General features: G+C 41.2%; 3 protein-coding genes across 3 annotated transcripts; all 3 read left to right on the top strand.

Annotated features, from left to right (window-relative positions):
• Window positions 1-1,229: 1,229 nt before the first annotated feature.
• Window positions 1,230-23,737, top strand: LOC135697725 (cationic amino acid transporter 4). Its single transcript, XM_065217521.1, has 5 exons — window positions 1,230-1,382; window positions 1,524-1,690; window positions 19,236-20,690; window positions 20,751-22,024; window positions 22,535-23,737. Exons 2-4 carry the CDS (start codon window positions 1,549-1,551, stop codon window positions 21,143-21,145), a joined length of 1,992 nt encoding a protein of 663 aa, XP_065073593.1. The 5' UTR covers window positions 1,230-1,382; window positions 1,524-1,548; the 3' UTR covers window positions 21,146-22,024; window positions 22,535-23,737.
• A 13,860-nt stretch (window positions 23,738-37,597) lies between these two features.
• Window positions 37,598-38,498, top strand: ORMDL (Orosomucoid 1-like). The gene is made up of 3 exons (XM_065217410.1): window positions 37,598-37,817; window positions 37,950-38,101; window positions 38,167-38,498. Exons 1-3 carry the CDS (start codon window positions 37,647-37,649, stop codon window positions 38,300-38,302), a joined length of 459 nt encoding a protein of 152 aa, XP_065073482.1. The 5' UTR covers window positions 37,598-37,646; the 3' UTR covers window positions 38,303-38,498.
• A 17,436-nt stretch (window positions 38,499-55,934) lies between these two features.
• On the top strand, window positions 55,935-57,391 carry LOC135697749 (uncharacterized). The gene is made up of 2 exons (XM_065217554.1): window positions 55,935-56,059; window positions 56,131-57,391. The coding sequence occupies exons 1-2, from the start codon at window positions 55,935-55,937 to the stop codon at window positions 57,347-57,349; spliced, it is 1,344 nt and encodes a 447-aa protein (XP_065073626.1). The 3' UTR covers window positions 57,350-57,391.
• The last annotated feature ends 3,557 nt before the right edge of the window (window positions 57,392-60,948 follow it).

Genomic DNA, 60,948 nt, shown 5'->3' with positions numbered 1-60,948 from the left:
TTGTAGCACAGCACAGCAACTGTTGTGGCAGTCAACAACGGAAACAAAGTGCGACGTTGCAATCATTTCAGAGCCATATCGAGTCCCTCTCGATAATGGTAACTGGGTGGCGGATAGAGCAGGAATGGCGGCTGGTTGCAGCAGTTTGGATGTAATATTCAACCATTTTTTTTTCTGTGTATGGTACCCTTCTTTGTAAGAAAGGTAAAACACAGATGCGAGGTTTACTCATTCCGCATTTTCAAATGAGCAAGTACCGAATGGAAACGTACACAGATAACAATATTTTGTAATTTTCAACATACAACTGCACACTTAGAAATACCTAATCTTACACGTGACGGAGTCCATCTTTGACATAAAGGATACGACGTAAACAAACATGTCATGTAAAATTAAGTGCTCCGAGACAGAAAAGTTTTAAAGTACGTTTGATTGAGCCGAATTTTGCGTCTATTATGACTCAATTTTATGTCAAAATTGACGCTCGTAAATGTCAGTTTCTGAGCACCTAAATTTACATTATTTTTTCTAAGTGTGTGGAGCAGGTTTATTTATTTAAAATTACACGTTTAACGATCTGGAATTCAACGAATAAGACCTGAAATTTACACTCTCTTGTAAATTTATATCGTTGCTCGTTGAAAATTAAAAAAAAAACCTTGAAAATCAAGTCAATTTCAATTGAATTTTTGACTTCCATGTAAAAACACACATGCATGTAAAATTCAATGCAAAATTAATGCCTTATTGCTGTATGTTTCAACTAAGCACAGAAAATACATCATGTACCACATGTAAATTTACACAGTTTTTGCTGTGTATGACACCATACATACTTATGTATACACTACCTCGTCTTCAAGCACAGTCAATCAATCGAACATAAACTTCGAAACATGTGATGATGCTTTTGTTTGGCGCTTGAAAACCACTCTGGATCATTAAATAAATATGTAAGCAGCTTAATAAACTTCCTCCCCAGCAGGTTGTTGTTGTTAGTAAACAATCTCATCCTGCGAACGCACCTCTTATCGGTATGGAAAAAAACTATATATCTGTATGTGGCTATAGTCAGCCCCTACAGGCACACCGGAGTATTGCCGGTCAATGCGCATGACCGCACACAGAGTCTACATATAGGAATAAGGAAGGAATTCAGAAACAGGCAAAATCGAACAAGTTGTTCCCCCGACTTCAGGCTTCAGACGACTTTGACAAGTGCAAAAGCTCGCACTTATCAGCTGCTGTGGGAGTCCGTCGCGTAAGATAGTGAAAAGTTTTGTACCTCAACAACACCGAACGTTTGGGAAGGTTCTCACCTGGGCAGTTTTTGGTGGCACCAACGCTTTAGGACTATATTCTGGCAAGGATCCTAAAAGGTCTGTATCGAAAGAATTCCGTCGCTTTCGCTTCGCTGCGAAGGCGTTAAATTATTAATCAAGTGGGTCGAAAATTTTACACACCTTAATGCGCTTCCATATGGACGGCAACGCGTCGTACCTTTCTCGCCTGGATTTCAGCTTTCCAGGAACAGCAGCAGCCAAGATGCCTAGCGCCAGGCGGATGATCCTGGGTCACGTCATGTCCGGACTGTGCAGCAAAATGAACCGGACCAAGCAGCTGCCGGCGGACTTAATGGAAACCCCGCTGAATCGATGCCTCAACACGTTCGATATTACCTTGCTGGGTAGGTATATGGTGCATAAAATGTAATGTGTGAACATTCAATCACAGCGACGCACGTCTTTGCGTGCGAGTCCTTGAAAATGTGATTTCGTGCGTTCGCTCCCTCCGTTCGCCTACATGTATGCTATATAAGTAAGTTATGCTGTTAATGAAGGTTGAGCGTGGGTGGGTGGAAAAGCTGCGGGGGGTGCTATGTTGTGACTACGAAATCAAGCGAAGAACAAAAGGATATACATATATGTGATTAATGCCGTAACGATCAACGACACACAGACGTAATGTGAGACTAGAACGACGGTAATGTTTGCGGATATGTTAATAGATTTACTTTGCCAAATAGGTGCGCGCAAGGAAACGAACATTTCCATATGGATTGAGTTCGTAAATGAGATCGGTGATGACGAAGGTTTTATTGCCATGAAAAATCGCCAATGGTCAAAAGGTAGACAAACGCAACAAGTTAAAGCAAATTGAAGCTACCTGGTTCCAAGAAATGGAGCAACATTAGGTTAACATGTGCGCATGAAGCGGAAATGTCTTGCATACGTAATTATCTGCCTACACAATTGGGTGGCATGTTTCTTGGTTGAAATCATGATCCTGAGAAGGAATGAGTTTTCATTATTCTACTGAAATTTGTTTGTTTTCTCGATTCGTGGAAGTACTTCGTTGAGAATAAGGTACTTCAACACAGACATATAATTGGATTTTACAATTATTAATTCAATCTAGAAGAAAATGTAGATGCCAAAAGCTATTCGCAAAAATAAAGGAGATCTGAAAATTTCTCAAGTCTCTCGATTTTGGAACCGAAAACAGAATAATAAAAATTGGTATGCTTCTCTTGTAAAAATAAACCCACCATGAAAAGATACCAAATGTGTATCTCTAAAATGGTTCTAATTTCGTCAAAATCAACTTTTTATTACCCCAAGCGAGTTTTCAAGTAGAGAGAGCAAAAGCAAATGGGACAAAATAGTTATTTTTGAAACAAGTTGCAAAAAGAAGATTTTTTTGCACGAGTCATGCAATCCAATGAGGCTTGTAGAGTTCGATAATTAATGATGATGATAATGGTCCCACCTCTTACCCCTACAAAGGTTCTAGCTGGATGATTTAAGATAATTAAATATGAAATTTTAACCAGGTTAGCAAACAAAATCGCACTGGTTACAATTACAGATATAAATTCCCTCTAGAGTTTACAGTTGCTTCACAGTGACATAAATGTGGATTAAGACGAGTGCTGAAATAATTTAATTTTGCAACGAATTGTATACAACATTTTTGCCCCGAACAGAGTGTCGAAAAGTAGCACTTTTCGGCACTGATGTTTTAGTTAGGGAAAGTAGGCCGTTATGTTATTCAAAAAAATTGGTGGGGTTAAGGTACAAGAGACAACCGCATGGTTCACGTATACTACTATACGTTAAGCTATTTAGTGATCTTCTCGTGCATTTTTCCTGATATTGATTTAAAATACAGTAGAAGTAAACTATTATTTGGGTCATTTTGGCCAAATTCAGGACCTCGTAAAAATGCGAATACATAATCTATTACATCTGGTTCCTAAACTGCAATCATATATGAATCTTCAAATAGGAACATAAAGGGTGATACGGTCAAAATTTGGTCAAGGAAAAACGCGTGTAAATCGGTGAAATCGTTTATTTAAAAAATCAAATTAAATTTCTTTTTCAAGTTCAATTAGTATAAAATTCAGGAAAAATATTCAATATTCAATATTCCGCTTTTCCAAATCCGAATTGCCGGGCCTTACGCTTGACCCCTGCCATCAGATTTTGTACAGCCACCTTGTCCTCCTTCTTCGCCGCAGAAAGCCAGTTTGCCTTGAACTGCTGTTCGCCCTTAACAGTTTTTTTGGTCTTCTTTAGGTTCCGCTTGACAATAGCCCAGTATTTCTCAATTGGGCGGAGCTCTGGCGTGTTGGGAGGGTTCTTGTCCTTGGGAACCACCTGCACGTTGTTGGCGGCGTACCACTCCATGGCCTTTTTACCGTAATGGCAAGATGCCAAATCCGGCCAAAACAGTACGGAACAACCGTGTTTCTTCAGGAAAGGCAGCAGACGTTTATTCAAACATTCTTTCACGTAAATTTCTTGGTTGACAGTCCCGGAATCTATGAAAATGCTGCTTTTCAAGCCACAGGTACAGATGGCTTGCCAAACCAGATATTTCTTTGCGAACTTTGACAGTTTCATGTGCTTGAAAACATCTGCTACCTTTCCCCTTCCTTTTGCCGTATAAAACTCCTGTCCCGGAAGCTGCTTGTAGTCGGCTTTGACGTAGGTTTCGTCGTCCATTACCACGCAGTCAAACTTCGTCAGCATCGTCGTGTACAGCCTCCGGGATCGCGCTTTGGCCGTCGTATTTTGTTTATCATCGCGATTTGGAGTCACTACCTTCTTGTAAGTCGATAGTCCGGCTCGTTTTTTGGCTCGATGCACGGTTGTAGACGATACACCCAGCTTATTTGCGGCATCTCGGAGAGAGAGGTTAGGGTTTCGCTTGAAACTACCGGCAACTCTCTTTGTCGTCTCAGCGGCTTCCGGTTTTCGATTTCCCCCCGATCCAGACTTCCTGGCTGTCGACAAACGTTCCCCAAACACTTTAATTACATTTGTAACGGTTGATTTGGCAACTTTTAGCGATTTTGCCAACTTTGCGTGCGAGTAGCTCGGATTTTCGCAATGCGCGAGCAAAATTTTGATACGCTGCTCTTCTTGCTTGGACGGCATTTTGACAACTGAAGAGTGAATTCCAAAATCAAAATAGGAGCAACATTCTACACACACACACCTTCAAAATGAGGGGTGTTCAGGTTTTTTAAATGCAAAATTGAAAGAAATACGTCAAGATGATATTGACCAAATTTTGACCGTATCACCCTTTATGATGAATTATAAACAAGTTCCCCACCTAAATTTAGGGTTGCGGACTGAAGAGATGATTATGAAATAAAGTGTCAATTAACAGACACTTAGGACTCCGTCTGTGATTTCTATATGGGGGTACACTTTGTGAAAACCAAAAATGGAACATGTAACAAAATTATGGAAGATTTTGAAAGTTAATAACCATCTGGACCAATTGCAATAGTTTTATCACCAATCGCTCAGAAATATTTCTATGCATCTGTTAAATTCAAGGCTTTATCCTTTTGAAAATTGCACGATGTGAAACTGTTGTTATGATAGTTAAAATTATCACTGATTGTCTGGGAAAAGCGATTTCCATAACAAAGATGAATTCCATCCGGTCTCACCAAACGGTGTTTATTCAATCACCACGTGGTGAGTGGTGGTATTCTCCAGTACACTGAGGGGTGGTTATGAGCTACGATCGGCTGATGGGTGATTGTGAGCCAATCGTCACCATATTCATCTTTGAGTTTTGGAATGTGTTTGGGATGCATCTTTGGGACCTTGGCAACTTTCCAGAATGGTCTGGAGCGGTCGTCCAGATTCTGGACGAGCCGCCCGAAACTTTCGTTCCGGAGTGAGACCATTCTTGAAGCAATCTCCTTGATCAGATCGGCCATATCACGTTTCGTCGCTAGATTTCCGGTTCTTTGGAACTGGCGTCTACGAACATTTATCAGGCAAATCAAGAGTTGGGTGTGCGAATCAATGGCAATAAACTTACCCCTCACAGAAACTCGTTGGACGCACGCCTCGTCAGCCACGGTTATGGCTTGGGGGAGTCCCTCAAACGCTCGGTCGATGTCCTCCACGGTGTCAAGCGACGGGTTGTCGATAATGTGCCTGTCTACCACGCGTCTAAACTGGGCCCAGTTTACGCGATGGTAGTCCTTGCGCAGGCTTGGAGCAGAGTCCACGTTGTAGCCCAATTCAGCCACCACCAGTTGGTGGTCGGAGCTGAGTTCATTCAAGGCTACCAGCTTGGACAACCAGGTATTTGTCAAGGAACAGGTCTAGCGTCGATGGGTTGCCCACCGGTGAGATAAATGTTTGCTCATTCGAAAACCAAACGGAGTACAGCCCATGCTACGAGTGGTCAAACAGCAGACGACCGTTCTGGTTCTGCTGGTAGTTCCGCCAGTCCACTGCTGGCGGCACACTGTCGAGGGCGATGAACTGGATGTATCCAGTTGACGACACCACCTCCACACCAAGGGCTTCGATGATAGAGGTGCGGATATGGGACAGACTGTGATATTTTATCCCTTTCATGACCACGTAGATGATATGGTCCAGTGTGATGTCTGCGATTTCTGGACCCATTATAGTTGTGCTGGTAAGACAACAGCTGTAAAGGAGGTTCCGTAGACGTGCTCTAAGTGCACAAATATGCTGAAGGTGGCAAAAGGAACCAAGAAGTCTGTCCCAAAGAAACCACCTAGCAGAAATAATAGAGCGAGGAGTGATGCCGCAACCGAATCTGGAAGGGGAAGTACCAGTGAGGTCAGCCTGGAAGAATCCCTAGACCAGTTGCTGCAGGAGAAAAGCGCAAATAAGAAAGCGCTGGAGGAAGCGAAATTCCTCCATGAAAAGCGATAGGAGGCTGAGCGGGAGATTTTCAAACCGAGAGTTATCTTCCGTCACTCTTTCAACAAAGATTTGGCTAGATTTAGCATTTAGGGATTCAATTATTATTTTAGTTAAGCACGCAAACGATGTAGAATGAGCTACTTACTATAGTTACTCAGGGTAAATCATGTATATAGCGTTTAGGAACAAATTGTAGGTTACCAGATTTTAGGATCAAATTGTAGTATCTAGATTAAGCAAATATAGGGTTATTAAATTCAATATTTGCACGAATTCCACCTCCAACTAACCTAATTCAGTAGCTACATAGAGGTAACTTTAAGACCAGAAGGTCCCGAAGAAATGTGGATACGAAACTAACGATTTTAAATTGGCTCACTACTTGACTAGCCTATTGGTCCCAAGCAAACGATTAACGAACCCCATTCTAGTCGAAATTGTAGTACTACACAATGTTTGTTTTGATTCGCTATGAAAGTTTGACAGGTAAAATGAGGGGTTATTGGTTTTTCCTATGTTTCTAGGGGTGAATCGATTAGCTTGGGACCGAAGAGAGTACCAGAGCTGAGCCAAAAAGTTGAGCACGTTATTTCGGGACCTTCTAGTCTCTATGGTACTACTTCAACTGCATTAATTACTTTAAGTACTTTTGATTGCATTTTAACTTCAACGCACCGGTTCTTTGTATTGCGTGCCCCTCGCCTCCACGCCAAGGGCTTCGATGATAGAGGTGCGGACATCGGGCAGACTGAGCTATTTTATCCCTTTCTTGACGACGACCGCAACACTCCCCACTCTGGAGCTGGTGCGATCAAGCCGAATAATGTTGTGGTCAGGCAACTAGAAGCTGTCGCCGGACTATATGGGTCTCGGTTACTAGGCCCACGTCGATGCTGTGCTTGCGGAGGGAGTCGGCAAGCTCAATCTGTTTAGCTCTTACAGAGCAAGCATTCCAGGTGATGATAGCAACAATCAATACGAAACTAACGATTTTAAATTGGCTCACTACTTGATTAACCTATTGGTCCCAAGCAAACGATTAACGTATCCCATTCTAGTCGAAATTCTAGTACTACGCAATGTTTGTTTTGATTCGAAAGTTTGACACATAAAATGAGGGGTTATTGGTTTTTCCTATGTTTCGAGGGGTGTGGCGTGTTCGTGAGCGCAGTTGCTGCAGCGTGGCTTGATGTTGCAGTTGCGGGTACCGTGTCCAAAATTGAGGCACCGCTGGCACTACGTTCCCAAGTAACAATTTTGGTTTTATGAAGGTTCTGTAGATCATGATTTGGACTTACATACATACATTTATTTGTACAACATCACTTTTAAGATAAGACATAATCAACAATAGTACGCCACAATACTCGGTTTGCGGCTGCCGCTCTCCATCCTCGGTCATGCCCAATGCTCGCTAGATCACGCTCTACCTGGTCCGCCCATCGTGCTCTCTGCGCTCCACGACTTCTTGTGCCAACCGGATCAGTAACGAACACCAACTTTGCAGGGTTGTTGTCCGGCATTCTTGCAACATGCCCTGCCCACCGCATCCTTCCGGTTTTGGCCACCATCTGGATGCTGGGTTCGCCGTAGAGTGCAGCGAGCTCGTGGTTCATTCTTCGCCGCCACTCACCGTTCTCCTGCACACCGCCGAAGATCATCCTTAGCACACGTCGCTCAAAAACTCCGAGTGCTTGCAGGTCCTCCTCGAGCATAGTCCATGTCTCGTGTCTATAGAGGACCACCGGTCTTATTAGCGTTCTGTACATGGTACATTTGGTGCGGGGGTGAATCTTTTTTGACCGTAGTTTCTTCTGGAGCCCGTAGTAGGCACGACTTCCACTGATGATGCGCCTTCGTATTTCACGACTCACATTGTTGTCAGTCGTCATTAAGGATCCAAGGAAAACGAATTCCTCCACTACCTCGAAAGTATCCCCGTCTATCGTGACATTACTTCCTAGACGAATCCTGTCATGTTCGGTTCCGCCTACTAGCATGTACTTTGTTTTTGACGCACTCACCACCAGTCCGACCTTTGCTGCTTCGTGTTTCAGGCGGGTGTATAGTTCTGCCACCGTTCCAAATGTTCTAGCGATAATGTCCATGTCGTCCGCAAAGCACACAAATTGACCGGATTTCGTGAAAATCGTACCCCGGCTGTTGAGCCCGGCTCGTCGCATTACACCTTCTAGAGCAATGTTGAAGAGTAGGCATGAGAGTCCGTCACCTTGTCGCAGTCCCCGGCGAGATTCGAATGAACTGGATAGTTCACCCGAAACCCTTACGCAGTTTTGCACACCGTCCATCGTTGCTTTGATCAGTCTGATCAGCTTCCCAGGAAAGCCGTTCTCGTCCATGATTCTTCATAGCTCTGTGCCGTCGATACTGTCGTATGCCGCCTTAAAGTCGATGAACAAATGATGCGTGGGGACCTGGTATTCACGGCATTTCTGGAGGATTAGCCGTACGGTGAAGATCTGGTCCGTTGTCGATCGGCCGTCAATGAAGCCGGCTTGATAACTTCCCACGAACTCGGTCATTTTAGGTGATAGACGACGGAAGATGATCTGGAATAGCACTTTGTAGGCGGCATTCAAAATGGTGATCGCTCTGAAGTTCTCACATTCACATTTGGACTTGTAGAATGCTATAAAACCTCGATAAAACCTGCAATGTTACTTGGGTTACGTCATGATGGCCGCCACGGTATGGCTCCCACCGTACGATGATGGAGTAGATCGAGCGGATGGCTTACAGCGCTTTTGGAATCCTTCAGGAATTTCACGGCCACCTCGTACTCCGCCTTAGTACGGAGCATCACCTTGGTGCCGATCCTGTCGAGCTTAAACTCAGCTGCGACGCCCAGCGATGTGAGTGGCACATTCTTCACCACCAGTGGAGGAAGTTTCATTTCTACTGCACTCGGGCTGGCAGCAGATTCGTTGTCGATGGCGTCGCCGAAATCACCAATGACGCTGACGTTCGCCGGGGTGGCATTGTCACGTCCACTCTTACCATCGGAATCATCCTGGCAGAGATGGTATTCCCAACATCGGTGGGAAGAATAGCGTACCCAAGTAACCAACCTTTTCGTGGTACGTTACGGGATGTAAGATCTACCACCGATTCCTAGTCCTGACTGCTCCAAACTAGAGGAACAGGATTTTTCAGTAATCCAAGGAACACATCTTAGCCCTTTGTTACTTTGTATGCCTTGTTGATGGTGACAAGACTCGGATTTGTCCACCGGGGATGATCTTGAAACAAGGAAAAAATGAGTTAGTTAGTCTTCATCTATGAGATTCCTTATTTTCTATTCGTTGTTCCCTAGTTTGAAGTGTGAAGTTTCGGATATCAGCTTCCACAGTTAAGACTAGGGTTCTGATGCATGGTCGTTAGAGTGATGCTAAATTTGAAATTTTTGCTCCACAATACTTAAACGATTCCAAATTGGATCCTGACTAACCTCTCAAAATTTGAAACCATTTGGTGAGAAATTGAGATGGCACAAACCAGTTGAAGTTTGTATGGGAATTACTATGGTAAAACCAAGATTTTTGTTCATGTCTATCTAATAATTCACCATATTGGTCTGCTTCACAAGCTTTCAAATGTACTTGTAGGAAATTTTCCCAGATACAACTTTGTTGAAAACTTCTTTTTGATTAAATGCAAGGATCGAAAGTTATCAATGGTTAAATGCGCTGATGTCTTATGATCATGCTCAATCAACTGCTCAGCAGGCAACATTGGCGTTTCTGGGGCGTTGAATAGGTCACAAAAATCATGTCTACTATGTCACACTGCAAAATACAGTGTTGCCTACAGCGCAGCTGCTTGATCTTGTCGTAAGTTTACCAATCTCTTAAATAATTAATAACTTTTTCCTGTCTCGTTTTACATAGAAACGATCTTCAGCAAAGTTGTAGCTGAGAAAATTTTCTATAAGAATAGCTATCGAACTGTTTCGCAGCTCAATATGGAAAAGACTGGAAGGCAATGAACAAAAAGTTGAGATTTCCCATATGTAAACTTCAAATAACTTGGGCGAAGTCTGTTTCTAACCAAATGAGTTGTAACTTTGGAAGGCTAATCAGGACCCGATTTGAAACCATTTAAGCACTGTGGAGCGAAAAATTCAAATTTTACATCAGTCTAATGGTCATAACCGGTGTCATTCCTTAATTTTGTTGCTAAGGAATCCACTTTTGACTGACAAAGGGGCGCGTCTTTGGAGGGTTTTTCAACACTCCGAAGGGTATAAATAGCAGGACCTTTCAATTAGAGTCGGATCCTTGCGATAAATGCAAGAATGACAACTGTAAAAAAATTGAATACTTCATCATTTCTCAATAGTGATGGAGTAATACGACATGCACTAAACTAATGACACGGGATATACTATCGAAATGTCAAACCAGCTACCTATCGTGCAAAGTAAACAAACATTACGATGCTATGAAATGTCCACGAAAGGTATTGTAAAAAAATATAAAATATAATCGAAGAAATGTTAATAATTCAATTGTCATGGGATACGTTTGGTAATGATCAGTAATGAGAATTTCTACTATTTTTTGTTAGGATCATTTGACAAAATCACTGATATAATGATTTACTACAGCCGCTATTATTTTTTCTCGCTAGAAGTCATTTGAAGTTGATATAGAAGTCCTCTGTTGCCAAGTTAAAAGAAAGGTAGTCTTTCGAAAACCGTGATGCGAGTTCAACTGTTTTTCTCTTGGCGTGGCTCATTATATTTACACCGACTCTAGTACAATCAAGCTACCTTCACCGCTGTTCTTCTTCTCCGCTTTCTCTCGGAGCCTGCTCCGGGAGCGCTGTCTTCCCATCACACGAAGTGACCGACACTACTGACGACGCGATTAAACCATAGAGGTAACTCTAAGACTAGAAGGTCCCGAAGAAACGTGCTCAACTTTTTGGCTCAGCACTGGTACTCTCTTCGGTCTTAAGCTAATCGATTCACCCCTCGAAAGATAGGAAAATAAAATAACCCCTCATTTTATCTGTCAAACTTTCATAGCGAATCAAAACAAACATTGTGTAGTACTAGAATTACGACTAGGATGGGGTACGTTAATTGTTTGCTTGAGACCAATAGGCTAGTCAAGTAGTGAGCCAATTTAAAATCGTTAGTTTCGTATTGATTGTTGATTAAACTGCGAATGTTTGGAACAAACTAGAAACTTTCGAACAACTCGTCAGAGCGAGCAAAAACCAAACTGTACTGCTTCACGTTCAAGAATGATCCGCGCTTGCTCGTCCGTCGCCATCAACGTTTGTCGCAATAAAAAAAACGAAGATTAATCTGCACTCGTGACGATTTATATCCTTCTGCAAAAACTATTTCAAGAAGCTCCAGTATTGAAAAAACAGAATGACAGTCACGAGCACGAAAATAAACAAGCAAGCATAGCGCATTTCGATCTTCTTTAAACCAAGCTTTAAACGGCTTATCGTTGCAAGCTCGGTTGCAAGTTAAAAATAAACACTTGATTGAGAAAAAGTAATGCGAAGACAATGAATAATCAGCATTAGAAGGCTCAAAACGAAACTAAAAAGTATACCAATGAAATATTGTTCATGCTTAGGGCCGATTTCTTCACCTGCGCTAGGACTTAAACCTGGTTAAAGCATAGAGGTAACTGGTTGGTTAAAGTGTACACGGAAAGAAAAAAGTACCTAATTTTGAGTTCTTTTCACTCAGGTTGGCAGTTCCGTGCGCCAACTCAATTTAGAGTTCTAGCAACAAACAATACGAAACTAACGATTTTAAATTGGCTCACCACTTTAGTAGCCTATTGGTCCCAAGCAAACGATTAACGTACCCTATTCTAGTCGAAATTCTAGTACTACGCAATGTTTGTTTTGATTCGCTATGAAAGTTTGACAGATAAAATGAGGGGTTATTGGTTTTTCCTATGTTTTGTTGTGCACCGCGAGTGAAAGTCGGCTCCGTGGCCGTGAAAGTTGTGAGTGCAACAGAGTGTCGGATCGCCATTGTGGGAAGCTAAGTGCTAAGGAGCTAATCGCTTCCCCGGCTAACCACAAAGGATCCGGTAGACACTCGCCGTCCTGACTGCGGTGGCTCAGCCAATAGAGCCAGTCTCGCCACCGCAGTTAATCGTCAAGCAGGACGAAGCAGGCAGTACTACAGGTGAGTTTGCCTGGGCAGAAACACCGCGGTGTCTGCCGGGGTTGCCTACGGCGAGTAGGCAATCCGGTGATTCGTCACCAACGTCGCCGGGGGGGTTCCAACAGACGAGCCCCGCTCATCCCCCCCGCTAAGTGTCAAGGACAGCCGAAGAAGCAAACCGCTCAGCACAGTCCGTGCTTTGTAGCAGCAGAACCGCCGTTATATTGTCGTCGAAGGGCCCCACTGAACAGCAGCACCAACAGCGAGGAGGAGAAGATAAGTAGCGAATAGACGTCTAAAATTGATTTACTTTTTGTTGTTTTGTCCCACCCAAATCCGAACGTCTTTGGGGGAAGTACCCTTGCTCGAGGCCGCCCCGCCGGGGTAAAATCGGGCCAGCTATAGGCTGGCAGGTAAGCCGCAGCTTACAATTGGCGCCCAACGTAAATATACACGGAAAAAAATATCTTCCGATATTTTTTTCCATCCGAGCGTGGGGTACTTCCACCAAAAGTTGGATTTTGGGTGGAATAAGGATAGTGGTGAGGCTTTTTCCGCAATAGGCGCGGTTCGTTTTAATATTTTTTACATGTTTGTCTTATTCTAAATCGGCTAATCGACTCTTGTTGCCTTCTGTAGAACGAGTTGTCATATCCGGCGTTGTTTCGTTCTCAGAAGTTGACTTTCAATTCCCTCGAACCGATTTGGATGGCATTCGGACGCATTTTGTTACCTAAAATTTAAGGAATCGTCAGTAAATCAATTAAGGTACCTTACCGTGTCCATACTCTACATATTGTTTGTGTCGTTTTGATCCTTTTCATATTTTGCTTCTTTGTGTCATTCATCCTATCAACATGGCTGTTGAATCGTTGTCGCTTGACGATTTCAACGCTGCATATTTGCAGTTGCGCGTTGATTATTTGTGTTGCGATGAATTGGACTACGAGTTGAACTCTCGTGGTGTTATAATCCCTCCTGAATCGGATCCAACTGGTGTCCAACGATGTTGTCGTTTGTGGGAAATGATGAATGGCGAAAAGGAGAAATCCACTAAAGTTGCTCGTCGTCTCCCAGGTAGTGCGGTGGATGATTTGGTGGTTTGTCAGGGGAAGTTCTGTTCCATTGAGGAAGAACTTCACCAAAGGTGCCCGAACAAGGAAATTTTTCGGAGTAGGTTACTCCATTTGGGTACCCGACTTCAAATTATCCAACATCACGTCATGGGTCAGATAAGGGAAATAACTTTACAATTCTTTCAAAAAGTGTTTGCTTTATACAAGCAACATTTCGACAAAAATCACAAAAACATTCCTTTATCTGATCCATTGACGATTGAGGAAGATGGAGAAAATGAGGATGACTTGCTCGTTTTGGACACTACGCCACAAGATCAATACAAACAATGGTCTAATGTGGAAGACTCGGGAAACCCAGGCGTAGGAAATGAAATTTTCGCTATTTTACTTGAAATTAGGGCGGAGATTCAGGATTTGCAACAACAATCCACACAGAGTGAAGCAAAGACTTCTCTGAGGAATCAAACTTTTGAAGAATCTCTTCAAAAGTTCCACAGCGGGATTGCTACAATCAACTCGATGACCTCTGCACTGAAGAACACACTTTTGGAAGTCGAAACACTTCGCAAAACGGTTTCTGATTTACAGATCATCGTTCACAACATGACTCCTAACGTGACTGGCCCAGATCTAAACACAAAACTGGATGATCCGTGTTTGGTGGGAGAACCAACCGGTTTTTCTTATATAGACCAACACACGTTAGGAGGGTTTATAAATCCAGCGGATTTGCAAAAGCGCTTTTCAGAGCCTGCAAAAAGTCCAGGTATTTTTAAACCACACATTTTTATTGATTCTGGTATGGTGAACAATTCTAAAACATTCGGTAATGTCGGTCCTGGACATTATTTTCAGAACTCCGAAGTTCATCCTTCACTCCCGATCTTTACTTCTCCAAACTGGAAAAGTAAAGAAACGGTCGAGTTCCCCGCGTTCTGTCGTCAGCACCAACGGGTGGCTGACTGGAAAATCCAAAAATACGCTGGGAATGATGAGGGGATCGGACTTAACGAATTTTTAGAAAATGTTCACCACTATGCAGAATCAGAACAACTTTCCGAAGAGGAACTCTTCAACTCAGCCATGCATCTGTTCACCGGAAATGCTCTGGCCTGGTTCCAGACTATGCGGTCTCAAAAGCGCCTTTTCAACTGGAATCATCTCGTTTGTGAGCTCAAGGCGAACTTTGTTCACCCTGAACTTGACGCTGCGCTCAAAACAAAAGCATCTCAGCGTCGCCAACAACGAGATGAATCCTTTCAGGAATATTACCTACAAATGGAGAAAATATTTTGCGCTATGACCGCATCGCTAACACGAAGCGAAAAGCTCGAAATTTTAAAGCGGAATCTCAGAACCGAATACAAAGAGGTTCTTATCTTCCAGCCGGTGAACACGCTGGCCGAGCTAATAAGCCTCGGGAAATCAGTAGATGCTTCAAAGACACCCATCTACCAAAAGGTATTTGGGAAGTTCCGAGAAACCACTACAACATCTGCGAAACCTGCCTCGGATGGCTACCAAAGAGATAAGCCACAGCAGGAGAATCGCAGAAACAATTCTAAAACAAAGATTTTCTGGAATAAAAGTGGACGACCACCTTCACCAGAAATCAACAAACCATCTGGTAAACAGATAGGCCAGAATCTCCCCAAGAATGCTCATAAAAACCTGAAAACAACACAGACACACAAATCGGTAACCCTATTGGATTGCCTTGTGGACGTATATCGTCCACCAGACCTTGGAGTCTGTTATAACTGCGAAGGAAGAGGCCACGATCATGAATCGTGCCCCCTACCCTCGCGTGTGTTCTGTGTTATCTGTGGATTTGAAGGGTACGAGCATTCTCAATGCCCTTATTGTTTGAAAAACGGGATAAGATCCGACTAAAAATAGTTTTGGAATCTTATCCCTTCAAAAACTTCATTATAAACTAATTCTTATTAAATTTGGAGCTCACCTACTTTTCAATTTTCTCAATGGAAAAATTCCATATTCGAGCCCAAACATTTTTTCAGCCTTCGCGGCACCATCCAAACAGGAATAAGCTTCCTCATCCACCGGGATTTGATGAAGATGACCTAAAATGAAAAATATCAATTAGCATGATTAATTCTAATTGATTTACATGCAAAGTACTTACCAACAACAGTACTTTGTACCGAAGTTTCATTTTCCGTCCAACAGCGAATAATCGTCAACCGGTCAACAAAATAAATTCCTACTGCTTCCAAATCGTCATCAGTACATCATACTCGGTACTCAATTGGGAGTCTCGGGATGGAAAGTGACGATTTCGGAAGCGAATTCATCACCAATATGTTGCCGGTTGACTTACCTCCAGATTCCTCTAACTGTTTGGAAGTCGGAGTCATCCAAAGGGTCGACCTAGGACCCGTTAAACTTAAAAAATTGCTCCGCAGGGAGAATTTCTTTCTTCGGCACCGTTCAAATGGTTCATCAGAGAACCAAAACATTACCCGTAGTCATTCATACTGAATGACGGGATTTTCACAGGTCCATTTTCGACCTTAAAACGGCCAATCCGCCGTGCACATTATTTTCCTCCTTACGGAGAAGGACACCACCAGCAAAAAAAATCATCACCAGAGGCTTTCCCGACGGCAAAAGCCTCAAAACTACCGAAAACGAGGTAAGATTAATCGAACCGCGATCGACGGTTTCGCGATTCGATTGTTTTTGTTTACATCTCGTTTTCTCATTCTCTTTTGCCTCTTCGCGAGGATGACGTCATCAACGGATTGACAGTTTCATTTATCGTGCGTTCCGCAATCTGTTCAGGATGGGTTACACTTTTGCGCGTAACACCTCAGTGGGAATACACTGAGAAAATTTCTCGCCGTAATTTTGGCGCGCGCAAACACCAATTTTAATTTGTTTTTCATAATTTTTGTTTTCTTTCATTTTATGTTGAAATCAGAGTAATTAGGCTAATTCTTCATAGAAATAGATTTTAATTGACTGGCTTTCACATTCGGGGTCTTGCTCTTGTGTTTTTCTTCGGAAATTCACTTGATGTATAGAAGACCTACCGATGTCCAGTATGTGTCCAGTTGTTTGATTACTTTATGTGTGTAATATGTCGGGGGTTTAATTCGGAGTACTCACGTTACTGAATAATGAACGCGTAGGCCAAATGAGTGTTGATGAATGAGTGAGACATTTAAGTATGAATTTGAAAAGAATTAAAACCCCAATCGATATTTAGAGTATGGATATCGTCAGGGCACAAACTGGACAGTCAAAAAAAACTGGAATTGACAACCGTTCCACTGCAAGTCAAAACCATAACTGGGACTTGCAGGGTTTTAGGAAGCGAATGCTTTCGAGTGTTTATTTGAATTGGCTCGGGTGGAATTGAGTCTTCATTCACCCGTTGCAACCCGGATGTGATAATGGTGGAGTTGACGCATCTCGGAGACCCAACTCTGGTCTACAGATGGGTGAGAATGTCGAGGCACCGATTTATTAGTCCGGTCGTTTCTCTGTCCCTGATTGTGACATTTTTTATTGTGGAAAAAGTTGTTAGGATTAGGCAGATTTTTTATTTTTTTCTTATTTATTTTTTTTATTTTCATTTTAATTCGTTTATACAAAATTGTTCACGGTGTTAGGTGTTAGGGATAACAAAAAAAAATGGTGCCATTTTTTTTTCTCCTCGGTGTGGGCGAGATTGTAACCTGCGTGTTACAATTTATCCCGTTTTGTGTAGTTTTGCCGCCGAGTGTAATATTGCCGTATTTTACACGAGTGTGTGCCGTGTTTGTTATGCTTTGTTTTTGTTGTCATCGCACGGCCGGCGACATACTCACCACTATGCCTTCGTGAATAATTTTAACTTGTAAATTTTGCGCGTTATTTTATTTATTTTTTGTTGTTATTAGTTTAGTTAGATAGGAAAAAAATTATCGTTTTAGAATGTATCGTGTCTCAAATAAAATTAGGTCCCGTTTCTCCTCCCGCTGCAAAAGAAGGCGAATCAGATCAACAGCATAAAAAGTCGAGCGCGGTTGCAGGAGCGATGGCGGTTTTGTTTTGTAAGAGGTGACGTTGTGAAAACCGGGAGAACAATTCGAGCCACGGTGAAGTCTACGCGGGTTTTTTCTTCGGAGACGCTTTTTCCGTTAGTCCCGAGAAAAACGACTTTAACTGGGAAAGGTTTGCCCAGCCACGACGCGAGTGCCAGTCCGGAGGATTTGTTGTGCACCGCGAGTGAAAGTCGGCTCCGTGGCCGTGAAAGTTGTGAGTGCAACAGAGTGTCGGATCGCCATTGTGGGAAGCTAAGTGCTAAGGAGCTAATCGCTTCCCCGGCTAACCACAAAGGATCCGGTAGACACTCGCCGTCCTGACTGCGGTGGCTCAGCCAATAGAGCCAGTCTCGCCACCGCAGTTAATCGTCAAGCAGGACGAAGCAGGCAGTACTACAGGTGAGTTTGCCTGGGCAGAAACACCGCGGTGTCTGCCGGGGTTGCCTACGGCGAGTAGGCAATCCGGTGATTCGTCACCAACGTCGCCGGGGGGGTTCCAACAGACGAGCCCCGCTCATCCCCCCCGCTAAGTGTCAAGGACAGCCGAAGAAGCAAACCGCTCAGCACAGTCCGTGCTTTGTAGCAGCAGAACCGCCGTTATATTGTCGTCGAAGGGCCCCACCGAACAGCAGCACCAACAGCGAGGAGGAGAAGATAAGTAGCGAATAGACGTCTAAAATTGATTTACTTTTTGTTGTTTTGTCCCACCCAAATCCGAACGTCTTTGGGGGAAGTACCCTTGCTCGAGGCCGCCCCGCCGGGGTAAAATCGGGCCAGCTATAGGCTGGCAGGTAAGCCGCAGCTTACAGTTTCGAGGGGTGAATCGATTAGCTTGGGACCGAAGAGAGTACCAAAGCTGAGCCAAAAAGTTGAGCACGTTATTTCGGGACCTTCTATAGTCTTAGAGTTACCTCTATGGTTCTAGCATAGAGGTAACTCTAAGACCACTGGGTCCCGAAGAAAATCATTATTATTTTTGCCTCACTCAGTACCAGAACAACGGTCCCAAGCAGTCCCAAGCTATTTCACTCACCCCTGCATGTTCTGCATAAATCCACACACCCCTGATGTTATCTATCAAACTTTCATAGCGAATCAAAACAAACATAGTGTAGTAATAGAATTTCAACTAGAATAGGGTACGTTAATCGTTTGCTTGGGACCAATAGGCTACTAAAGTGGTGAGCCAATTTAAAATCGTTAGTTTCGTATTGATTGTTGGTTCTAGCGCCTACTGAATTTTGATTTGTTGTCATTCACTCGCATGCAAACATGATTACTTACTTTAAAGTTGTTTTCACTCAACGTCAAGTTCAAACAACTCAAAATTGAGTTTTACGCAGCTTACTCAATTTTAACTTGGCGCACGGAACTGTATAATTGGGTGAATATAGGAATATCGATAGGTAGGGTCCAGGTGTGGGAGCTGCCTACCTGGCGTCGGTAGAGGAAAAAAAAAACGTGCATGGATAAACCTGTATCAAGTTTTAAGCGCAGGTGAAGGAATTGGCTCTTAGTATGAAAAACTTCCGTTGTTCCAAAATAGAGATGAACTAGCCTAAGGCTAAAAATCTCTTAAATAAAGAATTAAAAAAAAAAAAAAACGTTGTTCCAAAATTACCGCACGTGCTTTTCTTGCCTAAGATGAACATCAATCCCATTTTAATAAGACGCCTTTAACCACCCTTTCATCTTTTGTCCTATTCGTTTCCCATTGCAGGAATTGGTCACATGGTGGGCGCCGGCGTTTACGTACTAACCGGAACGGTGGCTCGCGAAATGGCCGGTCCTGGCATAGTGCTGTCATTCATACTGGCCGGACTGGTATCACTGCTGGCCGCCCTGTGCTATGCGGAATTTGGAACTCGGGTGCCGAAGGCCGGTTCGGCCTACGTCTACACGTACGTGTCAATCGGAGAGTTTTGGGCGTTCGTCATCGGGTGGAACATCATACTGGAGCACATGCTGGGTGCGGCGTCGGTGGCCCGTGCATGGAGTGGATACGTTGACTCGATGCTGGGAAACATTGTGGCCAATACGACGATGGAAATAACGGGGGAGATGCACGAAAAACTGTTGGCCAAGTATCCGGACTTTTTGGCGTTTGCCGTTTGTATGGCCTATGCGATTGCGTTGGCAACCGGGGTGAAGGCAACGGCCATGATCAACAGTATCCTGACGACGGTAAATGTGGTGGTGATGACGCTGGTGGTAGTGCTTGGGTTTTGGTATGCAAAACCTGCCAATTGGTCACTGCCGGAGCAAGGATTTCTTCCGTACGGGTTCGGTGGAGTGCTGGCAGGGGCGGCCACCTGCTTCTATGCGTTTGTAGGGTTTGATAGCATTGCTACGTCCGGAGAGGAAGCCAAGAATCCGAGTGTATCCATTCCAGTGGCCACGATCCTATCGCTTTGTGTCGTGACCATCGGGTATGTGCTGGTAAGCGCCGCTCTGACTCTTATGATACCGTACAATGAAATCAATCCGGCTGCGGCTCTTCCGGATGCGTTCGGGGCACGTGGTATTGCTTGGGCAAAGTATGCTATATCTACTGGTGCTATCTGCGGTATGACGACAACGTTGTTGGGCTCGCTGTTCGCTCTTCCCAGGTGCTTGTACGCGATGGCCAGCGATGGGTTACTATTTTCCTGCTTCGGTAAGGTAAACACCAAAACCCAGGTTCCACTGCTCAATTTGGCCGTATCTGGATTTTGTTCTGCATTGCTTGCACTGTTGTTTGATTTGGAGAAATTGGTGGAATTCATGTCCATTGGGACGCTACTGGCCTACACCATTGTGAGTGCTAGCGTTATCGTGCTCCGCTATCGACCAATTTCCGTCGAGGAAACGGTCCACTTGGCACCGGATACCCCGGGAACCGACGAAGAAGAGAACGCTTCATCTTCGTCCCAATCGAGTGCCGTAGATCCGTCGTCTCCGACGAGTGAGATGATTGAAATTGCTCTGGCCGGGCGATTGCGGCCACAGTTTCGTTGGTTGGAGCCGATTCTGGGACGCTGTGAACCGGGAGTAGCTTGCTCCGGAGCGGTGTTGCTGTTTTGTGTTCTCAGTGTGGCCGTTTGCTTCCAGCTTGCAGTTTCCTGGGATGAGCTGTACAACGGGACCTGGTGGGCTCTGGGGCTCTATGGATTCCTGCTGTTCTGTTTGGTGGCATGTGAGTATGATTTTTATGCACTGACTTAACGTAAACCTTAATGCTGTTCATTCTCAACAGGTATTGTGGTCATCTCGGCCCACCACCAGAACACACGTGGTCTCCAGTTCAAGGTGCCACTGGTTCCGTACATCCCTGCGCTCAGTATATTCTGTAACATCGAACTTATGGTACATCTGAGTTTCCTCACATGGCTCCGGTTCTTCATCTGGCTGTCGATTGGTATGTTGGTTTACTTCCTGTACGGGATTCGCAACAGTAAAGAAGGAGAACTGGGAACGTCCTACTCGATGCTCATGTCAACTCAGGAAGCCATCCGTGGCTGGGGGGCTACACATTCGGCCGGCCTAACCGGAGGAACACGGGTAACGGTGACCAAGATCGTGAAGGGACGGGTCAGCAGAAAGAGTGTCGATAGACAAGCGATCATTGATGATGACGATGATGACTCATAAGGTGGGAGGTTAATGTTGCGGGAAAATAAGCAATTTATATACATGCACAGTGTGGGAGAAGTCTTATGTTGTTACGCTTAATACTAGGTGGCACAAAATGGGATAAAAAGTATTATACGCAGAACTTTTTCTACGCCGTTACTGACTATACACACGACGCTTCCATTTTCTATCAATTAAGACGACGCAAACAATTCTAGCCCATTTTTTGTCACGCAGAATTTTCGGGAAAATCATTTGCACTTTCATTGGGTTTTGCGGGGAAAATTAACATACGGCTTGTATGAAATTGAGCAGTAGGAAGATCAAACTTGAGCCCGGTATGCTCGAAGAAAAAAGAAGTACACTTAGTTCGAGAGGAACATGCAAAAAGGGCCTATGTGTCAAACGTAAACGAAGGTTTTAAACCATGTTGAAGCGTCGATTTCTCGCGGATTAAGACTCATTCAGGCAAACCGACAGAAGCATATGGTAAAACAAGTTTGCTCTATTGGATCGTGTTGTTAATTTGCGTGGGAATATTGTGATTTATGAGCATTCGATGTGTAAAGGCATTGTTTTACATTTGGCACATGGTCCTAGTCACATGTTACTGGAGAGTTATTGAATTACTTGGTACTGTCCAAACGCCTCAATAAATTTTCTCAATGAACGACGGGGTAAGACAACTGGTGGAAACCAACGATTTTAAATTGGCTCACTGCTTTACTAGCCTATTGGTCCCAAGCAAATCGATTAACTTACCCCATTCTAGTCAAAATTCTAGTTCTACACAATGTTTGCATTCGTTTGTCTCCCTTTCTCCCGTTGTTTCATTCGTCTTTCTTTCAAGCTTCGGTGAAGCGGACGAGTGTTAAATTTAACTTTCAACCACATAGGGTTAACTACCCCATTTCCGGCCTATTAAGCACAGCTCGCACTTAGCCTTTCTTAATCTAGCGCAGTTTAGCACCAAACGGAATGTTATTATTACTGATGGCTTCCAAATTTATTTACCTTTCCGTACGTACCGTAAGATTTGATAAAAAGAAACCAATCGATGAGATATTGTCAAAAGTCTAACACTGCTTCTTGACGCCAAACTCGGCCTACGGATTCTAAACTCGGCCTAACGCATTGCAACGCCATTGAAACGCCAATGAATTCACTTCGGCCTATCGGATGAAGATAAAAATTGATTCGGTCGGAGCGCTTCTTTTGTGTTTGGGAATAATGGGTGCACACCTTGATATCACGCGTTCTCATTGACTTCGTTCGGTAGGTTATTAACTAAAGTATCGTACCAAACGCATAATTGACTTGTTAATGCTGAAATCATGGATTTATTTAAAGTTGTCTGCTGGATAGGCCCAAAATGGGCGATTAGGCCGAAGTAGTTCTCTACCCTAGATATTTATCTAAAAAAAAGTAACGAAAATGGGACATAACGCATATTGAACAAAATGACAGTGTCGGTGAAAGGAATTGAAAGCTATAATGAGGCTTCGTTTCAACTCGAACATCGACGTTACTTTCATTGAAAGGGGTGAGCAAAGCGTTCAAAGCGTGTTTCTTTTTCATTTTCGTTTCGTTTCGCTAGGCGTTATAGATATGATGCGTTAAACACGTTGTACGAAAGAATCAAAACTTAAGTTCATTTTAGAGCTTCGAAAGTTTAGAGCCCTGTTATGAACGCCGTATTGAATTGGCTTCTTCATATCTCGATATTTCTATGCATCGATTGTACTTTCGATAGTGACGTATAGGAGGCTCACTGCCTTTTTAAGCTTAATGGATCCTGCAAACCAGACTTAACACAGATTTTAAAAAAACTTAAAGATTGTCAAAAACCATATGCAAATGATTGAACCAATTCTGTTAATCCAACCTTGAAAACACGTGGAGCACAAAGCGCACTCACCTATACTTTTACACCCGACCCATTCAGTATTTGTCACAATTCCTTCGAAAGGTCTAACCGTAAAGCGTGCTAGAATTTAAAGTAAAAAATGTGTTGCTCTTGTTATTCCGTATTTGTACCTGGTACCCATAGATGATTCCGTCACGTTATTTCTTATGATCAATCAGACCACCCCACGACCCAACAGAAGAAAAAAAAAACACTTTTTTGCTGACATCATACCTCACAGCATCCAACGTCCTTTGTCGTTTTTGTTTAACCTAAGATAGATCAATACCAAAATCAATGCATTTATGTATATTTATGATAGACTAACTTTTAGGATTTAGTAAATAAACTATATTATTAACAATAGTCTGCAAAACAAAAACTGGTAAACAATAACACGTTTTCTTGTAAAGAGCAAGCTTTTCTACAAAACATTAGTAGGTATAATTCTTTGTCGACTAGAGGTCTGAATAGCTACCAATTATTAAAAACGAAGAAGATAAACATTATTCATATATATATATAACTATTAAATATATACACAGTCCTTCACCAAAAAAAAAAGTATATTTATCACCAGGTGTAAGTATTATATATCATTCACACATTGACCGCATAATTGATTCACCTAAAGTTAGGAGATAGTGACAAATAGGTACCTACACACAAGTATTATGATTAACCAAGAAAAAAAAAAGAACAAATGCAAGATTAACCCAGCGATTGTCATTGTGTCTCATGAATCTTATTAACCGAACAAAGCAAAAAAAAAGTGGAACAAATAAAATAAAGCATCTGCAAAACGAGACGATATAAATCAGATCAATTAATAGAAGATATCAAACCTATTTGTAAGCTATTGTATTTACCTGTACGGGAGAGACCGAAGCAGCAGCTTATCTCATTATGGTGGATGGATGAGGATGGGAAAATTATCCCACTTCGATCTATTAGATGTGTAACAACATCCTAGTAACCCATCAACAACCAAAACAAAAGCCATATAATGATGTAAAGCTGCAGCAGTTACTGTAAATCTGTTGTTATCAACTGAGATAGAGAAACAATAAAAACGCTATCCTTTCTGTATCGGGTTATTGATGTGTTCGTTTGAAAGAAATTCAATTCACCACGGTTATTAAACACTCATTTAGGCTCTGAACCATTTGGTGGATTATTTTAACTTTTGGTTAAAATTTGACAGATGGAAAGTTATCGATTAACGCTGCTATCCGAGCGTGGTTATTTCTGACAGACAAGAAGTTAAATGTTGACAACCGTGGTTGAGTTCTTCTCGAAAACCGGTCGATTGACAGCACAGGGATTTTCGAAAATGAAGAATAACTTTCGAAATGTCACTTTTAACCACGAGTTAATTTTAACTCGGCAAATGGTTCACAGCCTTAGCCCATCGTAAAATATTTTGCCTTGAACTGTGACCAGATCACCCCTGGCTCTGCACCTATTGTGACGTGCTATCAGAATCCAATGGCTTACTTATAGATTTGTCGATTAATTTTTGAATAGGTCCAATCACCATTTGTCGATAAATTTTATTCGTTTTCTAATGCACGGTATTTTCACAATATGTACAATCTTTAATTTAATCCTGAACTTCTGATTGTATGCATCCATAATTAAAACCCACCACTTAGGTCACGGAGGTAGAAAGCGAATCAAGTTGAATTTTTTTTTAATTGATAAATGGAGATAGGGCCTTATTAAAACAATAATCTAGATTTAGTTTCCGACCTATGTATGTGTAGAGTACGGTGCTTCATTTAGAAAAAAAAGTGTTAGATTTCTTGTTGGCCACCCTCTAGTTTGATTCATAACCTAAAAATATAAATAAATATAATTATTTCTTAAAATGGTAAATATTGGTGAAGGTTTCCCGATCACGCGAATGGTTTGATGGTACAATAGTGTGGAAGAATACGTCAACGAACTGATGAGTATCAGCACAGGAGTGGAACTTCAGATCAGAAAGTGGCTCCACTTGTCATTTGTGAACACTAGCGCACCTTGCGGTAGAAGGCATCTTCTGCCTGCAGTTAAGATAGGCAGCATGCTATGATAGTGTGAGTGCACATAGTAATCCCGTGTAGAACGCTACCACAGCACATCGCTTGTTGAGCAGAAAAACGATCCACTATTTGATTCACCGATTTGTTTGCACTTCCCCTTCTGTTCTGTGATATTTACCTACTGTTGGGTACAACTAACTTACTTTTGGTTAAATGAAAATTACTTTGACCAGCTTTACCTACTTTTGGGTTCCTGCACTATAGTGCCGAGATGAGTGAAAAGAACTTAATTTTGGGTACTTTTTTCTAACCGTGTAGATGATTCGTGGTTGGCAACCTTGCTGCTACCGAGGCTGCTACCAGATCACTATACGAGCCGATGATTATGGGGCTTATGGCGGATGCAGTGAAGGCAAAGATCCTGCAAGATGTGATTCGGGAGCGACGTGTTATATGGCCAAACCGAATCAGAACTTCGTTGATGAGACGGCATTGCAACACGCGGTCGGAACCGCGAACAATGGAAGCACGATGGTTTTGGAAAGAGGTACGGTTAAAATGCAGATTCCGGACGGCAAGATCGATGTACACGGAGTACTGAAGATTTCTGATTTGGCGACTAATCTGCTGTCGATGAGTACGATCTGCAAAGAGACCGCACTATGATCTTTACTGCGAACAAATGTGAGGTGTTGAATGCGGACGGTGAACTGGTCGTTTCTGGCAAGGAAGAAGGTGGCCTGTACCAAGTCAATCAGCCAGAGGAGACGTTTCTAGCAAGTGGAATTGAAAAAAATTGAAGGGAATGAAAAAGCCTATACGTTAGCCAGGCTAGGGTCATCTCAGCAATTCATAGGGCCAGAACCATTCTGTGGAGTTTCTACTTGTTCTCTTAAATGGAGATCAAGAAATGGAAAAAAATGAAAGTGGAGACCGATTGGAACAACACTTCCATTGCTAGGCAGTCGAAACGGTTCATAATTCCGAACATTTCAATGACTAGCGAAATTCTTGAATTATCAAAGAAAGGTCTCAGTGTCTATACTGGTTTGATAACAGGACATTGTCCATGTAAATATCATTTGAAGCTAATAGGAAAACTTCAAGAGGATATGTGTCGATTCTGTGGTATAGAAAAGGAAGACTCTGAACACCTGCTATGCTCTTGTGCAGCAATCTTCAATAAAAGGCGTATTTTTCTGGATAAGGGACTGGCAGAACCCTTTGATATTTGGAATGCAGGTCCCAGTAAAGTAGTATATTCCATTCGAAATGTAATACCTGGCTGGGAAAATGCTTTTGGTCAGTCTATGTCGGTCGCTTCACAAAATAGTGATACGGCATAACTGATAAAGCAATATAAAAACGGGGAATATCACAATAGATCAAAGTGATGGTCGCAGTGATGAATACACCCAAAACGGAAAAAAAGTGGAATTCAGCTATGACACAGACATGGACAAGTTTGAAGCAGCTCAAGCACGTACCCAATGGTATAGATTTTCTAGGTGAAACGGCGAAGGATTGCCAAGTTTGTCCAGAAGGAAAACAAGCTCGAAAACCGTTTTTGAAGAGTGATTCCCGAGGCATCAGAACTGCTGGACCAGTTCCATTCTGATCTCTGTGGACCAGTGGAGATTCCTTCCTTGGGTGGCAGTAGATACGTTCAAATTGTTCCGAGCAAAGGCAGAACGACAGACAGGTAAAAAACTCAAGATACTCAGGACAGATAAAATGGCACAGCAGAAAGAATGGACACTTGTTGAAAAGACACAATGTTTGCTGAACGATGCACGAATGCAGAAAGAATTCTGGGCAGAGGCGATATCAACGGTAGCATACTTGGTGAACCTTAAGAAATCTGGACCGGAAAGAGACCTGATTTGCGGCACCTGAGAGTTTTCGCTACAAGCGTGGTGGTCCATATTCTGAAGGTCAAGCGTAAGAAATTCGACCCGAAAGCAGCAAAGGCTATTGCGAGGACACGAAAGGATACCGCGTGTATTGTCCGGAGAGCAACAAGTTCGAGATCAGCCGTGACATGGTAGTGATCAACGAAGATGCACAATATTTCAGCACAGGATGTGTTCAAGATGTTCAAGCAGTTGAATGCATAGAGTTATTCACGGAAGAGTTCCTAGTACCTATTGAACGCCCTGATGAAAAGGTAACCAATTATGACGAAGAAGAAGAAGTAGCAGGAAATAGTACGTTAGACACGTCTGGTGAAGCTTTTGAAGATGCCTGCAGCGACCATCCGCTCCCAGCGCAACAAACAAGACTTGTTGAAGAAAGTCAACAAGGGTTGAGGCGTAGCGGTCGGGAGCGCACTTCCCGCATAAATGTGAACCATTACTTGACCTTACCAAAAATCACACAAACGTTCATGTAAAGTTCCGTAACAATTTCAGTTAAAGTTTAGCAGGGATTATAAACAATTTTTAACCATTTTTGGTAAGGTTAAGTTACGGTTCGCGATTATGAGGGTTGTCCGACAAGTATGGCTTGTGGAGGACGTAAGTGCTAGAACACGGCAATGATGGCGTCATTAAGTGAAAACCAGACGTGGACGGTGACGAATCTACCCAAGGGACGCAAACCAATCCGGAACAAGTGGGTTTTTGCAATTAAGCGAGGACCTAAGGGAAGCCTGGAGCGATATAAGGCGCGACTTGTCGTTAAGGGTTGTTCACAGAAACCTGGAGTTGACTACAAAGAAATCTACCCAAGTAACCAAAAGTTCTGCATTCAACGATTAAAATCACTTTCAAGTTCCGTAAAGCTCAAATAAAGTTCTGACCGAACCTCCAAGTTCCATAAAGTTCAAATAAAGTTCCCACAGAACTTTCAAGTTTCATCAAGTTCGAATAAAGTCCGGACAGAACTTTCAAGTTCCATAAAGTTCAAATAAAGTTCCAACAGAACCTTCAAGTTCCAGAAAGTCCAAATAAAGTTCTGACTGAACTTTCAAGTTCCATAAAGTTCAAATAATGTTCCGACAGAACTTTCAAGCCACATGAAGCAATCCGGTCTTTATTAGTAACAAAATTTAATGTACGTAAATATGAAATGATCAGTCGCCCGAATAAATCATTATTCTTATATGTATGCAGTGCATCAATATTCTATCCAAACATAAAAAATAAATAAATAGTAATTTCTTGGATTCGAACCCGTGTATTCGGCATACGATCTACGATTGCTAACCACTGCGCCACAAGTGTGTTGGAATACCATGCGGGCAAACACCAATTTAAAATTCATCGAGGCGTTGCGTTTCGTATACAATTCAGCCAGCTGGCACTGAAAACTTCAACAGTAGGTGGGACAACAGCTCACTTTAATATATCTCAGATGACGTAGTGGTTCGTGCTGGGGCTCTCACGCAGAATGACTGGGTTTAATTCTTCAAACAGCTCCAATTCCTACTACTAATGCTGATAAACCAATTCACATTAATACCTGCCTTTAGAAATAACTCTCATAAAGTGCGAACTAAATATAGAATTGGTGTAGAGGACAAAAACCTTTTTAAATTTATTTTCTAAAAGTTCCGTTCAAGTTCCGCCAGAGGCTGCTTAGAATGCTCTTCAATTATGGTACCGGAAATTTCAAGTTCTTATAACGACTTAAAATTGAGGCCGCTTAGAATCCAACCAAGTTAAATTCAACCAAGCTGCTTAAGATTCAATTTACTTTGATGCTTTTTGGAAAATTTCAAAAGCAGTTTTTTCCTACGCATTATTTCAGATTGCGAAAAGCTCGCACTATTCGATTCCTTTTAATATTATACACAAAATGACGCGAGCTTTTTGCAATCTAAAATAATGCGTCGGAAAAAACTGCTTTTGAATATTTCCAAAAAGTATCAAAGTAAATTGAACCTTAAGCCACAAATAGCCTTTTATTGGAACTTTTGGTTACTTGGGTATGCTCCTGTGGTGCGGTATTCTACCATAGAGGTAACTCTAAGACTAGAAGGTCCCGAAGAAACGTGCTCAACTTTTTGGCTCAGCTCTGGTACTCTCTTCGGTCCCAAGCTAATCGATTCACCCCTCGAAACATATGAAAATCCACTAACCCCTCATTTTATCTGTCAAACTTTCATACACTGAAACAAATCGACATGTACCGTTTATTGGATCCATCTTATAACATAGCAATGTCAGGAGATTTATTCATTCTATGTGATGATTGATAGATTCCAATGGATTATCACTTAAAAACTATGACTGCGATATGGAATGATTTCTATCGTAATTTCACATACTTAGTACTTGATAATACTTTGCTTCGAACGTGGTTATCGATAGGTAAGATGTATATGAATATTGTCTGATATATTTCATGGTGAAAAACTGTTGATATGTCATGGGTGGGAACAGGCATCTAGAAACTAATGGAAAATCATATAAGTTTGCACTATGAGCAAATCGAGTAAAATGTACCTGTTTTCATGATGAATATTGCTCACTAAAAGATATATCATATAAGATAATCATGTATATTTTATTGGAGTTGCTTTTAACGATTTTTGACGTTTGTTGATATGTCGCGTGTAAACAGACATGTAGAAACTATTGGACTGTCATTTAACTTTGCAGTATAGGAAAACATGTATATCTCATTGGAATAGCTTCCTTTGATTTTTGAGGTTTGAATATTGTAAAAAGATCTATCCCAATCATTAAATAGTCATATAGATTTGCCTTTTAAGAAATCCAACAGCAAACATTTGTTTTGGTATGTTTTTCTGGGATGAACATCGCTCCCAATAAAATACATCTTACATAATTGTTCTTTATAAATTATTGAAACAATTTTCAACTATGTTATCGTACACTCATTAGAATGATTAGTCGAACTAAATATTGCTAACAACAATGATACTGTAATAAATAATCATTGTTTGTTATTGTTTCATAAGATAAGGGGTTCCGGAAAAGAATGTTTTGAGATTGAAAAAAAATGATTCTACTGCAATATTTATTTGCTAAGATTCATGAATCAGTTCCATGAACTCATATAATGTAGTCGTTATTTTATTGCACACAGGAGCATTAATAATGATTTGAATACACGACACCACTGAAACGGAGCATATATTGGTCAGTGCTATTTTTCTTCACTCTAGCAAAACGAGCATAACGTTGCTCTATATTCCATGTTGAGAGAGCTGTTATTACTTCATGCTAATTGAACGAGCTCAATATTGAAGTCAGCCGTGGCCCAATGGAATCGAGCGCAGACACGAAAAGCATCACAGCTCAACAGTTCTGGATCGAATCCCAAATCAGCTACAATAAAAAAAACACAACTGTGAAAGCTCCCACTGCCTGGTGTTTATTTTTCGATTTATTTTTAGAAATCGATTAAATATATGTGTCAAAAGAATAAGTAAATTTCATGTGATTTTCACATAAACTTTACTTCGATTGATTTATGACACATATATTATATTGTGGTGAAAAGTAAAGCTTATGCTTATGGGTTTCAAATCCATTTCAGTTAATTATTATAATTTGACCGATTTTCATTTATCATATGGCGATCATATAAAAGTTTTCAAATTATCAGCATTGTCAATGTATCAGATATTCATATAGAATTTACCTGACACATTTTCAATCATATCATTTTCAATGGATTATCTTATAGCGCAAAATTATTAGACTTCCACATAACAGGAATATGTCAAATTGGTTCAGTGTAGCGAATCAAAACAAACATTGTGTAGTACTAGAATTTCGACTAGAATAGGATACGTTAATCGATTTGCTTGGGATCAATAGGCTAGTCAAGTACTGAGCCAATTTAATCGCGGGTAAGACACCTGCCTATACTTGATGCTGGACGGAGATAAGATGCTTTTCATGACAATATATGTATGTAGGCGACCTGCTTATTTTCACGAACGACTGCCGAATAAAGAAGAAGCTGAAAGAGTTATTAATGCGGAGGTTCAAGATGAAGGACTTGAGTGTGGCCACACATTGTCTAGGCATCCGAATCAAGCGAGACCGGTGCGGTGGCAAGCTTTCGTTGGATCAGCAGGCGTGCATTGAGGAAATCATTCGACGCTTTTGAATGGTAGATGCGAACCCGGTAGCTACTTCAGCGGATTCGGGTTTTATAGTACGTTCAGACTACAGAGTTATAACATGTTATAGCGCTATCTTGATGATGGTTTCTGTGTTGCAATTATTTGACAACCGTTATAACATGTTATAACCTAGGTTATAACTCTCCAGTCTGTACAGTGTTTTAGACTGGAAAACTCGATGGCATCTAATAGTACGTTCAGACTACAGAGTTATAACATGTTATAGCGCTATCTTGATGGTGGTTTCTGTGTTGCAATTATTTGACAACCGTTATAACATGTTATAACTCTCCAGTCTGGACAGCGTTTAAGACAGAAGAAGAGAAGATGGAGATGAGAAACGTGCCATACAAGGTACCGGTAGGATGTTTATCGTTCGTGGCACAGACGACCAAGGTTGCAAAGACTCATTTCAGCTAAAACAATGTTTTTCTAAATTATGAAATAATTAGATGCGATGATCAAATTTTGAATTGGTAGGATACAAGAAGAGGTTGCAAAGAATGTGTTTGACATATTAAACCTGTTTATTTCACTTCATGAGAGTCACAATCAGCGATTTTTCACAAACTCACTCACTCACTCACTCACTCACTCAGCGATCAGCAAATCGCTGATTGTGACTCATAGAAAGCAAAATTTACAGGTTTTATGTTTCCAACGCATACTTTGTAACCTCTTCTTGTAAGTTACAAGTAAAACATGCCATCATACCATCTTTTAGTTTTATTATTCCGAAAAACATTATTTTAGCTGAAATGAGTCTTTGCAACCTTGCAGACGACTCGACCCGACCGGTTCTGATGTGCTGTGACAACCAGTCAGCAATCAAGCCACGCAAACAATGGATCCTATAATCCTCGTAATAACCACGTTAGCATACACTATCATTTCGTGCACGCAAGGAATCAAAAATATCTCCAAATGACAAAATGACAAGCGATCAACGAATCGAATAATAACGCTATGTCAGAAGTGGAAAACAATAATGATATAATCTTCTTTGTTCATTTTCATGACAAGCAGCCCGTGCGACACAACTCATTCGGGGTGGTAGAAGGAAACGAGCAAACTGTTGGCAAGCTGCTTCACGAAGTAAAGCCGAAGATGATACACGTGTGTTAATGGGAATGTTTTTGTTTTGTCTTTTCTCGATTCAGATCAAGCTATGTCCTCATCCGTGTATATTGCAACAAAGCAGGCAAGCAATATATCATTATGCTTCTACCACTCGGATTGAGCTATGTTACAGAGCGAGTTTGTCATCGTAGTCGTAGCAACCGTTTTGTCTGTATCGTTGGTTACTTTATGTTTTTGGATTCGCTGCGTGCACGAGAGTTTGAGGAACGAAGTAGTTTATCTTGATGGGTTCATGACGCATGATGACGCAGAACCAGCAGATGTTTTGTCGCTTCATAGGCGTCGCGAATTAGCGAGGAGTGGTGTGTTGTAACCTGCGAATACCCTTAGCTACGCGACTGTTCTTAGTTACCTGTTTTTCAGACGTAATAGACCATCATTCAATTTTCAACCATCAAGCCACAAAGCACTCGCTACACACACGAAAGCCGCTCTTCGAAATTATGTCTAAGACAAAGTTGTAGAAAACTGATAAATCGTACCGAAACAGGTGAATAAATAAACAGGAATGAACTCACCAAATGAACGATGGTTTGCCCGTGCAGCATAAACTTGAAAGATTCTTTCTTCTTCTAATTCTGGTTCAACATTTCACAACATTCCATCGGATCATCAAAGAAACTCTTGCACAACCCGTTTGAACATTAATAGAAGCACCCTACCACCAAACCATGTCATGTTCCATGTTCATGTTGTTATCTGTTTGGTTTCTCCACTCGCAGTTGTCAATTTTCACTATTTTATCCATAGCTTCCCCGAGCAAAGTTAGAGATCAAATTGAAATCAGAATTTGCTGTTATGATGTAACTTATTTTGAATACTCCATTTGATCTCATTTTGGTTGACTTAACGGTTAACACATCAAAAATGAGAGCAAAATTTTACACTGTTGAATCAAACGGAAAACTAATCCTGCTTTCAATGAAATCAATTTGATTACTGATTTTGCATTCATAATGTTTGACTGAATACGGGCCTGGTGTAAATGGTTAGCATCCAAGCTTCTCACGCTGAAAGATTTGAGCTCAAATGTCACCTCGGGCTAATCACGAATGACCTAAAATGTGTTAAACAAAACAAATAAACAATAATCGTTCGTTCAACGACAGATGAACTTAAATCAAATTTTAAACAAGAAATTAACAGCAGAACTTCAAGTTAAGTTGCTTTGATTTAAAAAGTTTTGACTGCATAATGAAAGTACAATATGATATCAGACTTCTGTCACGACAATTGAAATCAAAATGAGTTTTCATTGTGATAGGAACTGCAAACTTTAATATCGATTTGCTTTCATTTTGTTAACCGACTTTGCTCGGGTCGCGAGATCGTGCGGGACGTGAATAAAAAGTGCACAGTGGAAGTGATAATTATCGGTGCCAGTGAAGTGTCCTATTCAATTTTCTTAGTAATTAGTGCTGTGAGTTTGTAGTGAACATGACTAACGATCTTCGTGAACTTCAGAAGCAAGAAAGGAACATTCGAAGGACTCTCGATGGTATCCAGTATTTCGTAGATCATTATGAAGAGGAGCAGAGTGATCAGGTGGAAATCCGCTTGCATAGATTGGAGGAGGCTGTTCAAGGAATTCCACGCAGTCCGTCGAAGAACTGAGTTGTTGATGGATGACATTGTTCCTGCAGAAGAAGCTGAAATCAAGGTATCCAAGGAACAACATCAAGCTCGCATAGATGCTGTGAAGCAGGCGAGAGAGGAAGAAAACGTGCCGATCGTTATGAAGATTGAAAATAGCTACTACAAGTTGAAGGCTAGTCTTTTAAGGATAATGCCGAAGCCTGATCTTGTTGGAGCTAGACCTGATGCCCGACCAGTACTGCAAGCCGGTCCGATCAATGGTTCGAGAGTAAAATTGCCTGAAATAAAATTGCCGAACTTTAGTGGACAACTCATGGTGTGGGTCACCTTCCGAGGCACTTTCCATAGCTTGATACACAAAAATCAACAGTTGACAGCTATGGATAAGTTCTCGTACCTACGATCAGTGTTGGAAAAGTGAACCAAAACTCACTATGACTCGCGAACTTTTCCCTTGGTGATCTTTTCCGACGCTGCCTACGATCTTCACTGACGGGCGAAACTCTACAAGAGATCAACACGGTGGGGATCTCTGAAGTCAATTACGAGGTGGCTTGGACAACACTGGAACGGAGGTACGAAAAAAAGAACTTAATCGTCAAGGCCCATTTGGATTCCTTGTTTGCGGTAGAAGTTATGAAGAAGGAGAGCTACGAATCACTGAGTAATCGGAGAGGAGACCGCCAATTGGAGCACCATATTAGTGCACATTGTTCGCTCGTGCTTAGATTCCGCTACTCTTCGACACTGGGAGACACATCACAACCCGAAAGAGGTTCCCACATACATGAACCTAATCCAGTTCGACGCCACCATTGCCAACAGAAACATCATTACCTGTTGCACAATGCCTCGAATCAGTCTGTATATCCTCCGTATCGGCGCAAGCGAAACCTTCATCAGCGAACCAACAGCAACACCAGACACAATCACACACTCAAGGCCAGTCTATACCCAACCAAACCATTCAACCTTCCACAAGCGCTCTCCCTATTACACTCTCGCAGAACACTAAACCACTGTCCACCACAAACCAGACATGCACTAGTCAGAACACAATTTCACTGTCAATCAGTAACTAAAACCGTACTTGAGACGTACTGCTATCCGCTGCTGTGGTGTGGCGTTAAAGATCAGTACGGAGCGACACGACTAGCCAGAGCTTTACTAGATTCGTGTTCGCAATATTGCTTCATGAGCACCAATTTCTGCCAAAAGTTAAAACTTCAAGGCTTCCCGGATTATTTGGCGGTCCAAGGAATTGGAGGAACAGAATCGGAGGATGGTCAAGGCATTCATCTTTCCCCGATCTGGTGATATTTCGTCGTATGCCGAAAACATGCCATTCTATGTGCTACCAGAGCTGACAGCAACACTTCACGTTCGAAAGATCAGCACCAGCCAATGGATTCTTCCTAGCAGCATCGTGTTGGCAGACCCGCAGTTCAGTGAACCAGGACCCATCGATACCATCATTGGAGCGGAGTATTACTTTGATCCCCTAACCGATGGGCGCAGTAAGGTATCGGAAACCGCACCAACTCTGCAAAATGCCGTCTTTGGCTGGGTCGTGTCCTGTCCCATTCCAAATCAACCAGTAAATCCGCCTCAAGCAGTGTCATATTCATGTACACTAGCGGACATCCAAGACCAGTTAGCACGATTTTGGGAGCCGGAGTCCTGCAAGTCCAGCAGCATCCATTCAGTGGAAGAGTCAACGTGTGAAGCGCTTTTCGACGAAGCAACAACACGGGATAGTAGTGGAAGATTTGTAGTGTCCCTACCGAAGATGGAGCTCGTGATGCAGCAGCTTGGAGAGTCTGAAATAATCGCTACTAAACGTTTTCTCGCCCTGGAAAGACGCTTGGAAGCAAATCCAGATCTGAAAGCTCAGTACCAGGATTTTATTCACGAGTACGAGCGGCTAGACCATTTGACATCAACGATTCTGATTTCCCGGTATACTTTCTCCCACACCACGCTGTATTCAAGCCGGATGCGTCTTGCAAAACTTTCACGGGCGTTTCCCTGAACGATGCACGAATGGTCGGTCCAGTCGTGCAAGACGATCTTGTGTCAATTCAGCTCCGTTTCCGCCTCCATCTAATAGCAGTTGTTGCAGACGTCGAGAAGATGTACCGAATGACACTGGTGTACCTGTTGGATCAACGGCTTCAATGCATCTTGTGGAGAAACTCACCGAACGAGCCGATTCGTATCTACCAGTTGACTACATTCACATACGGGACAGTGTGCGCACCTTACTTAGCTACGAAGTGTTTGCAACGTCTAGCAGAGCTTCAGTCCGACAAGTAACCCGTTGCAGCGAAGGCGATGAAGAATTACTTTTACGTCGATGATATGATTGACTGGAGCCGATGACATCGAAGCCATTGTCGGTTTGGTGAAGGGAATCGTTGAGCTAACCTTCTCGGGTGGATTTAAGTTAAGAAAGTGGAATTCAAACTCCAGCGCTCTTCTGGCTGAGATACCAACTCATCTTGTAGATGATCAATCTGCCTTGGACCTTGATACGTCGAACGCTCCTGTCAAAACACAAGGTCTGCTATGGCATACGAGCTCTGATTGCTTCCTTTTTCGGTCACCCGTCTGGAATGCAGATGCAGTTGTTACCAAACGAGTTGTACTTTACTCGACCTCCAGAGTAAATTTCCAAGGGATTTTTGTGAAGAACTTTACGAGAGATTTGACTAAAATTCCAACTCAATTGTGAGGGTTCTGGAAAATTCCATAACGATTGTGAAAATGATTCCAGGATTAGTGAAAAATACTAAGCTTAGGGCATAATTCCTAAAAATATATGCCTTAAGGGAATAACGAGGATATTTCCAAGAGCATCTCGAAAAGAGTTATTTGAGAATTTTGATGAGGATTCGAAGTGAATTTTTAAAGAAATTTAGAGGGGAACTCGCATATTATTCTGAACAAAATTTTAATGCAATTCTGACGTGAATTGCATGATAATTCTAAGCGAATTCAAAAAATAGTGAAGCTGAAGCGAATAAAAAAAGCAAATTCAAAAAGCAACGCATTTCATGGCTCTTTTTGGGTGTTCTGCAGAGAATTTATGTATTGGTATGATGAAATTTTCAAGGATTTCCCAGAAAGAAGCTCAAATTTTTGTTAGAAGAATTCTGAAAAGAACATTGTTAAGGGAACTGATTCTAAAGGAAACGTTTGAGAAAATTCAAATAAAATACTGTACAATCCTGTAGCTTTCGATGCCTGTACCATTTTTGCATTAGTATAATTGCATGGCAAATACAATCATGCTTTATGCTCATGGCTGTAGAGAAATTTTCCAACCCGAAAAAGTCCTAGACCGGACCGGGAATCGACCACCTCCAGCATTGTTTTTGTTCATTATTGATCAGGGGTTGAATGCAGTTACTTTCGCTTTAGCAACACGTTTTCTGTTCCTATTCCTTTGCCTTCTACCTGCCATGGAATTACCAGACTCAACACAAACTTACCAGCCCGATAAGCTTACGTGTTACGTCTACGTAACAAGCCTCTCCGAGTGCATGTGTTCGTACCATCGTCGTTCTTCACTAAAAATAACAACAACTTTCGTGTACACTATACCACCGAGGAAACATATCATAAAGGCATTGTAATCAAAACAAAACGAGACGTCATTCTAGAACGTTGCGGGTCAGCGTATAGGAAATTTGGTGAAATTTTCACAGCAAAAGAAAATTCTAAATTGCATTTAAAATTACAACCATGATCGCCGGTGGACACGGTGAACCAAATCCGAACTCCTCGTGGATGGACTCGCGGGGTCTGTGGTTGGCTTACGTGCTCGGCATCACCATCTTTCACATCGTCGTCCTGGCTGTGCCATTCATTGATATTCCATACGCTTGGACGATTACCAATATTGCCCACAATTTGGTGAGTAGGTACCTAATAAGAATTAATGATTTGAATTTGATGGAGTAGTCGTGCAGAAGACTGTCACAGCAATAGAACAAGGACGGATCTTATCTTATCTTATCTAATATTATGTATGCTTTACTCTCGTAGGCACATCTGTACTTCCTTCACTCGATAAAGGGTGCCCCGTGGATGAGCATTGATACGGGCGATTCCAGAAAGTATACTCACTGGGAGCAAATCAACCATGGCGAGCAGTTCACTGCTACAAGGAAATTCCTGACGGCGGCTCCGATTGTATTGTAAGCATTTGAAATGGAACTTGCCGAAGATGATGAGTGATTCTAATAACTTAAATTATGCGCAGGTTCCTACTGACATGTCTGTACACCAGAAACGATGTCGACCATTTCATAGCGAATTTCATCTCCCTTGTCGTGGTGTTGGTACCAAAGTTACCTCAATTTCACGGAGTTCGACTGTTCGGAATCAACAAGTACTGAATTCGATGAGGCTCATTTGGCGGTAATGACATAGCTAGAAGCATGTGAAATATCCGAAACGACATATACTGGGATTTGGGTGTAGTTTGGAACTATTACAACAAATATTATACCTAATATACATACAAATTACTAGATAATCTACATGAAGAATGTTTCTCATCGGGATGTGGAGTCTCATAGAAAAAAAAAGTAACGAGATTTATAAGGGAATGTTTTATGACCTAGGCGGGGTTTTTTGACACTGACCGATCGAAGGTTTATTGTCAGTGTGTTTTTAGCCGAATGAGGTTTCTGAAGTTTAAGTTTGAGATGTGTGCTAACCTGGTACTCGTGGGAACTCATTAGATGTGAGTGAAATACTTATGCGTAACTGTGTGTATTATCTGATTATGATAAATAAAATTGTGGGAGATGGATGCATTTTACCTTATTGCAGTATCACAATCACCCTTAGCCTCCCTTAGCTCATAATTTCGGAAGAAATTCCTTTGATCACGCATACCACTACTCCACTGAAAGAATATTCTATAACCTATGCAACGTTCGCTCAACATCTAAACTCCCTTAAGTTTACAAAATATTCTCAACTGCTACGATTTTCCCTGAATTTATTCCAAATTCCATATTTTTCCCTCTCTCTTAATTCTACGATTACTTCTAAAAAGACCCCCATCATCTTCAAAAATGTTTAAATCGTCAATCATCCATATGTAAACAATGACAATGAACGTAGATTTTTCACGAATTAAAACTCATTCAGGTAAACCGACATCAGCATCTGGCAAACGAAATTTACTTTACCGGATGCTACTGTCGTTTTGCCTGAATGAGTCTTAATCCACGAATCACTGACGTTTAAAGTCTTGGATCTTTTCACATGTTGTGCCAGAATTTGCCTGCACCAAAGTTCAGATTTGCTGAAATCTGTAATGTAAATCTCTTTTCCTATAGCCATTAGGCGGAACATTTCGTAGGTAGCTGATAAATGCGTCTCATTATAATTTTACATGTCAACAAACTTGAACGAGTAAAATTACAATTTCGCTTCATTTTACGTCGTGTAAAAATACTAACGGACACAATTGTATGTCATTTGAGTCGCTTACATGTGGCAGTCTTAGGAGATTTAAAATTACATGAAGATTTCGAAGTGTGTAGGCTCTGATTCAAACATTACACACTTAGACAAAAAAAAACACACTACAAACATAGTGTAGTACTAGAATTTCAACTAGAATGGGGTACGTTAATCGTTTGCTTGGGACCAATAGGTTAGTCGAGTAGTGAGCCAATTTAAAATCGTTAGTTTCCACCGGTGATTGGTCTTTCTTTCAAGCTTCGGTGAAATGGACGAGCAAAGAGCGCTCGACTTTGATAGTTTCGTTTTTCATGAAACACATCAACAGAGGTTTCATGACGTATATGACGGAAAATGAAAATGTATACTTAAAGCATTTCTCACGTGAAAACTCTTGAAGATTACGGTTAGGACTATCACATCGAACATAATCAAGGACGGACAGGAACAAAGTCGCGCCAACGATAATGGATCACATCATTCGAGCAGTTTAAAATGACGTTTCCTACCACTCGAACTTTAACGTGGAACGATATTTTAATATTTTTTCTTCTACAACCTCGAGAAAATAGGGTCTTATTTGTAAAATGCTTGAAAAATCTGGAATTGATTGTTTCATTTCCGTAAAATCGCTGGTAGAAGGTCGTCCCAAAACTGCTCGACAATATGATTAATTAAATTCGGATTGTAAAGGAGCTAAAAAGTAAAGCAGTATACCATAGAGGTAACTCTAAGACCACTGGGTCCCGAAGAAAATCATTATTATTTTTGGCTCACTCAGTACCAGAACAACGGTCCCAAGTAGTCCCAAGCTATTTCACTCACCCCTGCATGTTCTGCATGAATCCACACACCCCTGATGTTATCTGTCAAACTTTCATAGCGAATCAAAACAAACATAGTGTAGTAATAGAATTTCAACTAGAATAGGGTACGTTAATCGTTTGCTTGGGACCAATAGGCTACTAAAGTGGTGAGCCAATTTAAAATCGTTAGTTTCGTATTGATTGTTGAGTATACTACGTGAAGGCAGACAAGAGAAACGCGGTCGTTATCATGGACAAGGACGATTACGACAATCCGATGAAAACGAAGATTAACAACGGACCGTATAGACAGCTTCGAGTAGACCCCTTACAGAACATAGTGAAACGCGTGGAGAAAGCACTGAAGAAGTGCAAATCAATATTAGGAGATGGAGCAGGTCGTTTACGGGAACGCAATCCCATTCTACCCAGGATCAAAGGTCTCCCCAAAGTCCACAAACCGGGAAATGAAATGCGAGAGATCGTGTCTGCAGTTGGTTCCCCCACCCACAAACTAGCGAAGTGGCTAGTCACAGAGTTCCAGAGTATGCCGAATCCAGTTCCCAGTTCCAGAGTAAAGCAGTTAGTAACACCCAGGAGTTCGCCCAGCAACTACAATCTTTAGGAGATATCAACGAGGACGAGATTATGGTATCTTTCGACGTCACAGCTCTTTTTCCCAGCGAACCGGTCAAGGAAGCGGTCAACCATTTGGAGGACTGGCTATTAACACAACGAGAGGATGCAGCATGGAGAAACAAGATTCGGACGTACCTTAAGCTGACCCACCATTGTATGAAAGAGAACTACTTCTCTTTCCGAGGTAACTTCTACAAGCAGACGAAAGGAGCCCCAATGGGAAACCCCCTATCCCCCTTCTTGTGTGAACTTTTCATGGCCAACTTGGAGACAATCCTGAAGGAGAAAGGACTATTACCAAACCGTTAGTGGAGGTTTGTTGACGATATCTTCAGCGAAGTTAAACGGGAAGCCCTTCCACAAATTTTAGATGAGAACAACAGAATTCACAAGAATATCAAATTCACTCACGAGGTAGAAAAAGACGCATTTCTCGATCTTCTAGTCATCAGGGAATCGTCATCATCTTCCTCGCTTGAATACGAAATTTACAGGAAACCAACAAGCACCAAAAGAGTTATCCCCTATACATCCAACCATTCGTTCCAGCAGAAAATGGCCGCCTTTCACCACATGATTCATCGAATGCAGACTCTTCCACTCAGCGATACAGGAAAGGTTAAGGAATTACAGTACATCTTGGAAACAGCAAGACTCAACGGATACAAGCAGACCACAATCCAGGCAATCATCGATAAAAAAGCGAGAATTCTACAAAGGAGATTATTTACAACCCTCACCGCAGCACCTGAACCATTGAAACGATTGTCCGTTCCATTTGATCAAGATAAACGCGTTTCTCAGTTAAAACAATTCGGATTAGATTTAGTTTTCACCAGTAGACATAACCAGTTGGAATCATTGTTAGGATCCACTAAAGACCCAGTTAATGTTTTAGGTAAAGCAGGTGTATATAAAATAAGCTGTAATCATTGTAACAAAGTATATGTAGGACAAACCAAGAGAACTTTAGCAACTAGATTTAAAGAACATATAGCGGAGGTTAATAAGGCCAAAAAGCAAGAGGAAAAAGGCCTAACATATGATTTCAAATCAAAGGTTGCAGAACACATCTTCACACGATTTTACGAACCGTATCTACACCATGGAAATTGGATGTTTCAGAAAGCCTCGAGATCAAACAACGTAATTCAACTTTACTCAACAGGGATCAAGGAAACGGACACACATGGCTTTTCAAGTTACTACCTAGGACACAGCAACGAGTAAGCAGCGGAATACCTGTTCCTACAGGAAATTAAATTTAAGTTTACCTAGTTTCTAAGTGAAAATGTACCTGTGTTAATATATATTCGGTAAATGCGATGTTTTTCTTCAGTCGAGTAAAGGGTGTCCACGATGAAATTGCCACACTATGAAATTCCTCTAACTTTTTAACCGTTGGGTAGAATTTAATGAAAATTTGGGTGGATTTAGTTCATAGTGCATTATTTACATCCTGCAAGTTTTAAAGTCCTGTGATCAAAATTCGCGGAAATGGAGTCGAAAGAACAGCTCGTGCGTGATAAAATCTTGCGCATTCATCACGAGAACAAGGATCTCTCGCATCGTTCCATCGCTAAAACATTGGGAATCGCGAATTCCACGGTGTCGCGAGTGATTAAGCGGTTCGAGGAACGGTTGACCACCGATCGGAAGCCCAGAAGTGAAGGAAAAAGTATTCCGTACAACACCAAAAATCACAACCGCGTAGTTGGGGCCTTCAACCGAAATCCGAACGCCTCCGTTAGGAATGTGGCTAAGAAGCTGCACCTAAGCCGAAGTTTTGTCCAGAAGGCCAAAACTAAGGCTGGGATTCGAACGTTCAAGGTACAAAAGGCCCCTAATCGCGACGAGAAGCAGAACAAGTCCGCCAAAACCCGTGCCAGGAAGTTGTACCTCAACATGCTGGCGAAAGTTGAATGCTGCATCATGGACGACGAAACATATGTGAAGGCCGACTTCAAACAGATCCCCGGCAACCTGTTTTTCACGGCCAAGGATAAGTTCAGCGTTCCGGAGCATGTCCGCACTCAGAAGATGTCCAAATTTGCGAAGAAATTCCTGGTTTGGCAAGCCATCTGCACGTGCGGGAAGCGGAGTGCACCTTTCGTGACCCAGGACACGATGAACGGACAGGTGTACATAAAAGAGTGCCTCCAGAAGCGGCTGCTTCCTCTCCTGAAGGCCCACAACGTCCCAACAATCTTCTGGCCGGATTTGGCCTCATGCCACTACTCCAAGGACGTGCTGAAGTGGTATGCGGACAATAAGGTCAATTTCGTGCCGAAAATGTTCAACCCTCCCAACACTCCGGAGCTCCGCCCCATCGAGAAGTACTGGGCGATTATGAAGCAGCACCTTCTTAAACGACCTAAGGTAGTGAAGACAGTCGAGGAACTGAAGAAAGTATGGGTTTACATGCAAAAAACGGTTGATTCACAGGTTGTGCAGAATCTTATGGCCGGGGTTAAGGCCAAGGTGCGGGAATTTGCGTATGGACTGTAAATAAAATACGAGTAAAATGGTAAAATGAAGTTTAATAGTTATTTCTCAATCCCTGAAAATTTGATGGCAATCGGATGAAAACTCGAATTTTGCGAATCAATTTTGTGTGTGGCAATTTCATCGTGGACCCCTTTATTAGTACAAGACACTGAAGAAGCCTGCACATTGTAGACGAAATACGCGTATCTGTCAAGGATAAGCAAATAAGGTAGTGGAATTAAATCGAAATTACTAATCCTTCTCTCTCTCATTATACAGGTATTCCACTAAGACGCCACATTCGTCAGGATACACGTAATATGTTTGATTTATCTTCCATCTACATATTTATCTACAAAAAATTAATGAAAACGGGACCTATTAAACAAATGGAAACAGCGGAGATAGAGTGTTCGCGAAAGGGATTGAAAGCCATAATGAGGTTTCGTTGAATTAGAAAATCGACTATACTTACATTGAAAGTGATGAGCAAAGCAACGACGAGAAGATCCACAGCCAGCCTTTACTTCTAAGCGTGCTTCTTTTTGACGTAGGACTACGTCTGTGATTTCTAAAGGGGGATACACTTTGTGAAAACCAAAAATGGAACATGTAACGAAATTATGAAAGATTTTGAACGTTAATAACTCAGCTGCCCCTGGACCAATTTCAATAATTTTATAACCAATCGATCAGAAATATTTTTACGCATCGATAACAATGCTTCCGACTGTTGATTTTTTTTAAACAAGAAGCTATTCAAAAAGTGGTAAATGTTAAGAATTGTCCAAAAGCGTCGGAATAACTAACAAATCCACGTACATGCATATGCTGCTCCCGAGCACAGTCATCAGAGAATCGTTTCTAGACGAAACATGTCGATGTAGCATTGCTGCTTCCCCAACACTGTCATCAGAGAGTCGTTAGTAGACGAAACAAGTCGAAGTGGCATTTGCCTCCGGTCTTCGGGCGTGTGCGAATAGGGAGGATGCAATTGCGTAACATTTTGCACACTCATCGCCATATTCAGAACCACACGTGTACAACGACCACACAAAATGCTCTCCAGAGTTGTAATCTTGTAACCAAACTTGGAAGCAGGGTGCAAGTGATTTTGATCGATTCTCCGCATCGACTTTCTGTTTAGTTAATAACTCGACGGCAAACACATTCATTGATACGTTTGTTGTTCTGGATGATAGAAGAGGATAGCAGAAATAGTGCGAAATAGGTTAGTGAAGCCAAAAGAGGAAATCGATGAAGAGAATTCACCCCTCTGCTTCTAAACCCCTTAATTCAGTCGTCGTCATAGCAATAAAAATTAGCATCGCACCGCTTTTGGTTCTTGGGTTAAGGCCGGCGCACAATGGATAAGTTTTCGGGTTTTTTTGACAGTTAGCCCATGCATTATCTGTCAAAAACCCGGAAACTTATGCATTGTGCGCCAGCCTTTACACTTGCTGGTTGCAATTCTGCTGTTTGTTTATCGAATTTTCAATTACTCGAGCGTGTAACCGACATCCCTCCGCAGTGTAAGCATAGAGGTAACTCTAAGACTAGAAGGTCCCGAAATAACGTGCTCAACTTTTTGGCTCAGCTCTGGTACTTTCTTCGGTCCCAAGCTAATTGATTCACCCCTCGAAACATAGGAAAAACCAATAACCCCTCATTTTATCTGTCAAACTCTTATAGCGAATCAAAACAAACATTGCGTAGTACTAGAATTTCGACTAGAATGGGGTACGTTAATCGTTTGCTTAGGACCAATAGGCTAGTCAAGTAGTGAGCCAATTTAAAATCGTTAGTTTCGTATTGATTGTTGGTGTAAGTACTAACGTATCCGAACAGGCATAGAGAATAATCATGAAGTGAAACAGGATCATAAATTCGCCGAAAAAAGTTTTAAGCGTCTTTCTGCTAAAGGCTAAGATTTACCAACTTGTTGAGAGAAGAAGTTTAACGAGAAAAACTAAAAAGGGGAGGAGCTCTAGCTGGGTGGACACTGATATTCTACCGGCTGTTTCTATACAACGCATAATTTAGTGTAGAATGCTACAGCAGATGAAGTGAATGATAAAATACCCAAAATGGGTGGGGCATGATTTTCTAGCTCTCGAAAAATGATTACTTTTTTAATGTCTGATTGACAAGCAACAAAACCGTAAAAATAGGAGGAACTTCAGTTGGTATGCCCTGAATTGTTGCTTTCGTCCATACAGTAGCTGACCGAAGCTCCTCCTATGTGGTCGTGTCCAGTGCCGTATTATTTATCGAATCAATCGACTTTCCCTGTAGTATCTTTGCATCTCTTTGGTGAATATCATTTCATCGTCATCTTCAAAATTTTGAAGACGACAACTATGACTCGCCGTTCGAGAGGAGTGGGCAACCGTTTGAGAAGAAGCCGTCGGCCTGCCATTTCTGGGTCCTGCAAGTGCAAGCAGAAAATTGCTGCTTTAATAAAGGTTTTTGTGTACGACCTGAAGCAGAAAACTAGCAGAACTCGCCAGAGAAAGCGGAGAAACAGCAAACTATTCATGGACCGGAAAATTCGGGTGCCGCTCATTTCTGCTCACCTGCCACATCTTAACCGGTTGAATCGCTGATTAAATTTACAACAAACGGCCCTTTTTACAGGGCCACCAATCTTCAAGAGAGTGGTTTGCCACCAAGATTTTCCAAAAGAGTTAAATTTCTGAACATGTCCCAACTAAAATTCATATCAAAAGGTTCTTTTAAGGGCAATCATAGTCATACTAAAGGGTGATACGGTCAAAATTTGGTCAAGGGAAAACGCGTGTAAATCGGTGAAATCGTTTATTTAAAAAATCAAATTAAATTTCTTTTTCAAGTTCAATTAGTATAAAATTCAGGAAAAATATTCAGTTAGGCTTCCGCTTTTCCAAATCCGAATTGCCGGACCTTACGCTTGACCCCTGCCATCAGATTTTGTACAGCCACCTTGTCCACCTTCTTCGCCGCAGAAAGCCAGTTTGCCTTGAACTGCTGCTCGCCCTTAGCAGTTTTTTTGGTCTTCTTTAGGTTCCGCTTGACAATAGCCCAGTATTTTTCAATTGGGCAGAGCTCTGGCGTGTTGGGAGGGTTCTTGTCCTTGGGAACCACCTGCACGTTGTTGGCGGCGTACCACTCCATGGCCTTTTTACCGTAATGGCAAGATGCCAAATCCGGCCAAAACAGTACGGAACAACCGTGTTTCTTCAGGAAAGGCAGCAGACGTTTATTCAAACACTCTTTCACGTAAATTTCTTGGTTGACAGTCCCGGAAGCTATGAAAATGCTGCTTTTCAAGCCACAGGTACAGATGGCTTGCCAAACCAGATATTTCTTTGCGAACTTTGACAGTTTCATGTGCTTGAAAACATCTGCTACCTTTCCCCTTCCTTTTGCCGTATAAAACTCCTGTCCCGGAAGCTGCTTGTAGTCGGCTTTGACGTAGGTTTCGTCGTCCATTACCACGCAGTCAAACTTCGTCAGCATCGTCGTGTACAGCCTCCGGGATCGCGCTTTGGCCGTCGTATTTTGTTTATCATCGCGATTTGGAGTCACTACCTTCTTGTAAGTCGATAGTCCGGCTCGTTTTTTGGCTCGATGCACGGTTGTAGACGATACACCCAGCTTATTTGCGGCATCTCGGAGAGAGAGGTTAGGGTTTCGCTTGAAACTACCGGCAACTCTCTTTGTCGTCTCAGCGGCTTCCGGTTTTAGATTTCCCCCCGATCCAGACTTCCTGGCTGTCGACAAACGTTCCCCAAACACTTTAATTACATTTGTAACGGTTGATTTGGCAACTTTTAGCGATTTTGCCAACTTTGCGTGCGAGTAGCTCGGATTTTCGCGATGCGCGAGCAAAATTTTGATACGCTGCTCTTCTTGCTTGGACGGCATTTTGACAACTGAAGAGTGAATTCCAAAATCAAAATAGGAGCAACATTCTACACACACACACCTTCAAAATGAGGGGTGTTCAGGTTTTTTAAATGCAAAATTGAAAGAAATACGTCAAGTTGATATTGACCAAATTTTGACCGTATCACCCATTAAATTTCTATTCCTACAAAAAACACAAGCTCCTGCTGCAGTTCACAAATAAAATTTATAATATAAGACCACGTAGTCCTACGTCGCCATTGCGTACAACCCAATAGGGCTGTCCCTTGTAGTTTTTATTTTCGTTTCTTGCTGATAGTCTAGCTAGGCGTTAGGCGAGGCTAGGCGAGAAACAAAACTCGAGTTTATTTCGGAGCTTCGAAAATGTAGATCCCTGCTCAGAGTACCTAAATTTACATGATTTTTTTTCTAAGTGTGTAAGTTATTCACGGCAAAGTTATTCACATTTTTGCAGAGCATACTTTGGCGTCCAAGTCTGTGCGGTCCACGTGCTTTTTCATGTAACTTGGAAGTGTTTGAAATCTGAAATATGTCAAACCAGCGCGTTCCATGAAACACCTTATGAATAATGCTTAACCGACGTGATGTTGAAGTTGAGTAGGTAAAACTCATTTTATAGTACTTCCTAGTTCTGTCGGTTTCAAACGGTTTTTTCGTGGTTCAATAGCCTACAATACGGATTTTTTTGGAACCGGAATGATATGTAGATGTCTAAAATAAATGTCCTCCGCCTTCTTGAATTCCAAAATGGCTGCCATTGGTTTCAGAAAAAAAAACCTTAAAATATCTCAACCCGTATTTTTGGAACCTGGATGACGTGTGGATTCGAATATCGATGTCCGCCACCATTTTGGAATTCAAAATGGGGGCCATCGGTTTTAGAAAAAACTTAAATAAACTTTAATTTAAAATATGGCAGCGGCACGTCATGTGCGATCCAAAAATACCAATATTGTAGGTACAGTTTTTTCTTAAACCAATAATTGCCATCTTGGATTCCAATATGGTGGCAGACATCAATTTTTTACATCTGCATGTCATCCCAGATCCTAAAATACCAGTATTGTAGGTTTATTTTCTGAAATCGATGACACCATCTTGGATTTAAAAATGGTACTCTGTACGTCTTCCCCGTTCCAAAATACCCATTTTATTTTTCTTGTGGGGAAGTTACAGTGACGACAGTTGATGATGATGATCGGAGATTATCGCTATTTCATATGATCATGACCTGTAACATAAATGATAAACGCATTATCGTTTCTAGAACTGTCCTTTGTGATTTTTGGGTTTGTACTGATCATGAGTGTAACCAAAATCAGAATGACGTTCTCTTTATCTGGATCGTTGGTTTAGATTCCCTGCATACGATGCGATTCCTCTGGCACCGGATTAAGGCTGACGATATATTTCAAAGGTAGTTGTCTGCATGTTAATAGTATCCCATTTCCATAGTATTTCCTCAAAATCATCCGGTTTCGTTATAACTTCAACTGGTAAATTAATAACACTGGCACTATTTACTTCATCGGTATGGAAAGGAGTTCCTGTGAAAATTCAATTAATGACCCATTGTGACGCAATTTAGGTCCTTTCTTTTTTTTTTTCCTTTGGTTTGTTTTTTCCGTCGATCTTGTTTTCCGTGCTGAGCACCAATGGTACCGACGTGCCAGGAAGGCAGCTTCCACACCTGGACCCTACCTATCGACTCATCAACTCATGAACCGGGGACCAACGGCTTTACTTCCCATCCGAAGGAAGGCGTGATCAGAGATGTTATGCCTCAGAACATCCCGGCGGCGCCGACTGGTATTGAACCCAGGCCTGCTGGGGTGAGAGGTAATCACGCTTACCACTACACCACCGGCGCCGTTATCATTTATCATTATTAAGGAGATTTTCAGCCGGAGGGTGGTTCGTCTCGTAATGACGGAATGTCATCAAAATTGAATGAAACAATGGCATCAAAATTGAATGAAACACGCCTAAGTTAAGAGTTATTGGTCATAATCTTCCACGTGGTAACACACGGACTCAGGACTGTTTCATTAGATCTCATTAATCCATTCTGGGATGCCCAGTTCACTATGAAGTCATGATGTCCTATAAAATAATTTCTTCTCGCTCCCCCTTGACATGTGTAGGAGTGTATCTGTTATAAATTTTCAAAAAACCTTCAGAATAATTCGAAACATTTACGTAAAAACTGGTAGTTTCATGTTGTCATACCATACAGCAAGCATAATATGTCACCAAACAAGAGCTCCACAGCCAGTCTGATGGTGCGTGACTTCTACCTCCAAAAATCCATTATTACATTTTTACATGTATACATTACATTGCACGGTTCTTTGTTTTCATTTTCTGTCGTACACGCACACGCGTGTTTGCAGTTATGCTTTGAGTGGAGACTTTTTTTTCTAGCCAACATAGCAACACACAAAACCATCGCCACCCAACGGCTCATCGTTGGACAGCGAAAAAGAGAAAAACTGGTTCTCTCGCATTGCGTGAGTTACTCCATCGGTCGGGAACTCACAGTTATGCTTTGTTCAAAAAGTGAACTAAGAGCGGTTTCGCATGTCACTCAACATAGCATTCCGTGCCTGAGATGGTAGATACCTACCTATCGGGTTCGATGGGATGGGAGCTCACACTCTGGCACCATCTCTCCAAAAATAGAGCATACAAAGTAACGAATTTTGTCCACGCATACACCATAATGGCATTGAGACGGCGGACGGACGCGAGGTCATCGACCGACCCCCGCTCCTTGCTTTCTTAGTACGCACAATCGACTACTTATTCGGTATCATATATTGGTGGGTAGGTATATATCTGTGTGTCCTTTTATTCAGTCGGTTGTTGATTTTGATTACATATTTCCCTAATTTCGTTCGTTTCGGTTGCAAAGGTGTATTTACTAAGCGATCGCCACACGTGCATTTTTCTCGAAAACAGCATATTATTTAATGATGACGGTGACAACAACATCATTGTACCGTTGGTTGCCTACTGTTAGGCATTTTTTGTTCCTCTATAGTTGGCGCGCGATATTTGATGATGCGTAGTACGATCTAATCTTAATCTAGCGCCACCCAGTCATCGTCCTTCGCGAGATGTTTTAATAAAGATGAGAAAGGGGGCTAAACGGTAGTTTGGATCGTCATCCATGAATGACGAATTTTGCTGGTATTATTAAGGATACTCATGAGACGTTGAGTCGAGGCGTGTAAAAATATTGGCTTCACACTGAGTATGACTACATATAGTACATACATATGTAGCTCACTCATGGAAATCGATGATGTGTTTATAAGTGAGTGCTTACCCCAGCACAGGTGGAAATCAAGTTGAAATCAAAATTTGCTGTTTATGATGGAACTTTTTGTTATTACTTCAGATGATCTCGTTTTGTATGGATTAACGGTTAATACAGTAAAACTGAGAGCATAATTTTACATGGTTGGATCAAACGGAAAACTAATCATGCTTTCAATTAAATCAATTCGATTACTGATTTTGCATTCATTATATTTAACTGGACATTATCAACGTCTCACCCTGAAAGACTTGAGTTCAAACCTCACCCCAGACAAGTCTTGAATGACACGCAAAATCAAATTAAATTATCAACAAGACGACTAACAGCAAAACTTCGAGTTAAGTTGCTTTCATTTTGAAAACTCTTGACTTCATTGATGCAAGCTGCTTATGATGTCAGACTTATTTCGCGATTTGAAATCAAATTAGTTTTCATTAAGATACGAACAGCGAACTTTAATATCGATTTGCTTTCATTTTGTTAACCGACATTACTCGGGTAGTGCCTCCGCGAATACCGAAACCACGTTAGGTGACTGGAATTTCAATTATCTCTCTTGTGAACGTGCCGCGTATACATTATTGATATTGGTTGGTATTAGTTGATTTTAAGTACATTGAACTGAATTTTAGAAATCCTATGGTATATACATAGGGTAGATGTTCCAATTGTGACTTTACGTTCCTATTATGGTGTTTTCCGATTATGTATAGCCATAACTGGTGCACCTTCCCTACTAGTTTCCCATTTTTCGTTGATACTACTAGCGGACATCGAGAAAGGGGATGCTGATGCTGAACATTTGATTTGCTTCTTCACTTTTGTTCAATTTCACAAAAGAGCGTTCACTAACAAAGGGGCCTTAAAGGTGGTTTGTTAGACTCTTTCACGGTTGTTACAAATAAACCTGTGCGCCACCGCTACCGCCGATGAAATTGAGCTTCTGAAAATTGATTGAAAAACAACTCAATTTAATTAAAACCAGATCTACTCTAAATTGAGTAACATAGCCAGAACTGAATTTTGACTAAAACGGCTAGGTATTTGTTGATGAGTTATTTCTACTGTCGTGTCCGCCCGCTACCAGCACGATGGCAAGGAAATTCTGTTTTCTTAATGCGACTGTATTTGGCCGATTAAAAATTTCCTAAAATATAAATTGCTTTATGGCGAACTCGTTTATTATCGGGGTTGGAACCAGTTCCAACCCAGTGCGAAACCGAACTTTTTGTCAGTGCGAACCTCAACCTGAGCTAGGTTTTAAAAACAAACGAGCAAACTGACGTTTGTCGGAAAACAAGCAGACCCAATCTTGATACCCGATCCAGGTTGGAACTGAATAATAAACGAATTCGCTATTAGTGTTTAGTTTTTTCTCTTCTCATAATTGATTCCAATCGTACATTTAGTGTTCCTTTCGAACTTCCTCACTTATTTCCAACGAATATCCTGGCAATTATGTTGAGTGCTAATCGATCCGTATGTAGCCTATTTTAGAGGGTTAATTTCTAAGCCATAAGTGCATATATTGAGACGGGCATGATAGATTAGGTTCGTCTCGACTAAGACTTTCCAGACCTTACTTTTACAGTTTGGGCTAGGTTGCTTAATAATCTCTAGCAACATTTTAACCTTAATTCACATTAATTTTTGTTTCTTACCTAATACGAAATGGGTAGAGAGAATCTTCGTTATTCTAACCCTTAACTGTAGTTGCTAGATTTCCCTGTTAACATAATGTAATTATTTTTAGTTCTAGCTGTAAGTGCATGTTGAATTCACACATACATACCTTAGTATAAGTAAACTTTAAGATTAATTTTAGGCTTTATAAATTTAGGATAATAAGACAAAAATTCACTTTAAATGTACTTAGGAAGTTTCTGAACATGACCATGACTTTTGCTTTCAGATGACTTTTTGACAATTCTTCTGACAATTCTGACAGTTCATCGTCCCTATCGGAATGGCTAGACTCCTATTGACATTTATGCCTTCTATTTTTCCACGGGCCTAGCTCTCGCGGCGGCGCACGCAACATCTACGCATTTCCATAAATCCAAAATAGCAGCAGAGATGCTCAATGCTATCCGCTCAAATATTGCATCAACTATTCTGTAATATCTGGGACACCGCGACTTTTCCGTCCGTCTGGATGCAGGGCGTCTTATTGAAAGTCCCAAAGAAGGGGGATCTGACTGTGCGACAATTAGTGAGGCATCATGTTACTGTGTATTGTTCTCAAAGATCTGTGCAAAGTTATCCTTAATCGGATACAGGAGAAGATCGACGCGACTCTCTGGCGGCAGCAGGCAGGATTCTGTGCCGGTAGATTTTGTGTGGACCATATTGTCATGCTCCGCATCATCCTGGAGCAGGTCAATGAATTCCAAGAGTCCTTTTATTTGGTATTCATTGACTACGAAAAAGCGTTCGACCGACTCAATCACGAAAATCTGTGGGGCGCCCTGAGACGCAACGGAGTCCCGGATAAAATCGTCAGCCTCATCAAAGCGCAGTATCAGGCTTTCACGTGCAGAGTTCTGCATAACGGAGCCTTGTCTGACTCTATCCGGGTCGTCGCTGGTGTGAGACAAGGATGTATACTATCACCGCTACTGTTCCTCATCGTAATCGACGAGATCATGGTGAGTGCAATTCACCGTGTACCGAACCGTGGGCTGCTTTGCAGCATATCATCATAGAACATCTCAACGACTTCGATTTGGCTAATGATATGGCTGTACTAGCACAATGGTACTTTGATATGCAGAGTAAGCTCAATAACCTAGGTGAACGCTCCTCTGCGGCGGGTCTCACCATCAACGTCAACAAGACCAAATCGATGGATGTCAGCACGGGCAATCCTTCCAACTTTACGGTAGCGGGGAAAACAGTGGAGAAGGTCAAAAGTTTCCAATATTTTGGCATCCAAATAGCGTCGGACGGCGGGACCAAGAGCGACATAGGTGCACGAATCAAGAAGGCTAGGGCTGTCTTTGCGAGTTTACGAAACGTATGGAGATCAAACCAGATCAGTCAACGCACCAAAATCCAAATTTTAATCTCAAACGTGACTTATACGCCAGTGAGACGTGGTGGAAATCAGCAGAGAACATTCAGAAGCTGCAGGTCTTCATCAACCGATGCCTACGGTATATACTTTGTGCCTGTTGGCTTCACAACTGGATCTCGAATGCCAAGCTCCATCCTCGATGTCATCTGAAGCCGATAGCAACAGAAATTCTAGAGCGAAGGGGGAGGTGGGTCGGCCACACACTTCGTCGGGGCGGAAACGAAATCTGAAAGCAAGCGCTGGATTGGAATCCGGCAGGACATCGCAGCAGAGGCAGACCCAGGGGCTCATGGCGGCGGAGCCTCAACAAGGAAATAAGGCAAGTCGATAGAAATCTGATCTGGGCCCAGGTGAAGACAAAAGCGAGCAGCCACCCAGGATGGAAGCCTTTCGCGTTGGCCCTTTGCACCTCCGGTGGTGTACGTGACCCTTAAGTAAGTATCCTTGGTTGGCAGCCTTGGTTCGGAAAGTATTGTGTGTGCCCGCCACCAGCACGCCAAGTGAATAAGTTTTTAACATAGCTGGGCTGACCGTATCTGCACGTCGGTCAAGCATCCACCCTAACAATGTGGATAAAACAATCTTTATTAATGTACAATAGACCTGTTCATTTTAAACGAAATGTTCGGAATGTAACGGGTCAACCGTGATTACTGTTCGTCATGTTAATTTGAACTTTTGTGCAAATTTTCAGCAAAATCGGTGTTGATTTAGAGGTGCTTCTAGTTAATTTTATGTTTTCAAGGTAATTTACGGCTTATAATATTTGTATCTCGAGACTGAAACAACGAAAGCTGCTGTAACAACTTTCATAGCAAAGCTTAATGTGTTATCTACCAACTTTGTGGCCAAAGGTTGACTATTCGAAGTGATTTTATTGAAGTTTGACTTAGTTTCATGCTCGAAGATATCTTAAAATGTGAAGAATTTTAAAGTATTTGTTCTACGAATTTTCCACCCATATGATATAAAAATGTGTAGTGTACGGCATAATGTTCCTCATATTGTTCTAGAAGTTTCGTTCCAACATAGTTTTCGTGTATATTTCATAGATTGAGAGATAAAAATCAGAAAAGAGGCCGTTTAGCTAAAATTCACAAGACAACAGAACCAATAAAAGTCAATTAGATTGACAGAACATAGTTGCATTGCTTTTCAATGACGACCGATGACTGTTTCATTGATATATGATTTTTTCATAAATATGAATCCTCAGTAGACGTGTTTTTTATCAAAGGCAAGTGTCACTCGAACCATAACAGCAATTTATAAAATAACGAACATTTTGAATGGCTCGAGTGACACTTGCCTTTGATAAAAAAACACGTCTACTGAGGATTCATATTTATGAAAAAATCATATATCAATGAAACAGTCATCGGTCGTCATTGAAAAGCAATGCTACTATGTTCTGTCAATCTAATTGACTTTTATTGGTTCTGTTGTCTTGTGAATTTTAGCTAAACGGCCTCTTTTCTGATTTTTATCTCTCAATCTATGAAATATACACGAAAACTATGTTGGAACGAAACTTCTAGAACAATATGAGGAACATTATGCCTTACACTACACATTTTTATATCATATGGGTGGAAAATTCGTAGAACAAATACTTTAAAATTCTTCACTTTTTAAGATATCTTCGAGCATGAAACTAAGTCAAACTTCAATAAAATCACTTCGAATAGTCAACCTTTGGTTACAAAGTTGATACATGACACATTAAACTTTGCTATGAAAGTTGTTACAGCAGTTTTCGTTATTTCAGTCTCGAGATACAAATATTATAAGCCGTAAATTACCTTGAAAACATAAAATTAACTAGAAGCACCTCTAAATCAACACCGATTTTGCTGAAAATTTGCACAAAAGTTCAAATTAACATGACGAACAGTAATCACGGTTGACCCGTTACATTCGGAACATTTCGTTTAAAATGAACAGGTCTAATGTACAATTGGGTTCTTTAATTTATCCAAAAAAGTGTATTTTTTTATTTAGTATGATAGCGCGTCGTTTTCTGAACACCGTAGTATTTTTTTCAGATCAAATATATTAGTAATTGATCATTAATTTAATAAAAACCTAAAATAAAATGATTCATTGTTTGAACGATATCTAACAAATTGACAGATCGACACGATGACAGAAATTGGCCTGTCGCAAATAGTTGCTCCCTACTTTTTCATGCTTTCTGGTAGGGCTTCTTCATTTGACAACTAGCTTTTCTATCAGATTCTGATCCTTGTTTTGTTTTCGTTTCATTATTTTATTGCATAGGGCACATACGTAAAGCACAATAATCCGTAATGGAAACAGGGTACTTGAAAGCCGACGTGAATAGTCTACCTAAAATCGACTTTTATATGGTGCAGCACTTTTTGTCATCGAACGAGAAATTCCGAGATGCCAATAAAAGAGGAAAAATTGATCGGTATGACTTTGATGAATGGTACCTAGAAGGATAGAGAAATAGATGGAAATAGTATCAAATTTTCATTACAGCTCCAAGAATCCGGACTATTTTAAATCAGCTATTGGAAGAGTGCAGTATAAAGTTGATGGAAATAGATTCCGAATTAAAGCAAAAGTGGTTCCGGAACACAAGGTGACGAAAAAACAGTACACAGTAGTAGCTGTGGTTAATATCGAAAAGGAAGAAATAGAAGATGTGTACTGCGAAAGTATCACCGATGGTTGTAAAGCTGCTAAAGGTGGATGCAAACACGCTGTTGCTTTTCTGTTTTTCCTTTACGAAAAAGTCAACACGCCATCACCAACTGAAGGAGCATGTTTGTGGAAAGTTCCTCAACTAGCTCGGGTCGATGAAAATATCGACAGCTTCGACCTGGCTAAGTACGGTCGGTCCAGTGTGGTGTCGAATAATCAGAGTAGCAATGAAAGCGGTAGTGGAATATTTTTACGAACATTGCTGGAGAAGTATCAATCGGACCGATTGATAACCGGACTAAAGTTCCATCAGCCGTTTCCTCGAATGGAAGCTTATTCGCTACATTGCCTCATTTTAGAGTTTAAAAAATCGTCTCAAGCACGAATCACAGCAAAGGAATTCATTGCATACTCCAAAACGTCAATGAATAAATCCGTTTGTCGAGAAATAGAAGTTAGTACTCGAGGGCAGAGGCAAGGTCAAAGTTGCTCTCGATGGTTTTTGTTGAAATTTGGAAGAATCACGGCATCGAAACTATGGGATTTGTCAAGATGTCAGACAGCGGATGGATCGTTGGTTCATGCTGTATTGGGACAAAAATCAATAAGCACTGAGGCAATGCAGAGAGGATTAGAACTAGAGAGCAAGGTGCTGGAAGTACTCAAGAAGTATTATCCCAGTGTACGGAAATGCGGACTTTTTTTAGATCCGGATTATCCAGCATTTGGAGCATCACCAGATGCAATCAATGAAACCACTGTATTTGAAATTAAGTGTCCAAGCAAAGTTGACAATTTTAAATACTACGTCGCCAAAAATGGAGAACTTAAAGACAAGGTTAAGTCACAAATACAGCTTCAAATGGTTCTATCAAATCGAGAGAAAGGATTGCTGGTTAGGGTTCATCCTGGATTTGAAAATAGTCTAAATCCATCACAATTCGTTAAATTTTATAAGGAGGATCAAGATGTTGATTACATCGAGCAAAGAATGAAGGCTAGCTATAAGTTCTGGTGTTCAAATATATTTGCGAATTTGGTGGAAAAGTTTTGAAATATAAATCCATGTGGTTGGAACAGTATTTGTTTGCATTTATTAGTACAACTAATAAAAAAAAAACATAAAAATTTATTCTTATTTGATTAGGGGTCCTTGCAGATTTACCAAACCAGCTACTATTTTGATGATATCATCACACTTATTAAAAAAATAAACAGGAAGTTCTGCATGCGGAGCACAAATGCTATACTCCCGGACACGTCTAATTAGACGTTCAACATGAATTCTAACGCATGCAATTTCTTTGGCCTGTATTGCTTCTACTTTTGAAAGAGGTTGGTTGTCAACTATACTCGGAGGACGAATTAGTATTCCACCTTTCCTTGCAACTTCACTTGCAACATTTTTAAATCCTCTATCTGCTAAAACTCCTACTCCGTGATTAATGTTATCTAAATAACCTGATTTATTTACAATTTTTTGATCACTAGCTCTACCTGGAAATCCCTTCGAAATAAAGTTAATCATACCACACGGAGACAAGATACTTAATTGTGTTACAAGACTTATACTGAGAATATGTAATTGATTGCAAAACTGGATCAGATGGTTTTTGAATCTAAATCTCGAAACAATCGATTACGCTCTGAATATTACTATACTTATTCAAAAATGCTACCGGAAGAAACTTCTTCATTAGATCGGATTCTGGCCAAAATATTAGCTCTTCCATTTCTCTAGCAATTTTAGTGACACATTTGTTAAAAATTTGGGACAATCTAGAGAAGCTTAAACCGAAAATATCTTGTAGAATTTCAAAGGATTCGTTTAACTTAATTTTACGTAGAAGTATCATAATGTCACGCTCCGAGATGTTTGCTGTTTCACAAATTGCTTCCAACACGAATACATTACCTTTTCTTATGCCAAGGTATTTAAACGATTGATCCCTCATAACATTAAAATTATGCTGCACAAATAGTGACACATCGTCAGTGATACCTGATTCCTTGAACAGATCAGTATCACTATGCTGGCTTGGTATATAGCTGCTTCCACCTGAGCCCATGGATTCAAAACTATTTGAACCTAAAAAAAATAATACGTTAAAATAAGCATATAACTGTATTAACAAAACAAGCGTTCAGAATCATAAGGGCCCATTTGCAATGATCGATTATCTTTGATTAATAACTCGGAAGGATTAACGTTTCTCAATTCGATTGCTGTTTGTTTTGCTAGCTTATACAACCGGTTGCAACCCTGTATTGGAAAATTTTCAGGAAATTTGCCTTCTTTACTGTAGTAATCCTAAGAGAAAATCGATTACGAGAATGGATCATGGCAGTTAAGCCCTTATAGTTTTGAACGCTAGAAACATGTATTCAAAACATGAAACGTTTTGTCATAGAACTACTTGTAATAATTTGACTTACTTGCCACGTGAGACATCAATGGTTTGAGACGATTATGTAAGTCATCGGTTTGACTGTGTCTGTTGGTAGTTGCAACGGAACATTGAACGGCAATAGAACTGCGATTCTCACAGTCTGTTAAAACACCACGGTCTACAAGCTGCGGGTGTTTACTTTCAAACGATGCTTCTCCGTCACTTTGCCTTTTACGCTTTTGAACTGGTGGTGTTATATTTAAATCAATATGGTCGATATCATCATTCGAATCATTTGTTGATTCTATAGAGCATACGGGTAACGTAAGTGGATCTTCGTCAGGCATCATGTAGACATATTTTTCAGTCCTCGATTGATGTGGTATGTTCTTGTGTGGTAAAACGTCTTTCATTAATATGATTCTTTGAGAATACCTTTTAGCTTTGACTTTTACGACTCGATAATCTGACATCTGGAATTTCGAACATCTTCTATAGATACAAATAAGTATTAATCTAAATATTCATACTCACATCAAAGTGCTTCTGGCAGACATACAACAATTTGTTTGCAAGTACTGTTGGTAATCGGTTTTCAGCATAAATTCCGCAACGTTGTAACCACACTCTGCGCAGATCATATTGCTTCGGCATCGGGAATAATCCTATATCCGGATAGATACTTCTATTTGCTCGACATGAAATTACAGAGCAATCCATTCTATTGGGAACACAAAAAATTTGAATGCACCTTGAAACGAGCTTTGCGAACAGTTTTTGGGTTGCGAAAATGAACAAAAACAAGAAGACGCTGTTTTAAAAACAAACACAATGTCATTATGAGACCATGGTGCATCTGTTCAACAGTGTTGCCGTTGATTAGTGGTTTGTTCATAAGGTATCGTCTTACCAAAATACTATTATTTTTAAATATAAAAAACTATTTTTTTAGTACTTCCACTATTTAAATTTTAAAATGTCTTTAAGTTATGGTATACTGGCATCATACCCTATCATAATATACAAAAACCTATATACCCTTAAAGAACCCAATTGCAGCATTTACAAAAATAGAGTTTCGCAGTGGCTGTTACATAATGCAACAGATTGCTTTTATATACTATCCACCTCTACATAACGTACTTTTTTATACTTAATAAAAGGGTTGAAAAACTTTGTCATATGGCTCAACCCCGTGCAATTTAACAAGCACTTGACATACATAAACAAATTCCGCATGTACGACCAATGAAAACGCTCAAAATTGAGTAAGAGTTACTCATATTTGAGCTCAGGTTACTCAAATTCGCGAAAACGTAATTGACTCATAGAATGAGTAAATTTTTCGACGCATTTCCGAGGAAAACTACTCGAAGACGAGGAAAAAGGATTGTGGTTTTAGTCTGTCTACTAGTACACTTCTAACCTGTGTATAATTTTCTTAAATTTTCTCCATATTCGAGAAGTTTTCCCCGGGAAAGTGTCGGAAAATTTACTCATACGATGAGTGACCTACGTTTTAGCGATTTTGAGTAATTCGAACTCAAATGTGGGTAGCATTTTTTGTCCATGTGCGATTGGTTTGGAAAGTATTTTTTTCTAAATCATTAAAAATAAACTCACGCCGACCAACGCCGCCACGCCGCCGCCGCCGAAAGCAAATGGAGTGACGCCACCACGCCGCCGCCGCCGGCAGAAATCGAAGAAGATGGAGTGAAAAAGGATGAAGATGAAGTAGAAAACGAAAGTACGATAGAAGATGTGAATGAGTATGAAGATGCAGAAGAATGCAGATAACGATGAAGCGCAAGGAAGGAACGGAGAAATCGAAAAATAATGTAGAGAAGATATATAGAACATCACGAAGAATGAAGATGGAGAAGAAGTGTAAAACATGAGATGAGCATTTTTTTAACTAGTTCGTTTATTTGGTAGGCTCAATCGCGTTAGCTTTGCGGAGCCGATAGTTCATTGTTCTTTGTTTGTAACAAAATTCACTTAATTCTATGTCTAGTAGGAGTTGGGCCGAATACTCGCGGCTTACTCGAGGTTAGAGAGGTACATTGTCGAAGGATAGGATCAGGGGAGGAGCTTGGGGGTAAGGTTTCGTTGTCTCATCAGAACGTTATCGCCAGTATGAATGGTAGTGTGGTTCTAGTTTCGTCTGGAGTTCGACCGGCTATGGTGACCAGTGGGCGACGATGAGACTCGTCGATACGGGGGACAAGACAAACAAAAACTATTAAAGAGAGACAAAAGACAA

Source organism: Ochlerotatus camptorhynchus, unplaced genomic scaffold, assembly GCF_037179485.1.
Source record: "Ochlerotatus camptorhynchus isolate MF236.1 unplaced genomic scaffold, CSIRO-AGI_Acam_v1.1 ptg000077l, whole genome shotgun sequence".
NCBI lineage: Eukaryota > Metazoa > Arthropoda > Insecta > Diptera > Culicidae > Ochlerotatus > Ochlerotatus camptorhynchus.
This window is presented reverse-complemented; position numbering and strand designations above follow the sequence as displayed.

What these genes read in the sequence shown, in the direction of transcription:
- LOC135697725 (XM_065217521.1), top strand. Translation starts at nt 1,549, where the DNA reads ATGCCTAGCGCCAGGCGGATGATCCTGGGTCACGTCATGTCCGGACTG. An exon ending in GTTCGATATTACCTTGCTGG is followed by an intron (nt 1,691 to 19,235) that starts GTAGGTATATGG and finishes TTCCCATTGCAG; the next exon opens with GAATTGGTCACATGGTGGGC. An exon ending in GCTGTTCTGTTTGGTGGCAT is followed by an intron (nt 20,691 to 20,750) that starts GTGAGTATGATT and finishes CATTCTCAACAG; the next exon opens with GTATTGTGGTCATCTCGGCC.
- ORMDL (XM_065217410.1), top strand. Translation starts at nt 37,647, where the DNA reads ATGATCGCCGGTGGACACGGTGAACCAAATCCGAACTCCTCGTGGATG. An exon ending in CCAATATTGCCCACAATTTG is followed by an intron (nt 37,818 to 37,949) that starts GTGAGTAGGTAC and finishes TTACTCTCGTAG; the next exon opens with GCACATCTGTACTTCCTTCA. An exon ending in ACGGCGGCTCCGATTGTATT is followed by an intron (nt 38,102 to 38,166) that starts GTAAGCATTTGA and finishes AATTATGCGCAG; the next exon opens with GTTCCTACTGACATGTCTGT.
- LOC135697749 (XM_065217554.1), top strand. Translation starts at nt 55,935, where the DNA reads ATGGAAACAGGGTACTTGAAAGCCGACGTGAATAGTCTACCTAAAATC. An exon ending in AAAAGAGGAAAAATTGATCG is followed by an intron (nt 56,060 to 56,130) that starts GTATGACTTTGA and finishes TTTTCATTACAG; the next exon opens with CTCCAAGAATCCGGACTATT.